General features: G+C 32.9%; 8 protein-coding genes and 1 long non-coding RNA gene across 19 annotated transcripts in view; 5 read left to right on the top strand and 4 right to left on the bottom strand.

Annotated features, from left to right (window-relative positions):
- LOC108568725 overlaps positions 1 to 1,624 on the top strand; it is a 2,307-nt gene extending 683 nt beyond the window's left edge. Inside the window, exons 2-6 of the mRNA XM_017929961.1 lie at positions 4 to 533; positions 588 to 716; positions 770 to 979; positions 1,038 to 1,351; positions 1,413 to 1,624. Coding sequence (XP_017785450.1) covers positions 4 to 533; positions 588 to 716; positions 770 to 979; positions 1,038 to 1,351; positions 1,413 to 1,416 — 1,187 coding nt within the window. The 3' untranslated portion in view covers positions 1,417 to 1,624. The remainder of the gene's footprint in view (positions 1 to 3; positions 534 to 587; positions 717 to 769; positions 980 to 1,037; positions 1,352 to 1,412) is intronic.
- A 3,420-nt stretch (positions 1,625 to 5,044) lies between these two features.
- LOC108568750 (mitogen-activated protein kinase 14B-like) lies at positions 5,045 to 8,788 on the top strand. Its single transcript, XM_017930022.1, has 8 exons — positions 5,045 to 5,204; positions 6,333 to 6,482; positions 6,553 to 6,730; positions 7,722 to 7,865; positions 7,918 to 8,152; positions 8,236 to 8,315; positions 8,372 to 8,624; positions 8,682 to 8,788. The coding sequence occupies exons 2-8, from the start codon at positions 6,367 to 6,369 to the stop codon at positions 8,738 to 8,740; spliced, it is 1,065 nt and encodes a 354-aa protein (XP_017785511.1). The 5' UTR covers positions 5,045 to 5,204; positions 6,333 to 6,366; the 3' UTR covers positions 8,741 to 8,788.
- Positions 8,789 to 9,306: 518 nt separating this feature from the next.
- LOC108568749 (beta-1,3-galactosyltransferase 5-like) lies at positions 9,307 to 19,313 on the bottom strand. Of its 6 annotated transcripts, XM_017930017.1 has the most exons (5): positions 18,978 to 19,313; positions 18,408 to 18,554; positions 18,248 to 18,312; positions 11,283 to 11,926; positions 9,307 to 10,722 (listed from the first exon to the last, which is right to left on the bottom strand). In XM_017930017.1, exons 4-5 carry the CDS (start codon positions 11,302 to 11,304, stop codon positions 9,635 to 9,637), a joined length of 1,110 nt encoding a protein of 369 aa, XP_017785506.1. In that variant the 5' UTR covers positions 11,305 to 11,926; positions 18,248 to 18,312; positions 18,408 to 18,554; positions 18,978 to 19,313; the 3' UTR covers positions 9,307 to 9,634. The 6 variants fall into 6 exon arrangements, with proteins under 6 accessions (XP_017785506.1, XP_017785505.1, XP_017785509.1 ...); XM_017930016.1 differs by lacking the exon at positions 18,408 to 18,554; XM_017930020.1 differs by lacking the exon at positions 11,283 to 11,926 and having other exon boundaries at positions 18,978 to 19,311.
- Positions 19,314 to 21,972: 2,659 nt separating this feature from the next.
- On the top strand, positions 21,973 to 24,637 carry LOC108568727. Of its 5 annotated transcripts, none has more exons than XM_017929965.1 (5): positions 21,973 to 22,058; positions 22,379 to 22,479; positions 22,549 to 22,997; positions 23,462 to 23,568; positions 24,342 to 24,637. In XM_017929965.1, the coding sequence occupies exons 2-5, from the start codon at positions 22,422 to 22,424 to the stop codon at positions 24,361 to 24,363; spliced, it is 636 nt and encodes a 211-aa protein (XP_017785454.1). In that variant the 5' UTR covers positions 21,973 to 22,058; positions 22,379 to 22,421; the 3' UTR covers positions 24,364 to 24,637. The 5 variants fall into 5 exon arrangements, with proteins under 5 accessions (XP_017785454.1, XP_017785455.1, XP_017785456.1 ...); XM_017929966.1 differs by having other exon boundaries at positions 22,035 to 22,058; positions 22,402 to 22,479; XM_017929967.1 differs by lacking the exon at positions 21,973 to 22,058 and adding an exon at positions 22,123 to 22,349 and having other exon boundaries at positions 22,402 to 22,479; positions 24,373 to 24,637.
- Positions 24,638 to 27,452: 2,815 nt separating this feature from the next.
- On the top strand, positions 27,453 to 27,733 carry LOC108568748. Its single transcript, XR_001891306.1, has 2 exons — positions 27,453 to 27,534; positions 27,596 to 27,733. It is a non-coding gene; the product is annotated as an uncharacterized LOC108568748 (long non-coding RNA).
- Positions 27,734 to 35,690: 7,957 nt separating this feature from the next.
- Positions 35,691 to 41,957, top strand: LOC108568746 (arginine kinase). 2 transcript variants are annotated; one of them, XM_017930013.1, is made up of 3 exons: positions 35,691 to 35,712; positions 40,564 to 40,745; positions 40,807 to 41,957. In XM_017930013.1, exons 2-3 carry the CDS (start codon positions 40,580 to 40,582, stop codon positions 41,706 to 41,708), a joined length of 1,068 nt encoding a protein of 355 aa, XP_017785502.1. In that variant the 5' UTR covers positions 35,691 to 35,712; positions 40,564 to 40,579; the 3' UTR covers positions 41,709 to 41,957. The 2 variants fall into 2 exon arrangements, with proteins under 2 accessions (XP_017785502.1, XP_017785501.1); XM_017930012.1 differs by lacking the exon at positions 35,691 to 35,712 and adding an exon at positions 38,829 to 38,935.
- A 140-nt stretch (positions 41,958 to 42,097) lies between these two features.
- Positions 42,098 to 48,153, bottom strand: LOC108568747 (protein tyrosine phosphatase domain-containing protein 1-like). The gene is given in 10 exon segments (XM_017930014.1): positions 42,098 to 42,361; positions 42,414 to 42,558; positions 42,612 to 43,153; positions 43,238 to 43,388; positions 43,444 to 43,558; positions 43,627 to 43,810; positions 43,867 to 43,989; positions 47,173 to 47,288; positions 47,344 to 47,424; positions 47,750 to 48,153. Coding segments are annotated over 10 exon segments (1,833 nt in total). The 5' UTR covers positions 47,962 to 48,153; the 3' UTR covers positions 42,098 to 42,197.
- A 5,568-nt stretch (positions 48,154 to 53,721) lies between these two features.
- On the bottom strand, positions 53,722 to 55,890 carry LOC108568752 (elongation factor 1-alpha). The gene is made up of 3 exons (XM_017930024.1): positions 55,765 to 55,890; positions 54,703 to 55,463; positions 53,722 to 54,513 (listed from the first exon to the last, which is right to left on the bottom strand). The coding sequence occupies exons 2-3, from the start codon at positions 55,453 to 55,455 to the stop codon at positions 53,878 to 53,880; spliced, it is 1,389 nt and encodes a 462-aa protein (XP_017785513.1). The 5' UTR covers positions 55,456 to 55,463; positions 55,765 to 55,890; the 3' UTR covers positions 53,722 to 53,877.
- A 2,148-nt stretch (positions 55,891 to 58,038) lies between these two features.
- Positions 58,039 to 62,044, bottom strand: LOC108568760. The gene is made up of 9 exons (XM_017930035.1): positions 61,879 to 62,044; positions 61,662 to 61,816; positions 61,375 to 61,599; positions 61,150 to 61,318; positions 60,406 to 61,096; positions 60,222 to 60,345; positions 59,830 to 60,008; positions 58,536 to 59,063; positions 58,039 to 58,476 (listed from the first exon to the last, which is right to left on the bottom strand). The coding sequence occupies exons 1-9, from the start codon at positions 61,880 to 61,882 to the stop codon at positions 58,317 to 58,319; spliced, it is 2,235 nt and encodes a 744-aa protein (XP_017785524.1). The 5' UTR covers positions 61,883 to 62,044; the 3' UTR covers positions 58,039 to 58,316.
- Between the last annotated feature and the right edge of the window lie 5,644 nt (positions 62,045 to 67,688).

Below are 67,688 nucleotides of genomic sequence, written 5' to 3'. Positions count from 1 at the left end.
GAGAAACCATCGATGATGAGGAAACCAACGATGATCAGGAAACCATCGATGATCTGGAAACTATTGATGATCAGGAAACTATCGATGATCAAGAAACTATCGATGGTCAGGAAACCATCGATGACGAGGAAACCATCGATGATGAAGAAACCATTGATGATGAGGAAACCATCAATGATACACAAGAAACCATCAATGATACGGAATATAACACCAATGATACAGAATATATTACCAATGACGCTGAATATAACATCAATGATGCAGAAACTATGCAGTTTAATAATATGATCTACGATAACGGTGAACTTGTCGGGTATACAGATGACTCCCAAGACGAATTTAAGATCAGCCCATATCAGCCGTTCGAAGATGTCGGCTATTTGAAATCAAGGATGGAGAGACAACCTGTGGCTTCTGATTTTAAGATGTGTGCCGCTTTCGCAGCTGTCAATACTAAGCACATTATTGCAGCATTGCAACCGTTCCCGGAATATTTTGATCCTCAAAACTCATATGCACAGTTCAATATGGTAAGTCAGGTTTTATGAAAATAATGTGTCCTACAATATTTTTTTTATTTTCAGCAACGCATACTAAATAGAATGCCAAGTTTTGATGAAATCGATTGGCATAGGTTGCCACGTGATCAGTACTATCTTTTAGATTGGATTGTCAATCAAGATTTAGAGAAAGAATTGCAGCACGTGACGATTGTTTGTATCATGAAAATCAGTTTATTATCTTTTCTAATTATTTTTCATTACAGGAAAGTGTCGGCAACCAGTATTTACACAGCCAGTTTGCTATATGCAAACCAGATCTGGTATTCCGCGTACACTATGCTAAGAAACGGGAATACGACTGGTTACACTCGATCATAGGAGAGAGTTTATATTTTGGTTACCATGGTACTTCTTTGAGTCACGTTCATTCTATCTTGTCCAAGGGACTGGGTGCATTTATGAACTTCAATGATGTAACGCTTGATATATTTATTTGCATTTTTCAACTATTAGTAACTTCTTCTTTTGCAGCCTAATGACATCTACTCTAATGGATTCTGGATTTGCAAGGACCTTCTGGGTGCTCGTAAGAACGCTCCGATGCAAGCGACTTGGCCACTGACCAAGACTTACAAGAGTCTCTGCATTGTTTTCGTCGTTGAAATCATTACCGAAGATGATGATAGGCCATTAGTCACTGAATATAAATGCATGCCGTTCTATAAGACCAACGATTTTAGTCACATGAGAATCAAATATCTGTTGGTCTTCTATGATAAACCAGGGGTTCAAGCGGAACTCGACGCCAAGGTGGAAATCGCTACAAGTATGCGTTACATAATCTTGTGAGTAAATAAATACTTTAGATATCAATTAAAATACTAAATATATTTCATATTTTTATAGGTAAGCACATACGACTTCAAGCAGATCTGCATATTTTCGTTTCAAATTATTATATTTAGTTAAGAAATAGCGGTCCTTTACTTAGCGAAGCCTAAATGTTGTGAGAATCGATGTTACTAATACTTAAAATAGTCGTAGTGAAAAATAGTATTAACTAAATGTCTGAAATAAACTTGATGTATTATTAAATTAAGTGAAGCTAAATACCAAATATAAACTTAATTATATAAGATAAATGTATAGAATATATATGTGTCTAAATAATTGATGTTTGTTCTTTAATCTATATAATATTAATAGTATTAAGATCAGTATTCTTAAGTCTATGTAACCTCGATTCCGCAATTTGATTACATCAACTCGAAGTATGAAAATTGAAGCTCGAATAAAGAAATTTAATATATTCAATAAGTTATAAGACCTGTAGATTCAATGTAAACAAAAGTAATTAGATAATTCCATGGAGAAAGGATTAAATCCTGTTAATTCCATGGAATTATTAGAGTTAATATATAATATTATTGGATGTTAATTAGGATATAAATTATAATGTATGTTGTGTACTAAATGTAATTTAATAATATCTGAGACAGCTTGGACCGACTATATTATGTTGTGCATTAGAATAGTAACTTTTTATGGATACTTTGCAATAAATAAACGCTTCTTAAAAATAATCATACCCTGTATAAATTCACTCACATCTATTCAACCTTTGACCTTGCTTAACGTTGTCCTCTTGATGTATTGAATTTTGCACCGAAAATAGTGCTATTTTTTTGCTGACGTCAGTGCAGGTTCATTTCGACGTTAAGCAAGGGTAACCTAGGGTTTTATTGGTTTTAAAGGTTTCTGTTATTTTCCGGAATAATATTATGACATACTTCATACAACTAGTGCATCATCGATTTTTAATTTGTACACACCCCATCTGCATACATTAGTGCAATTAGAGATCTAGATTAGAAGAGCGGGAACATTTTACAAGTATCCTAAAAAGGTTATTAGGTGTTTTTTTGTTTGCATGGTTGTTTCATAATTGTTAATATCCAATTCACCTTCAATTTTGTTTTACCGAAAATTTGTAATTGCTATTACGAGATGGATAAGGAAAGACATTAGTAAACCAAATGGAAGACGTGAATTGGGTAAAATCAATAATTTTACATGTTAATGTTTATATGTTATATCTAAACTAGTATTGCATAATTTGTGACTCCTAGATATCTATCCCAAAGGACGACCAATCCAGCTGTTCTTCATGTGGTCCGTAGAAGTCATCTGCCTCATACAATCCAGCATTTCGTTTGCTCTGTTGCTAGCCGCAACAATATATGATTTCATCAAAACCAGGTTCATCATTCTCAACCTTGTTTTCTTCTCCAATCTGGCTAATACATCCTTCGAAAACTTCTTCATTGCCGAGGTGTTTTACATTTTACTCATTTTCGATGTTTTGGAAGATCTCTTTCAGGATTAGGCTTAAGCTAAACATTATGTTATCCTTTTTAGCAATGTACTTTTAATTAATTTTAGGATCTGCGATTAGTTTTTTTCATTATCAGCTTTCGATGTTGTTGTTATCATATAATAATTTAATGTATTTCAGTGATAAGTTATCGGGTAAAATAATATAAAGTCACTAAAATACCACGAATTATGGGTAAAGAAGTTACAGTTTCTTTGGTTATTCTCTATTTTTTGTTCTTGGTAAAAAAAATTAAACGTACTTACAAGAAATCAATATATTGAAGACTCATAAACCGCAGAAGCTGTTCCTTCAGGAAATCCCAAGAACAACCACAAGCAAAATGGTAAATTGAAATTTGGTACCATACATTGTTAAATTGCCAACAAATGCATTTGGTACTAATGGAGAAAGTACGGATTGAGGAATATCAGTATTTCTAGTAGATAGCAAATTATAGCAAAAGGTAGGTAAATTTAAAGGTAGTTAAAGATACAATCTTGATAAAATTAATTAGGAAATTGAAAATGATGTGTGAGATTTACTTTTTTCGTGTTAAAATTTATGTGGAACGAAAAGGAAAACTCTTTAATAATTATTAAAACTTGAAACGTAAAAAACTTGAAGAGGACGTTATTAATAAAAAACAAATATAAAATACGTAAAATCGAATCAAATTCATTATGATTTGGATGTATGGTTTTAATAATTAAAAAAAAATAATTAGAATAATTATATAATAATTATAAGGAAATATAAATATTTACAAAAAACTAAATCGATTCAAGTGTCATGATTTAATAAATCAATACTGTGTGCTTTCCTTCACTGGAGAATACAAATATAACGTCATTCATTTCTTATACTTAAATTTCGCGTATCTTTTACAATGATTAATTAAAACGAGTTATATTTCAAATATATATAGATATAAATATAATATAAACAGTAATTATATCGTTCTAACATATTCAGAACTATTATTATTATTTTCCTTCATTTTTTCTATAAATTTTGTTGTTTTAAAGAGAATATGAATCAGTTGTTGTTTCAATAATTCATAGTTAAAAATAGATTTATTCATTTTGAAATCATTTAATGTTATTGAAAATGATGTCTTTTTTATCAGTTATTTTTGATAAATCAAAATAACATTAAATAATTACAATTTGAATAAATCTATTTTTAACTATGAAGTATTGAAACAACTACTGATTCATATTTTGTTTAAAACAACACAATTTATATTTACATATTTTCTTTAAAAACAACATAAATAATCTTAAATTAATAAAATACTTTATTTTAAGTAATACAAAAAAATGGATCATTAACTAAAAAATAATAATATTGATAATTTTCATAAATAATAGTATATTTTGTTATTGTTAAAATATGAATACATAACTTATCTTCAGTTTAGCATTTAACCTAAGGTTATCCATATAATTTTTCTTAACTATTTTTGGAATATATTACTTCAAGTACTACTATGTATACACAAATAGCATCAACAAAGTATATCTCTTATTAAACAAATCTAAAGATATTTAAGACAAATATTTTAGATAAGGCTTACAGGTCTAACGGATCACATTAAACCAGAGGTTTAGGACAAAAAAAAAAGAAACATGTTTTTTATCTCTATTGTCGCAGTAATCTAATCAGTAAGCTGGTAATGAAGTATTTTGCGAGTAAATAATAATAAAGGGAGATAAGCGATGAAACATTGGTTGTGGTTCCATGGGATATGGAGTTAGCTTGGGTCAAGCTTTAAAAAAAAAATGCGACTGTTTACACGTGCCTGTGAGTTATTGCCTGTAAAAGTACTAATTATATAACTAGGCCGAGTATAAATCCCACGGTCGATTAGGCATCAGGAGAAAGCAATGTGCTCAATTTGATTTTCTTGTTTCTTGCTCTTCTTTCCCTGCAAGAGACATTGGCCATGAACAATGGCGTAAGCGAATCGGTTTTGGCATCAGTATAAATTCTGTTGCGTGATAATTATACTTCGGTCTAGTCATATGGTCGCACATGCATGCACCCATGTATTACCTTGCATAAGTAATTCCAATGGGAAAGGAACGAAGCAGCAAAAATAAAATAAGACGAAATGAAATGAAGGAGCGAAAAAGCAAATAGAGAGTACTTTTTTTTATTCTGCTACGTGCAGCTAAACACACCCACTCGGAACAGGTTTACACTCACAAAACATTAAAATACCGAGCACCGAAACCCAGATCAGAGTTTAATCATCAACAGAGGCGACCCCGAAACTCATCCTTATCTCCGTATGCCTAATTGGACAAGCAAACAGAATTGTTAGTATTCACGAAGATCCTACTTTTCCATAACCAAGTGCATTTGTTCCAATCTAACATATTCGTACCACGATGCAATGAGCGTTTGTTGTTTAATTAACTAATTAGAATAGATCGCACATCCTTAATTTTCCATTGATTTCATGTCTGCTTCCACTCGTTTACGTGTTTATTTATTCGTGTATTTAAAAGTAGCGTGTCCTCTGCTCGCTGTGATAGTACTTTAATTTGCATCAGCTTATTTTGGTACTTGGGTCTTTGGCCTTTATGCAATGGAATAGTTTTTAGACGCAATTCGCACATTATATATAAATATATGTATACAGAATGCTACATGATTCACGCGAGACAAGATGTTTCACAAAAATAATAATAGTTGTGTCTTCTGCACCATCTGCCAAGATAACGCAATAACTTTGTTGTCAGTTCCGACACAGACGTGAAAAATAACACCTAGCATAGGAAAAAGGATTTCAAACTTTGTTTAATTGTAGCGCGCGCGACATTCCAAATATAAATGGATATGATTCACATGTTCTAGAAAAAAATCTACAATCCAATCTTCAACTGAAAACTTATATTGTAAAAGCGTTATTTTGACATAATGAAGAAATACTGTATAATCAAAATGTATTATTACTTCTTTAATCTTTTATAATTGCGTTTTGTAATAATACTATTTTTAACGTTCTAATTTAAAAATGTAATTAAATTTATTGTAAACGTTCTATGGAAAAACTCAAATTACTTAGGAATGCAAGCTTATTGTGAAGGGTCTGTATTTAGCCTGTTCTCCAAACTTTTTAAGCTTTATAATACATTACATCGATGCACTAGGTTTAAGGCCTATTTTAAGGGCAGGCTGATGATCAATGGTCACTGATATCTATGTTTTTCTATGTGAATTAATACGATTATTATTTTTTTGAACTGGTGCGCGCGGACTCGTCTCATGTGTTTCGAATCGATTCCCTTCCCGTTTCGTGACGCCAGTGTCGCTTATGTTAGTTCACTTGTGTGGTGTGTGAGTGTGCTGTCGGAATTGCGCGACGATTCTTCAACTTCAATTGCTCCTAGACACCTACGTTAAATGATTAACCTCAATAGTGTTTGTTTATTATCGCAAAGGAATTGATAACGAGTCACCTCTAGATCAGCCGAAATGAATCCCCACAAAATGGTGTTCCAGAAGGTTGAGGTGAACAGAACGGTCTGGGAGGTACCTGAAAGGTATCAGACCCTCTCAGCTGTCGGTTCTGGCGCTTATGGACAAGTCTGGTATGTGCTTTTGAAATTTTTGCACAGTCCACAGCTTCAACCCCTGATTGCGCTATATATATGCCCCTAGTTCAGCGATGGATACACATACCAACACCAAAGTAGCAATTAAAAAGTTAGCCCGTCCATTTCAATCTGCTGTCCATGCCAAACGTACATACAGGGAGCTGAAACTTTTGAAACACATGAAACATGAGAATGTTATTAGTCTACTTGATGTCTTCTACCCACACAACGACACCAATCAGGTAATCTTATCTCGGAATTGGGATTGAAACGTTTCGCGGACATGCCCGCGGCATACATTTGGAACTATTTGTTTACTGCAGGATTGCTCTGTATGAACATGAACAACCATTCTGCATGCTCAGCCAAAACAACAAACTTTACTCGGCCATTGGGGTCTTTCGCAATACACATGAATTATGCAAATTTCACCTACTTTCTCATTGCAATTGCAGAAAAATGTATGTTGCCAGCACATGACATCTATGGTAGACTGCCCATAATACATCTAGTGGGTTGCCTACCATTTTTAATTCTAAAGGATCATTAAATTGATACTAAGAACTATCATGAATCTAGATATTTACTGTTAGATTTTGATACGTTTCCTATATATTTAAGACCTATACTATAAACCAGGGGTTCCCAAACTGTGCGCCCTAAGATAGACCAATGTTTTGAATTAGGGCGCCGCGGAAAAATTCTGATATATTAAGGACGCCGCAAACCGAAAAAGTTTGGAAACCCTTGCTGTAAACGCATACTATAGTGTATATAAGGTTTATTATACTATACAATATATTGTTATTCACGATATTTCTTGTATAGATATGTAAATTTATGGTAGTAAACAAATAATACAATGGACTCACTCCACTATCAGAAGACACAACAATATCGTTGAAAATAATATACTATTTCAATATGTTTACACTATAATCCAAATAAGAAACTACAACATTTAATTGAACAATAGAAAATATTTACATCATGTACAATAATACTTTATAAACATACCATCAACAATATATTAATAAATCATGAATTATAAACAATAACATCATTTAAATGAAACACAATTCATATATATTGCTTAAGGATGTCAATTAAAATAATTTAACCACCATATTAAACTTTAAATATGAAATTTATATTAATTATGCTGGCTGTTACTGGCAGCATTATTGCTACAATACATGTAATAACAGTAATCAAATATTTGTGATATTTTAGATATATCTAGTAACTCACCTGATGGGCGCAGATTTGAACAACATCATAAGAACACAGCGACTTACTGATGATCATGTCCAGTTTTTAGTCTACCAAATTCTTAGAGGCCTTAAATACATACATTCGGCAGGCGTCATTCACCGGGTAATATCAGATGACCTAGGTCGCTGCCCAAACTAATCATATTTTTTTGCAGGACCTGAAACCGTCCAACATTGCAGTCAACGAAGATTGCGAATTGAAAATCCTGGATTTCGGTTTGGCTAGGCCTACAGAAACGGAGATGACCGGGTACGTTGCTACCAGGTGGTATAGGGCTCCAGAGATCATGTTAAACTGGATGCATTACAACCAGACCGTCGACATCTGGTCTGTCGGCTGCATCATGGCTGAACTACTTACATCCCACACTTTATTCCCCGGAACAGATCGTATCCTTCACGACAATGTGTATTTCTAATGATTTACTGTTTTTAGATGAGAATCATTCTTTTTTCCTTAATTATTTGTATAGATATACACCAACTGAATTTAATAATGGAGATTTTGGGTACTCCAGGGGAAGAATTCATGGCAAAGATAACATCGGAGAGTGTAAGCAGATAATAATTGCCACGTTAGTTCTTTTGATTAATACGTTTGGTTCTTAGGCTCGTAATTACATCAGAGCATTACCAGCAACACCTAAGAAGGATTTGAAACAGGTCTTCCAAGGAGCAAACTTGCAGGCCATCGATTTGTTGTCGAAGATGCTGGAATTGGATAGCGATAAGCGTATCACCGCCGAAAGAGCTTTAGCTCATCCTTATTTGGAACAGTATGCTGATCCAAACGATGAACCGATATCCGGGTCTTACGATCAGAGTATTGAGGACATGGAACACGCTGCTGATGAATGGAGAGGTAAGTGCTTGTACTATGCTATGACTATGTTAAATAGTAATTAAATCCTGTTTTTAGAGCTAGTTTTGGAAGAAGTCAGGTCGTTCGTACCCCAGGTTTTGGATGAAATCCAGTAGTAAATTCACACTAACACCTTAAAAATTTGTTAAAATTGTTCTTATATACGTATGTATTTATGTATACATATGAAATATATATATTTATATATATATGTATATATTTATGTTTACTATTTACAATATTTTATTAATTTTAAACTATATAGGTTATAAAAAATTATTTTCTACATAACTTATTTACACTGAATTCAAATGCTTTATTACTATGTTTTCTTTTCCATCAGTTTATTTTTCTTGATATGCATAAAAGTAATAAAGAAGAAGAAAAAAAACATATAAAATAAAAAGACTACTTTATTATTAATATTTTTTCTTGTTTTCCTTTTTGATTCTCTTTAGATACCTTTAGAAATTATAATAAGTACATAAATACATCCGCAGCGAAACATAAGATTAAAAGTAAACAATCCCATTAACTGAATAAAATGATAAAGAGGATACTTAACAAACAAAAATATAAAATAAATCATAAAACACCATAATAGTTACGGTAAAGGAACTGTGAAGCAAATTTAATTTGTTTATTCGTCTTTCAAAGGAGGTAATGTCATTGTTGAGAGGTATTGAGAAAAATCGAGAATATATTTATTAGCACAGCCTAATGCTGGATTCGAGAATTCACCTCAGGAAGGGATGTAAATCCAGCATGCAAATACAAAACAAAAATTATAATGATAGAGAGAACATGGGCTTGAAATAAATAAATTATTCGGCTGTATTTCATTTCGTTTCTTTTAGTCACATATAGTCTCTTGAGTATTTACATTAGGGATGGGTGCCGCCCGGGGCTGATACACATTTAATGGAAGATTATATTTGGAACATTCTCTACATGAATTCGTTAACATGAAGGAGATTAGTGATTAAATACTGGAATGACTAGTATCCAATTTATTTACATTTCGCCAAACCGTCTAGTAATTTCTTCCATAAATCGTACTGCTCAGCACCTTTGACCATGTGTATGCTGATCCCTCTCTGTACTGCGCAGGGTGTCAAGGATACGCGTTTGTTTAGGAATTCCGGGGCATGGACGCGCTTGATCTTCAAGCTGTTGGCGACGATGCCGGTCACGAAGACATCCTCCAACTTGAAATAAGTATGATTCAGAGCTGCGGTGTAGAGTTCCTTCGCTAAGCGAGCCGGCAGCAGATAAGCTGGACCGGTGGTGAAGTCCGGAAATACGGCGGGCTTATACTGCTGGGGCGATATATAATACTTGGATTTCTTATTCCTAATAGGCTTCCACTTTTTAGCCAGACGACCGTAGATGTTCCTCTGCTCCGGCTTGTGCTTCCCGATGAACGCCAGTAGTCGGGAGACGTTGATGAACATGTCGTCATCAGTCTTAAGTACGAACGACGCTTTTGGACAGTAGTTATCCACCCATTCCAGCATCGAAATCGTTTTCAACGTTAGGTTGTCGTAAGTGTCTATGAATTTGCCGGTGATGATGTCACCATACAAGAACTCTTCCTCCTTTATTTGGTCGATAAGCGTTTGGTTGGAAGTGGTGCCTAACATGAAGGTGATGGCCACGTCCCGTCGAGAGCCATAGTGACCCCAGGTCTGCCGGATGGCCATTCTCGAACTCTGGTGGCTGGGCGCGGAGGTGATGGCGATCAACAGCTGTAGGTTCTTTCCCAGATCTGGACAGATGTCTGAATTGAAGCCAACGTGGCCGGCCTCGTAGATGAACTCCGCCGGCACACCTCTTGTGAGGTCCTGGTGAGGTTGCTGAACCCCGGCTGGAGCCGCCTCCGACACCGTAGTTGCATTCTTCCCAGTTAGAAGGGAGGCATTATGTGTGGTTACAGCCATGGTATTTGATATATTGAGCATGACGTGAGCCTGGGGTGCCTGGGGTGCCACTATCAACTGTGGCGAAGCGTTGTACAGCACGTACACCAGCGACAGCAAGCCTATGATGAACAGTGCACATTGCAACTTGCAATTTGTAGCACATGGTATCCCCATACCTATAACATATAAGAAAACAAAATAGTCACCAAAGTACATCCACGTTCTCCACTCACCAAAAATTTTAAAATACATGACGGTTTCCAAAGATTCACTTTACTTCACTCACACAATGGAAGTGAACAATTGCTCGACGAGGTTGTCGAAACACTACTGCGCGAATTCAATAGAACACCAAGGATACCATCTACCGATAGTACAGATCTTTTTCTAATATCAACTATAACTGAATCATTGTTTTCAGGTGAGTAATTGTGATACATTGGAAACCGTCGATACAAGCAAAACACAAACAAACAAAAAAACATTCTTCAATATACAAGACCAAAAGCTTATATGACTAAGGTCACAGAGCGAAGAAGGAAAGATAACACAGAGAAAGAGTAGTAGGGGTGGAAACACCAAAGACAACAATACATATTGATAGAGAGGAATAGATCATAAACAAATAACTGATATTTCATTGCAACAACAATAAAATTTCCATGCGTAATAAAATAATAATGGAACGTACATAAATATAATTTGTTTTTTTTTTGTTTTAGGGAATATAATTTACCTCTGGGCGATATGCGGACCATCTTGTTGGGCAGATTTTTTTTGTTTATTTCTGTTTGTCTTAATTTGAGATGATTCGGAGCCGAATTGGAACTGTTCGCGTATGCAGATCACGGAATTTATGACCGGTAACCAAGCCAGCGATAGGGGGTGGCGGGGTTGTATGTTTTTTTTGTGCAGATTTCGCGTTTGGCGGCCGGCGAATCGGAGGGACCACAGATGCGCCGGCGGGGGTGGATCTGAAGGCCAATCGGGTTTCACCGCCACTCGTCCTCAACCAATCGCCACCCAACAGATAACCAATGTTGTTACGCAACAGTTGGGGGGAAATGAATAGTGGCGGCGGGCACGGTTATAAAAAGAGAGACAAAATAAATAACAAAAAACGGAACGAAAAAGGCGAGAGCGAATATTAACGGACCGATGGTACATTAAAAGAAAACAGCGAAGTGCGAGAGATGTGCGAATGGAATGTTTCGAAAACGCAAATTAAACCCATTGTTTACAGGCGTAGCAGGTTCGAATGTGTTTCCCGTACGTCGTTTGTAATTCCTGACGTCATTTGCATATGCACAATATTTTTTCATCCACAAAAACGCAGCAACAATTTCCCAGAACGCCGCCTCCATCGTTCCCATTTTCAATCTAGAGGGGAAATATGAACAGGATGAAAATAAGGATCTCAATTCGAATCCAGATGCATTCTCTATTTTTTTTTCGTACACGCCTCCCACGCAAACCAACCACAACAAACAACCCTCTCTAAAACAAAACAAACGCGTACACTACTGCACTTGATATCCACTGTTGCAAACACCCTCCAGCGCTTCCATGCAATTTTTCGATTTCCGTAAACCCCCAAATTTAATTAACATCAAACAACCGAATTATATAATTACTTCTCTAATTGGTACATCAACGCAGCAATGTTTTACGTTATATGCATTTAATATTACTATTGTATGAAAACCGCATTTGAGCCTGCAAAATAAACAGTAATATTACGTAATATAATGTACATAAATTGCGAGAAAAGAAACTAAAATTGTCAAGAAATTAAAACAAAAAAAGTTTGTTAAAATTTTGAATAGCTCATAATTATCTTGAATTCAAAGCGAGCTGCGCCACTCGGATATTTATTTAGTATTTCTTATAAAATATACTGACCTAGGTAACAAGAATTTCGGTTATCTTCTTGTATTCAAATTGCGGCATTGATAACAACGGAAATAGTAAACCGAATAAGAAACGCGCTGGACTAACGATCCGAACAAGTGGTTCTTAACCTTGCTGGAGCCACGACCCTGATTCAACTAATGGATTTTCAGTCTCGCAATCGACGCCGAAGCGTATTTTCCTTCGCTTATATCACACGTACATCTTTTCCTGCATTCATTTGCAAATAAATGCAGACGCATCCCAGACCTATGACCAAAACTGCACACACACACGTGTTTTTATTTTATTGATTGATTCGTCGGTGGCGCTCGGCCCATTTACGCAAAAAATATTTGTTGCACAATCGAAATTGTCTCCGCACCATTGGAACGGTAACGTAATGCAATCCCTATCTCCGGTTGCGTAAGACCGCGAGTCCATCGACTGCTTGTATATTGGTTTTCATTGGATTTCATTTAGCACACGGCTATTATTAAACAATTGTTAAATGCAAGTACGTTTAATGGAGTTGTTTTTTTATTATTTCCGTAAAGAATAGGCATTGCTGATGTCATGTTGCACCGAAGTATCATTGATGGTCTTGATATCGCCTTCAACGATTGCAGCGATGATTTTACATCGAAAGAAACAAAAAAAAACATGTATTTTTTCAAGGCACTACGTTAGGAGAATAGAATATTTTCGTAGGATTTTCTCAGCTATGACGAATCATTTTAATACCAGCTTAGGTGCACGCAGGCAATATTTGTTTTAATGACATCATGGAAGGTTTTGCACTAATTATTAATTTGGTTAATGCACTTCGGGAGCAATTTCTAATTTTTAATTGAAGCAATTTCTTATTCAGTCTGCCGAACTGTAAAATATAATTATTAACATCTTAATATCAATTTGATTCAACGTAGGATTATTTAGTCATCGATTTATTTTAAGTCAAATGATGAATAATTACATTTTGCATTACAGACAATGCAAATAGAAAATACAATAGATTTTGTTACAAGGTTTATAATTGCTAGGAGTATTTGTTCACACTATTACTGAAAGATCATTATATTATGATGAAGTACTTCTAAACTCACCTAAATAAATGTAATTTAAACTGAACACATTAGAAATACACGAGGTATCAAAGTAATTATTAAAATCTTTCACCATGTGAAATGTTCACTTCTAAATTTATTTAAACTGCACATTATGAAAGAACATGATGGACCGGACTAATGATTATAAAATCCCATCATCGTGTTAATGGAGTCTATTGGTACCTGTTTCTTGGAGGACAGCAAAACAGCAATGAACTAGCCATCAAACAAAGCAGAAGAAAAACAATGGCATCGATAAAATTATAAATTTATCATCCTCCAACCAACTCGGTATGGTAATTTTATTATTATCGACAAAAACAAAATAGATAAAAAGCGAAATTAATTGATTTGTTTACGAGGGAGATACCAAGCACGTTATATATACATACATATATATTTATATAGAGGACAGTCGGATGCATCCAGTTTGTGGTTGCATTCTGCAAAACAGGAAAAGCGATGCAGTTCATCTGAAAATAGCATCTGTTTTCAGCGAATTTGTAGCGTTGTAATTTAAATCGAAAGTAATCAGACACCTCGAGTCAATCAATATTTACCCAGTCCCCCAATAATGATTACGAATGTCTGATCTTCCTGCTAATATTTATCCCGGGATGTCTGGAGCGTCAGTTATCGTTGGATACAAAAGTTCTCTTAAAATTATTTACTTCGTAACTGCTATTTGATAATCGATACTTAGTTCGCGTTGAAACCACACTCGGTATTATTAGACTGAAACTTTAGATATTTGCTAACAGTATATCGGAAACGTTGAAACTAATTATTCACCCACTTCCAATTCGTGCAATATACGCATAAAGATAAGACAATCAATAAGTAATAAATAAGTATAATCATTTTTTTTATCACTTATCATTTTAATTAATTAAAAAAATAGTCTTATTTGAATCGGAAATAACATATTTTAATCATATTAATATCATGTATTACGCAATTTTGGGACCTTGATGTATTGAAGGTTAGGAAACAATTACAATTCTATATAGATTGGTGCAATTAAAAAAAAAACTTTGTGCTACAATAAAAGTTACAAAATTATACCTGATTCTAATTTTGCACAGTTGATATTTTTTTTAATACTTTCTTATTTCTACTTTTTTAAACGAATATGTTTTGTTGCTTACATTTTTAAATACAGTAAAACCTCACTTAACGAGCAAAATGAAATGTAAGAAAAATGACGCATAACGAGTGATGATGAGAAGAGAAGTCCCGGATCGCACGTCTATTACATCACTTTTAAAACTTGTTTACACATGTTATGTGTATTTTTGAATATGTTTCACTCTACGAGTAAAAATCCGGCAATTTTGGAACGGATTAAATTCGTTAAGCGAGGTTCCACTGTATTGTTTATTTCTATAAAATATAAATAAATAAAAACGAAATTATGTCTTTTTTTACACGGCGGTCCTTGGAACATATCCACCGTGCAAAAAAAGAATCAGGTATAAAGCGTTAAAATTGATGGTTATCAATCATTATATATGCACCAACCAACCCAATATTAGTCGTTTCGAGGAAAACGATTATATAACAAATTCAACCCAAAATTGGTACAGTCATTCAAAAATAATTATAGATTCCTTTTCAACACAACAACATTTGATCCATTATCATTCATAAACATTTCAATTTGTTTATTTACATTTTCGTGTGTGGAAAACCACTCTACTTCAAAGAATTTATCACAGCTTGGATAATACGCAATTGAAATGTTTCGTAGAATAAAATGAAGGTAAAGCATTCACTGTTGTGGCAACAAATCGCATTTAATTAAACAAAATGTACTCATTTTCATACAATTTCAAGAAATTTTGTAACCTGTATTATTTAACAATCCTGACACACATTTCAATGTTTATGGATCCAATTATAACTTGCCAAAGTAAACATCTAATCCGTAGCAATGAATATTGAATAAGCTTAGGTAATTTGAAATAATATAAATGTTGAAGTTTTCATTTTATAATTGGGATTTTTAAGCTAAAACCACAATTGTGTATGATTAAAAGTTGTATAAAACATAAGCAACTAAAAAAATACCAAATTTCGATTTGTTTATCGGTATATTTAGTATTGGATTCGATAAGCGACTGTTAAATAAATAAATAGCCTTACAGACATGATTCACTGATGAGCTAATTGGTTTGGAAAAAACGTGGTGGCAGACAACATAAGCGCAACGAATATAAAAAACAAAACTAAATATATTTATATAAAACACTTGCCTTTGGCGGATCCCATACTACTCTAAAGCATGGGTTTCAACGGTAGTTAGATACAAAGCCAAAATCATAAATTCCGGGCCGCTCATTGGGCGATACTTGCGCTTGCTTCGAGATAGCTGATTCGTATCAACGGAACAGAACTAGTTATAACATTCATTCTCGATGTAAAATCATCAAAACTGTTATAAACAACATATATGACAATGACACATTAGTCTCGAAAATTACATTTAAAAGGAGCAAATAATATATTGTAATTGCATGGAAGAGAATTGCATGTAATTGCTGCGCTTAATAAACTGTTGACATTGAATTTTCTATAAAGTATAAAAAATACGCCAAATGCGATGGAAAACGTATATAATGAGTAATAAAAAAAAATAAGCACCAACATGTGTATTGATATTTCCACGTCAAATCTATTCAATTGATTGTGCGTTATCACCAGTAGCGAAACCTACAATCGTAAAAATATTATTTATATCCATTGATTAGCTAAGATGGTTAAAGGCCCCATGAATATCTAGCTAGTAAATGAAATTGTCCACAACCGTAACCTTGTAGTAGCTGTATTTTTGTTTAATTGTATGCAAAAACATTCCCATATCTAGAACGTACACGACATTTCTCGTCTAACGAACTTTCATTATCAATAATTTTACAAGTAATGCAAATACACAATTTGTAGTATTTGTATATTTTTTTTTGCAATTGCTTAACTCAATTAAAAAGAAATAATTCATTTGAATCATGGTATGATCTTATCTAAGAAACTTAACCAGATAAATAAGCCTTTAATTCGAGTTAATTAGATTACACTCTTTGTTTTTTTCCTAAAATTACGGCCTTTAATCCAACAATTGGACGTTACGAAAACTATACTTAAATATCAATAAAAGTATATTATCAGCGGATTATAAACAATACCATGTTTTTGCTATTTTGTTATTTTGTAACGTGCTGTTCTAGTTCAACCGTGAATGTAAAAAGACAATGGAAAAGGTTATTATTTACATCCAAATATTAACGTGACATTCTTGTAATAGAAAAAAAAAGTTACGCTTCTTGTATATTTTGAAATCTCTCAACATTAGATAATCAATAAATTTGAAAGGTTATTTAGTTTTTTGAAACCGAATTCGAATTAATCATAACAAATTTTTTGATTAAAAAATCGCATATTTACTTAAAATCAATAGTCTAAATAAAATACAATTAGTATTATTATATAATTTTCTATCGATTAAACAATGTTGACTCATTTTTTTTTTCTTCTCTCAAATATTACAATAAACATGTTTATCGTTTAAACTAATTTATATCTTGTTTAAGAACAAACAAAAATGTTTTATCTTTAAATTATAACCAGCTTTATAAAAGAGTAAGTGAATTAAACGGTAGTAAAAACGAACGTAAATTTTTCCTATGCAAAAAAAGCACTAAATAATTGAATCACTCGTGCTGATATTTATTGGACACGAATTATGACAATTAAAAAAAACTAAAGCTAATTAGGCGCTGACGGCTCAATACGTACATTTGAAACAACATATCAATAAATATCAAACAAAAGACTCGAATGTAAAATCGAATTATCAATTGTTTCAAAACGCGAAAAAGCAAATTGGATTACGTATTTGTTTTTTTTATTTATTGAATAATACAGTTTTTTTTTTACAATTTTTTTCTCCTTTATTTATTCGGGTATAAAACTGTACTAACTGTAAATGAATTTTAATATTTTCCTCTTCTTGGATTGTTATTTTAACAATTTCGAATACAAACGTTGTTTTACTTTCCTAAGTTCTTATAATAACAATCAAATCATTTTGTTATTATATTTTAATGAATATTTTCGCAATTTTTAGTAATTAGCAGTAATTTTGGTAATTGTATTTACTAGAAACTTTCTCTCTTATAAACGTGTATATTATGTGAATCCATAAACACTTGTTAAGTTCTATAAGAGTGTGATTCTAACTTTGCAAATTATTAATTTGTTTCAAAGTTCTTTGCAATATTGTAAATTATTTATTATTGGAGCTTAGATTAAGATATTTAAATAGCTACTTATATAATTATGACTTGTTTGCATCATTACTTCATATTTTGCAAATATAAATGTAAATCAATATGAAATAACTATTGTTTTAAATTAATATTATTTCCTATTTGATAAATGAAATTTTGTCTATATGAATTGAGTTTTAATGAACATCAGAGTAATGATTCCACTAAAAATGTGTATTGAACAAATGGAGTTTACAATCAACATTTGCACAGCAAAATAAATAAATTGCAAATGGTAATTGCAAGTGCAGTATTTCAATTATGATTTAGTTCAGTGTTTATTTGTTCATATATTCAGACACACACACACTCTGTTTGATCTCAAAAAGGACTCCGTAAGTAGATATAATGAATTTTTATTTAAAAAAAAAACTCACCAAATTTATGTAGTAAAATAATAAAACAATTTCTCTTCGATGGGCCCTTGGGACATCTCGTATGCCTAAAACAAGTGGTGATCAGTAAATAACAATTCACTAGCATCAGTCGAGGTAACATGGTGGTGTGCTCCCAGTTTCAGCATAATGCTTCACTGACCAGTGTTATAGGTGAAGATGCTTTCCAGTGGTGTGAGTTAGTAGATAGTGAACTGGGAATGATGGGTGAACTGTATACAGAGCTTCGATGTAGCTGGCTTCATGGGTGAAACCGCCCCCTCAAATGCTGAGGCTTCTATTATTGTGTCTGTGATAATAAGAAAGATCAACTAAGAAGGTAACATGTGTCCATTTACAATAAATAAAGATTAACCTTGAGCTAGAATTATGTAGCAAGTTAATGGCAAGAGGAAAAAGTAAAAAAAAATAGAATAGAAATAAAAGTGAAGCAAATGAGATGAAGTGTATGTGTGTAGTTATGTATGTGCATGCATAGAGAATGAAGGGAAAATAACTGGGTGGAATATAGAAAAAAAAAGGGGGAAAACTAGAACTGGATGGATTGTAAGTGGATGGTAATTACAAGAAAATGCACTTTCTATGTGGGAACTGGGATGTGAGTACGTTGTATATCAATTGTGAGAGGGAAAGAGAGAAAAACGTAATGAAATAGAGAGGCAGGAAGAGATGATTTTTGGTTAATTGCAAGTACCTCTCAGCTGTGTCTTACCTTTTGGCAGTTTTAATGAATTATTTATGTCTCATTGAATATCTTCTCGTGCGCCAGCATTTTAGACCATGCCATAACCCGGGGTTTTATGAAAATAAACCAGTTATGCGACCACACAACAGAACCCAAGACCATACACTCAAATAATGTGAAACCAACAACCAGACAACCAACGAAGCCCCCACTTGCGGCCGAGTTTACACAACAGTATAAAAGCTACACGCTCTTTCAACATTCCAATCAATGCGCAAATCTACAATTCTTCAAAAAGAAAAGAACAGAGAAAGACGCACACACACACATCTCACACACACCCATCATTGCCACCAAACGGAAGGACACGCAGCCAGAAACACACTGATCCTTTTTTTCGTTATATCCTTCTTTCTACTATACTATATATACTCCTTTTTATACCACTTTCAGGATCAATTAATTGCAGTGAGAATTAAAATCGATTAAAAAAAAATAAATTGCACATTAAAAACGAATTTCTTAAGTCATTGATCCTTATACTTCATGTAGTAATACGGTATATAAATTTATTTTAATATAAAAATTACATTTTGTATACTGCATACCTTAGTCAAGTTTATATAGCAATCATTTTAAATAATAATAATAAATTTAATATAAAAGCCATTAAGGATAAGTCAACACTCTTAAATAATTGAGATTTTTAACTATACTTTTGCTAATAAAATATTGATTAAAAAATTACATATCTTATATTTATCGATCAAAAACAAACTTCATAAAATTAACAAAAATCTATAATTTATCAATTAACTCTTAATTTGTCTGTGTAGTTTATAAAACTATTTGTTTGCACTACGATTTCATTTTCTAAATATGAAGGTAATGCTGTTCAATTCCATATATTGCGAATTGTGTAATTGCCACTTCAAGACCAAACTGCGATTGCCTCACCAAAGTGCCTTGACTTTGTTGCGACAAAAGTGCATCCTTCGGAGAACGCTATTATCAAATGTTTATCATAAATATTTACATTGCGCAGCGCCTTTTCTTATACAATTGCATCCAATTGTTCGCAATCAATGCATCGAATTGGCGATAATTGATCATTTGCAACTGGTTATTGACGTTCACAGCAACAATTGCTTCGAAACAGATTAATCGAAACGAATTGGGTAAGTTCATCATCTCGCTAAATACACGATACTAATAAAAATGAGTAAACTAAAAATAATTGCCTTTAATATCGCATAACAAATTATGAATCACATGAATGTTATAATTTGTTGTAAATTACATTCTATGTTTTTATCTTTATTTTATTATTGCTGTAAACTAAAACTAATATTGTTTCCATTTAAATACGTAAATTAGAAATAACAATGGTAAATGATTTATTCATGGCCATTTAGTTTTAATTTCCATATGCAAATGAACGTTTAGAAAGTAATTTACAAAAAAAATTTCAACTAACGATTAATTCAAAATAATATTAGTATTGATTTGTTCAAATTAGTTCATGGTTTTGAAACAGTACACTATAAACTTTGAAACTGGAATGAATCATTCATAAGGACATAATAGCTCAATGAATGCATCTACTAATTGTATAATGAGACTTATTACTTAATTATTACGTAATTTAAATGCTAAACGAGCAAAAAGTATCGCTGAAAAAAAGCGAAATCTATTCCTTCAGAGTAACCGAATGGTTCCAAATGACCCAGGAATTTTATCCGGAAACCGAAAGATTACTAGGCTTCATATTGTGATACTGTTTATCAATCGGAGCGTTCCAGGAAGAGGAACTTCATGTATGCCGTTAACAAGCAACGAATTCTCGATCTTTCTCTCTTATGTTTTTTCTCGATCTCTATTTTTTTTATTCTTTCTCTACTTTTTGTATTAAATTTGTACGTAACCAACGGACACACTTTCGTTGATTGCATAATGTAAGCGAACGTATTATGCCGTCGCTTTACCAAAAATAGTGATTCCACGAGGGGGACTCTTCGTGACTGCAATAAACAAAAGACCAATAATCCTCGGTTACGTGACACATTTGAATTTCTAGCGAATGCCGTCAACGGTTTTTCCTTTGTAATATTGCTATTTCTCTCGTTTTCTTACCGGCATTCAGAGATAAATAAAAAAAAATATTTATAGGAAATAATGGCTCGCCGATATCATTGTTTATTTCCGATATAAGGTAACGCGATTATATCATATCAGCTGCCTTTATGTAATTGCAAATTGGAACTTACTCTGAACTTCTATAGTGCCATTGTATTTAAATTCCGTCAATCAGCTCTAGATGTCTCAATCAAGGACACTTTTACAACATATAAAAATAACACTAATGCTTATCAAAATTTGTTAAAACTTCTAAAAATGGTTTTCATTATTTAAAGAAAAAAAAGTAGGTCTTTTGCATAAGAGTTTCCTGTTTTTATTTAATTTATGCCCGTTACTGGTATAATGGATACACGCCTTGTCGCATACAAATTAGGTAATCTATAAATTGATTCGTAATATTCAATTATTAAATCTACGTTCGTATACGGTTCCTGGGCATCCTGTATAAGTAACGAAGAAATGAGTGGTAGCTTGATTACAAGGCGATTTGTTTTTAGTTTAAGGTAAACTAAGATGTTGGCATAGTAATTGCAATGAAAACATGATATATTGTAGTCGAATCCTTATTAAAATTCAATGAAATCAATAATGCTTTCATTATTATCTCTACAATAGCTCTGTCCTATTATTCTCTTTAATAGTTTATAGGTAGGCTCTTATTACATAAGAAATTGCTGGAAAAGAAAGTATTGCAAAATTAATAATTTAGCAATGTAAGAAAGTTCCCTTTATGTCTTCTGATTAAAGAGCATTATTGCATATAGGTTTATTTCTTGGAAACAATTTTAGCATTGGCTCAATTCGACCCTGAGCTCGTTATAATTAGACCTAATCTCATCTAAACCAAGTTCACATAGCTGCAAGCATAATTGAATTAAGATGATCCAATTAAGCTGCAGTTATTTCCAGATAGGTGGAAGTTTGCACGCGTAACGGCATTAAATACCGATCTCGAAGCTACGGGAAGAGGTAAGAATTTAACAATTCGCTTACAAGAACATCGGTGGCTCCATCTTCCGAAGCTATGTACGAACTTGCTGACATTTGGTGTCAACAAATTAGTCTTTTATTAAGTCTATTTAATAATCAGCTTGACAAAGTGAAATAAACTAATTTGCATTCCGCTTTCTAATTCGCGTTTCGAGTGCAAAACCAAAAATTATACAATACCAAATCAGAGAGAGTGTAAAGAGCACAGGAAGACTGCAGTGCTCCAACCTCCTTCGGCTGTGTCAAGCTGATATTGAAAACATTGTTTATGTAAATAATCTGTTGTGTTTTTGTTCCAGTAAACATTTGTATTGTTGTGCAGGCTGATTCTCGGATGGCGTCATGATACTATACTGGTATATGCATTGGTTTTGGATAACAATCACAGTGAACATTATATGTGAGTAATGTTGTCCCCTCTTGTCCATAGATAATTGCTTATTGCTTTTTTTTTCGGTTTTTGTTCTAGACTGTGCTTGTGATGATGTAGTGGCCACCACTGCAGCACTGCAGACATCAGGCAGTGAAAATGGCAAAGCAGTGACAGAGAATCCGGCCACACAACCTGCCAGAAATTACACTCAACAAGATTTATCTGTGATACAACCAAATAATAGTCTGCAACAGAACTTCACATATCTGAATGTGACAGATGTGGGCTTCGAAGTGGGCAATAGTAGTAATGAAACAGTGATAGTAACTTCAGAGAGAATTGGCATTGAGCTGACTGAGACAACTGGAACTCTGACTGGAGCTGGAATCACAGGCATCACTTTGGGCTGTGTAACTCTTGTTGGGCTGATCCTATTGATTTCGTTTCTTCTGTACAGAAACAGAGGCCTAAACAGGCCCCAGGTACTTAGTGACCGCAGCAGTAATCTTGATTCCAGTGGATATATTGATGACAATTCAGTTCGAGTAAGAATTATAATCAAATTTATTCTCTACCATAGGTTTCTACATTATAAGCTCTTTTTTTATATTACAAAATTTGATTCTTTTGATAAAACAAATTTAAAAAGTCATTAATAAGTGAATTTGTAATTTCTTAAAAAAAAAACATTTTTAACACATAAAAGTTGCAATAAAATGGAATATCACAGCATATAGAATTTCTTCTGCTTTCTGAGGCAGATAAAGTTGGGGTTTTTTATCTTAGGATATTTTAATTCACAATTTTATTTTTCATTATTCAAAGATAATAAATATTTGGAAATGTAACATATAAAAAACTAAAGAGTAATTGCATTTCCACCTGTAATTTAAAATTTTTACTATGAAACTAATCAAGATTATCGAGATTTTTGAATGTGTTATTATATTTAATTGTAGTTATATTGATTGAAAATCGAAGATGTTAATTTAATAATTTTTTGTTGTAGGATAATTCGGAGGAGATGTATAGCTTAGATAACGATTCATTTTTGAACAGTTTGGAAGCAATGACCATTCAAAACTACTGGACGGACACGGTGAAACACACCAAGTTGTAAATATCCAAAGGCTAATTTCTATACATTCTTCAGTATATAAAGCTTTAACATTTTAAGTATTTCCTTCCACCTTCACCCTTAGAAAATACTTTCATTAGTATTAGTACATGGACTTAATTTTTAATTTAGCAACTGTGATGCATATCATAATTAACTACATTATATATAATACATAAATATTTTTTTTATGATTTCGAATCTATTTTTAAATGAGTATATTAATATAAATTATTAGTACTTAGTTCGTATCATCGGCGATTGCAGGTCGTGCAACTTCGGGACATCTCTACAATAGCAATAATTCACAAGACGGGAGATGCTTTGGATTATCGACCTGCAATCGCTACAACTTATGATTGAAATCCATTTCACTTACAAACATAATAGTACAAATCACTTTTGTGTAGAAAACATTTGTGACCCAATAGCGATTTTGCTATTGTTTCATGAAAACTCTGAGGTTGTAAATGACACACATCAGCAATATACACGTTAACAACAATTTGCCTAACATATATATATGCATATGATGAAAGTTTAATTTTGCTTCGTCCCATAATTACTTCCAAACGCAGGTTCTGTTTATATTTCTGATCTGATCCTTGTTTTTTTTTCCTATATTGCTCATCGTTCAAGCGCCTAAGAAGCAACATTAAATTTGCGTTATGTAATTATTTTTGTTTTCTGATTAATCATTATAATTGTTCGTTTCTCTATAATTTCTTTTTTTGTTTATTTTCTTTTCTTTCTTTTTTTTTTCTGATTAAAGTCGAGCAAATTCTGTTCATTGATTTCCGTAGTGAAACGAGAAGCGATTAATCATAGAATATTCATTCCATGGGGCCAAAAATACAAACTCAACACATTCCAAAATGGATTCCAATACAATCCGGAGGGAGGTTGTAGGAGCAATGAACCCAATTAGTAAAATACTGAATAATAATAATAATAATTGTCTGTTGTGAATTCTATTCTCCCATATCTGTTAACGTGCAATAACATTGAGATTGTATATAAATGTAGTAACTGTAAAAATAGGAAGCAAATAAAAATAGTTTTGTATGAGATCAAATGTTTATTTTTCCTATAACGATTTTCATTGTTATCAATGTTTTACATAAGATAATAACTAGAATACAGTTGAACCTCGCTTAACGAGTTTAATCCGTTCCAAAATTTCCGAATATTTACTCATATAGTGAAACATATTAAAAAATGCACATAATATGTGTACACAAGTTTTAAAAATTTTGTAGCAGACTTCCCTTCTCATCGTCACTCTTTATACAAAAAGTCGCTCGTTAAACGAGTAATTTTTCTTACAATTAATTTTGCTCGTTAAGCGAGGTTCCACTGTATATCTATTTTTTTAATACTCTGTAAATATTCTGTTAGTAGTAATCATATTATATTTATTCAATAAATTATTTTTTATGATTTCCATCCAGAAGGACTATTTTCTAATTAAACCAGAAATTATATAATAAGTCAAATCATTTTCCACTTGTTATGTAAAACTGAAAATGTAATTAGAATAGTATTTTCCAAAAGAAAATATTTGAAAAAAATATACCACAAAATTAATCATTTTAATTAATGTATTTGGTTTACATATAATTACCATGCGTAATTAGATAACACCATTAGCGTTTTACATAAAAAGAATTTCGTGAAAAAATCATCATATCTCAGTCAATAATTAACAACCGTGGATTCAAATGTTGAACAATTGAAAAATATACCACAAAATTAGTAATTTTAATTAATGTATTTGGTTTACATATAATTACCATGCGTAATTAGCACCATTAGCGTTTTAGATAAAAAAAAATCGTAAAAAAATATTAAAAAAACATCATATCTCAGTCAATAATTAACAACTGTGGATTCAAAAGTTGAGCAATAGAAAATTTCTTGTTACGTATTCATAAATTTAAAAATTAGAATAATGTTTTCAAATAATCTTGTTTTTTAAGAAAATCTCGGTTATTAATTAGTTCAAACTTTTTTATCTAATTTATTTATTATATGATTTAAAGCTTTTGAAGCAATGAAAATATTCATTCCATGGGGTCAAAAATACAAACTCAACACATTCCAAAATGGATTACAATCAGGAGGGAAGTTGTCGGAGCAATTAACCCAATTAGAAAAATACTGAATAATAATTGTCTGTTAATTTTAATGAATGTATTTCATTTCCATATACGTACCATGTATGCAATATAGAGCAATTAGATAAAACTATTCGCGTTTTACCTAAAATTGTTTCATGTAAGTATTTATAAGTCATATAAAAAGTTTGACAGTCTTCAAGCTAATTTATAAATTTCAATAATCTTTTCAATGTCAATAATGTTTTTGAAAAATATCGATTTTTTTACACATGAACACATAAAAAACTTCATTTATTAATTAGTTTAACCTTATTAATCATTTAAATAATTTTTAACAATATATATATAACTTATATATTATACTATTAAAAGCTTTAATTGTTTTTCCTTTAACGATATATTTTTCTTTGTTATTACTATTAAATTTGCTAAGATTATAATTCATATTTTAAAGACGAAATTTTTGTTAATACTTTAATTATAGTTGTTTGTTGATGTTAATTCTGATATTGCTTTTTAAAAATTGTTACCATATCAAATTGGCTGAAACTATATAAGTCATTGTTGGTTTATATTATTGTTAAAACTTGTTGAATCTTCTTTGTAGAAGAAAGTAGGTAGGAGGTAATCCTTGTTATGTAGTGAGTGTTAGTGTGGTTGCAGAAGTTGTCGGCAAAACGTGGTGGATGCGTGCGTTTGTTGCGCGGTTTGAATAAGGATCGCCCTTGCGCGCTCTGCTATATTAAGGGTTGCGAAGGGGAAAATCTGTATCAATTTTCCCTACTGACACAAATACCAGAATTTAGGTCGAGCTGGAAGTGTTAGCACTAGCAGTGTCTTGAGGAAGAAGTAAGTAAGGCTGCACCAGGGTTTTGCATTCTCCCTCAACCAGGTCTCCTCTCCCGATGGAGTATTTTTGTTTTTCGACGTTATATAAGATCCTGAAATATTTATTTTCCGTGTGCGTAGGGTGGAATTTCAGAGGTGCCGGCAGCGAGGAGTCAGTCTGAATCATTCGCCGACGAAATCATTCATACTTATTCATAAAGTTGATCGACTTGTGCGTTCACCGTCCACGACCGACCGAAACCAGAATGTTCGCCCTTTGGTACTCTACCCTCTCCTGGAGAGAATACAGGTGAGTGAGAGCTTAGTGAAAGACACCCTTAGCAGAACGATATAGCAGAACTATTCGTTATTTCCAAGTAGAATTGGCCAGAACGGCACAGGCAGCGTCCTGGCTGGATGCCCGTCCCGACGCCCAGTTTTATTTTCGTCCTCCGTGATTATATTATCCAATTTAAAATTTCGATGGCCTGTGTGTTCCTGCTTGTGTTTCCCCCCTGTGCATCTGCCAAGCAGAAGTCGGCAGAAGATCGCATTCTATAATTAAAACGCACTCCCGTCTGCTTACAGACAGTAATTTTCGCGTTTTCGTTTCGCGCAAAAATGAAAACTTACGCAATCGCGAGAAATATAATCAATTCTGCCAACCTAGTTGCGCGACCGCCATCTGTGATCAGCTCGCACTCTAAAAAACCAACAATAAATAATTTCGATGCCAATAGTTCGCCTTGCCAAAATGATATAACACTTACCTAGGACCGCATCTGTTTGCCGGCGTTATAAATACATTCGGAAAATTTTCACCGCGGAAACGACACACGTTTTTTGGCTTTCCATCAGATTCCGCAAACTCTACAAAATGTACATTTGGGAATCCTCCATTTCCTTACATACGATTTATCTCTTTCCTCAGGAGACTTTCTAGAACGATATCCTATTTGATTTTTTTTATCGGAACTGCATTTTCGCCCAAGGACGAAACACTCCATTCGATAACATGTGTCACCATACTGTTTTAGTTATCAAATATTGATGTATCAATAAAATTGACTTTTTTTAGATTTCCTGATTGCATAGCAGAAATCGTTTATTGAAGGATGTTTATTCATTGGAATACGAATCGCCAGTAGCTTTACACACGAACAATATAAGCAATCTATTTTAAAATCCAATAAAAATTGCACTATTAAGATGGAAATCCAATTAGTTTTCTTTTGATGACTATTTAATAGTTAAACCAAAGTTAACTACTAACTACAACAATTACATTTATTTACTTTTGAGCCACAAATCTATATAGTTGTCCCTATCTTAAAATAAGCTTTAGTAATCTTTAGGCGTCAAGCGGCAAATTGGCTAATGAAACTTAGCTTGTAAAATTTAAAATAATGATTTATTTATACAAATTACATAATTTTCAAATTATTGTAAAAAATGCAAAATCAATGATTATGATAATAAAATAATGCATTTATTTGCCCATGTAAAAAAATTGTCAGTTTCAAATTTATAAATGTAAATAATCTAATTAGAATAATGTTTTTGAAAAAAACACTTGAAATAACCTCAGTTATTACAATTGATTATATATAAGAAATTTTCAAATTATTGTAAAAATTGCAAAATCGATGATTATGGTAATACATTTAAAATAATGCATTTATTTGTTGAATCAAATTTATTATAATGAATCAAAGTTTTATTGTTGTGTAATAAGGACTACGGATAATTTTATATGTGCAAATTTAGAATAATGTCTTTACTTTTTATTTACGTAATTCGCGAGAATCAACAATGACACAACGAAATGTAAATATGCTAATTGTAGCTGATCCCTTGAGGCATAAGCTGTGATAAATGTATAAATGTAATTGTGCAAATAGTTAATTTAATAGTTAATGCAAGCAAACAAACGTTGAAGATTTTTTTAGTAACTTCATTTAAATTATTATAAAATTAATTTCAAGAATAATATTATTAAATACATTTGTTATCTGTAAATACACACTTCAAATGACTAATTTTGAGATACTCAGTACTATATTTGTATTTATTACATTTTATACTCAATTTAGATATTGATTATTAATATACATACAATTACGCTTAATCGGGACACATCGGGACTAGTACATTTGTCCCGATTAAGGGGTTGGTCCAATTATATGAATTTCCATTTAATCGGTTTTGTTTCCGTTCTTTAGGATTTGTCCCTAATATACGGCTGTCTCGATTAAGCGGAATCGACTGTATTTATAGATAATTTGAATACAAATTATTAATTTATTTATTAAATTGAACATTCTAGGATTTAAAGGTTTTGCAGAAATTCTTTACTTGAAATTGTAAAAGTATTTTGTAAGAAAATAATCAATTAATATTTTGTTATGAAATGTATTTTTCGATAATTTTATATTCAAAATTGTTGTGTCAAAACTAAGTTTTAACAAAGTTCGAAAAGGAAAACGTGTAAGATTCTTTCAATTTGATAACAGGCCCACATAATTTCGTGCGAAGCAACAATGCAACAAACGGAAACGGCGTCCTTTTATTAACGTTTTTTTTGTCTCTTTTTAAAAGTGTGCATTTAGCGTCTAATCGTAAATTGACATTGGCCCGACCTTGCTCATCATTTTCGTCAATTTCCACCGTTTCCGCCCGAATTTAACGAACGCTCGCTCAGTTCTTGCGCAACAACACACCGATTTCATTCATACGAAGAATCGAATACGACGAATCGCACCGTAAACGATCGTGCGAATATTGTCTACGTGATTACACCTGCAATTGCATAATACCGGCGTAGGTGGTATACGTGACAAGTTGCACTGGTGTAGTCGAAAATTCCGCAGATAAGCGGAAATTTTCTAGACACATCGGCTGATCCCACATGATTACACACCTTATCAATTCAATAAGACTGCTGACTAATTTTCGACACCTCTGAGCCTTTGAATCGAAAAAAAAATCACCGGATCCCATAACGGACGTGCAGGAACTGAGCAGCAGGATTTTTTTTTTATATATATATATAATATTTTTTTGTATTTGCGCTTCCTGACACCTGAGAGCCTCAGGGAGCGCCCAAAATACTTGAATTTCCCAGGGCCACGGCCGCCGCCTCTGCCTTATTTATATATTCATGTGGAAAACTCCGCCAATTACGCAATTCTATCGGAGAGAGAGAACAACAACAAAAATAAATCGCAAATCGTATCGCTTTCGTTCAATGTCTTCTGATCAAATAGAAGAACATGTACTGAAACCATTTGAGATTTCAAGCGTTTTATCTTAATATAGTAAAAAACAAATAAACTATGAGAGATTTCCAACTGAAATTTAAACTTCTCAGAGGAAGTGAGGCGTGCATAATTTGCGGTCATAAAGTGCTGGTGCATCGTGGGTGTTCGGTGGAACTTATTCTTGAATAAATGCACGGATGTAGTTGTCGTAAGGCAAATCATAAAATTGTTCAATTCCGCGCTCACAATTTTATGCCTCTACGATACTCGTAAATCACTTACGCCATAATAATACCATTCAATTATGGTGTATTCCTATTAGAGCTCGATTTAACTACTAATGTGTCATTAAATATTCTTTCGCAAAAATAGTATTTATGTAACCAGGCGAGAAATAAATTTATGTATCGTAAACGTCTGTATAAACTACTCATAAACAGTTTAATAACATAATTCATTAATTGATCTAAACATGGTTACAAATGTATTTTGAGAACTCGGTTAATTTGTAAATTTAGTGAGACGATGTTCTAATCAAAATAAATGAACCCTCAAGCTGAGAGGCTCTTGTAGGAAGAATTGAAGGCACTTAATCATCTGTACTGGGATGTTTTAATGGATACAGCAGTCGTGCATCGAGGCCTATTAAAGTGGTTCGGATGACGAATTAAGTTGACCACATAATTGGATATGTCTGATGGCTACTCAACTACTTCCCCTGTGACTACTATGTATTCCCCACATGCAAATGAAGCGAGTTCTGACACTTTGGGACTCGACGCTATTGGATTTTGTTCGGGATCTCAGGAATCTAGAAGCACGGCTGGACTGGCAGTTTTTTTAAACTCGTCGACTAAAATAGTTCGGATCGAAATGTTGGAGCGTCCGTCTCTCTATAGAACACATGTGATTCTTCCCATATGCAACAATTATGTCATTGTAAATGGCATTTCCTTCGGCTCTTTCCACATTTCGTGGAAAACCACCATTAATTTATAAATATTTTAGCGTTTCAAATATTAATATTTCATTGCACGCAAATACAAAAATCAAATTGTTTTCTTTTATTCAATTATTTTTTTTTATAGAACAGAAGTTTGAACATAAACTATTAAAGATCACGATTGTATTACAGCTTTATCCAAAAATATTTACATTTTTTAAAGGATTAAAATTTGTAGTAAAAATAATGTATTACATTTGTATATTGAAAGAACTATGTGAAACTTTAAGATCTAATATAATTAATTATTGAAAATCAATACTAGTGTAGTATTTATTATTCATAAAATAATTATAGATACAATACTATATAGCAGTGATTCTCAAACTTTTTGGTCCACGATCTCCCTTTGGACATAAAAAGTTTCTACGAAGAATGGGTATATGTAGAAAAACAAACAGGATTGATCTGACATTAATTTTTTGCGATTTTAAATGTGCTATTTTCTAGAATTTATTTTTGTTTAATTAAAATGTAGTTTGTTATGAAATTTTTGCATCGTGAATCGTAACTGATCGAAACCGGACTATGCGGGTATTTCTGTATTTAATAAACAAAAATTTGTCAACCATCCAAGTATTAACAGTAACAAAATTGCTTAACTTTAGTTTTCTGCCAAACTATATCCACCTGGTAGTTGAGACATAGCAGTAATGTTATTATAGTAATTTGAAGAAAGAACTAAAACAAAATTTTGAGTATTATTTCTTATAGGATTTAGATGAATTAAATATGTCAAATAAATTTGTTAAACTTACATTTAATTTAAAATTTATATCAGGTTTCAGATATTTTTCAGTAGAGAATTGTATATATTTTGTAAATTTATTAAACTTACATTCAATTTAAAATTTGTAAGAGATTTCAGATATTTTTTCACTAGAGCAGTGAGTATATTTTTCGCGATCGGACCTCGCGAAAAAAAAATTCGCTCTCTATTTTTACGTTCGCTATATCTATGATTTTATTTTCTAAATGGACCAAGGCAATCAAAATAAATATTTGGGTTGATCAATTGTAAATATAAACCGGTCACTTGAACGCTTCAAAAACAAATCTCATGTACAGTTTCGGTGCTTCAGGCACGCGCCTAGTGACCACTTGACAAGTACATTCCAATTTTTTGGCAACTATATTGTTGTGTATACTAACTATGCGTACAACTCAAAATAATGCCTTTAAAAAATGAAAATTAGCAAGTTACAAGTAGTTAACTTGAAATATGATTTTAAGTAAAAATATAAAATATTTTATAAGGTTAATAAACTTAAAAAAATAATGCAATATAGACAGATATCATTCTAGAAATTTCTTATTGTATTATGGCGATGATTCATGGTCGTTCTAGAGAAAACATTTTGCTGAGCGTTTAATTTCCTTTGGATATTCGAAATGCAAATCAACTATTCTAAGTGTTTCTCTTTAAATACACAGACTCACATAATAAACAACTAATGTGAAAAGCTAATATTGAAAAGATTTAACCGCTGTGAATAATATACTACTAATTATTTTCTTTACAAGAAATAGACAATAATCACTGACTATTGAAAAAAAATGGATAAAATTTAAGCAAGAGCTAAATTAACTTATATTTTAATTGAAGATTATTTTTTAATGCTAATTATTTAATTGGATTATCTCAGTTAAGGATTATTTAATTATTAAAAAAATACATTTCAATAGAAATAAATAAGTAAAGGTATAATTATTACTTTCACTATGTATGAAAAAATAAACAAATGATAAATAGACAAATTATACATGAAAATAAAGTAAAGAAATAATTGAAATTATGCATATGAAGAAACAAGCATAAGCACAGGAGAAATTTAATGATAGTTTATTTCATAGTTTTTGTTTTCAATTTTGAATGCAAAAATTTTATAATTTAATTGATAAAGCTATTTATAATTTAAAGGATTAACGAGTTTTGCTATAAGTGGGTTTTATAATTTTCGATTGATTGTGGTGCTGATAAGTTACATAAATGGATCTGATCTGAGATTTTCGTTATTTCGTAAGCGGTTTTAAACACTCATTGAATGATTGTTTGTATAAGGATAAAGTAGAGGAAGAGATGTTTACTCGTCGAACATCCCAATGATAATGTCAACCAAAATATGTACATATTGAAGACGGAGTGCGTTGACACGTAAGAGGACAAAAAAAATGTTAACAAATACGTGGCTACATTGGTAAATTTTGTATATCGATAAGTATCGATTGAAAGTTTGGATAATTAAAGTGTTCGACTCGGACCACTTGTCAATATTTGTCAAGTGTGTATTATCTAATGTTGACTGTAATTGTTGTGAGTTCGAGGCGATCGGAAAATCACCTAGAAAAGTGATGGAGAAGCGTGGAGGAGAGAAGCGAACGTGAAAGTTATCTGATACTATTTTCGTGATTCCCGGGTCGCCCGTTGTTTTACAAAAGCACCACTAAATTATGGTCTCCGGACAGCTGTTCCACCATGTCTAAAATTACCGCTCTGCATGGTAAAACAAATTGAAATGAAAAACATCAGAAGTGTTAATTATTCATATTCGTACTACTATACTTAGAGTCCCAGTTATACAAACACCGCGAATAGACGAGCAAACATTGCTTGGGCACTGCATACCGGCCAAAATGTGTCCATGCGAAAACGATTTTCCTGTTTCTCTAACAGCAATCCTTCAGGGGGGGAAAGCTGAATTGGCAACGACCGTTCTACCAACCTTGATTTTGTTACAATTATTTTCGTTTATTTTTAGTTACTTGTTTTTATTTGATTTCCTTTTCTCTTTTTTTTTGGTTCTCTTTCTTTTATTGTTTGGTTCTTCCTTGACATCGACAAAGGGATGCCTTATGCAAATACCTGAACGCGAAGGGCGGGGCACCGGCCTCTAAGAAGGAGCAGCCATCGAAGATCCCGGTCATCGAACCATCCAAGGTTCCCAACGAGCCTATCGCCATTCCCAAGGGCCCGAAACCGCAGATCGTTAAGCCAGTCCAACCGGTTCTACCCTCGAAATTGCCGAGCCCCCAACCCCGGCAAACACCGAGTCCCATCCCGAAGACACCACCCCCGAAGCCACCCAGGGCGCACTCGCCTCACCCAATGGGCGCACCTGAAATTTTCGACGACTATGAATTCGAAGACGAAGACGAGAGCGACGAAGAGGATTCCGTTGTGGACAACTCACCCTGGGCACCTGCGAACATCAACAAGAAGCCCAATGTACAGGACTTCTTAGCACAAGAAATCAATCAACAAAGAAAGCAGTTTCAATCCGCAAGGTACTTTGATCGCCAAAGACTGACAACAATGCAGAACTTAACCATTAATAAAATCAAGTTTTCTTTTAATTTTGTTTTAAGTTTTTAAAGTAATTCCTAAACAAACCTTTAATCTATTCACTTTATGTTGGATTTTTTTTTACAAATATTAACAATTTTCTACACAAGTTCCAGAAGCCGAAAAAATATTTATTGGTAACATAAAAATCGTGCATATTAATAATATTTGTATGTAATTTTACTTCATTACCTTAAAAGACTACAATACTTAGTTAGTATATATTTAGATCAGATAGTCGAACCGGAACACGAAATTAACCGAAATTTTTAACAGAACCGTAACTCTAACCGGAACGTAAAATAGCTCAATTGAAAAACCGAAACCGGAACAAAATTATAATAACTTTCTTTTATGTATGGTCCATGTAGAAATATCATACTTCTAGATATTTCATTTTAATCACAAAACAGTTGGTATAAAAAATATACCGGTGGATAGAGAGAAGAAGAATTTTTGTCTGAATTCGGTATGAATGTTGGCGATAATATAAGGGTAATATGCTAGACTATAAGATCGTGGGAGGGCTGCATGTAAATGTAATTAAAAATAGTTAGGATAGGGGAACAATCCTGAAATAGAAATAACAACAGTCCACGTTCCTATAAAAGAAACAGATTGAATTTCTAAATAAAGAGCACTTTGCTGTACACGAAATATTTGATTTATATTTCAACAAATAAACCAAGTGCGTCTAAACTGGAATTCAATAAATATGGGCAGTAATAGATCATAAAGACTATAATAAAGTTTTGATTTAAATAAGGCAAATAAAATCCTACCGGCTCTATGTGAATCATACAATGGGATAAGTAGTGTTTGTTAGCACATTAAAGCTAGACGAAGAGACGTAATCAAATGATTCCCATTTGAAACTTCCCTGGAGGGTGGATCTCCAACGAGGCTAAAATCAATACTCTGTAACATAGTTAGCTCTACTAGAATGCGATGGCATTGAAAATCCTGCAGATTGCGCAAGAAGTCTCATCAGAAACCGTCATTTCTCGTTAAAACCGAAACGATTGCGTAATAAGTTTTTCACCGAATCAATAATATTCTATAAAAATGTATAAATATTTTAATGAGCTATCGTAAAAATTTGATGGTTGCAAGCTTTGAGGAAACAAATGGTAAGGGTAGGGAATTAAAGAAAATCCATAATGTAGCTTTGAAACATGCAATCGAACGGAGGGTAAGTGAATTATCCTTGGGAACAGGACCAGTGGCGTAGTCAAATTGGATACAGTTGAAATACAAAACCACCACCGACTTACAGCGCCACAGTTCCCTCCCAGAATAAACAAATTATAAGTAAAGTGATTCCAGCGGTTGTTATTGTGTAACCTAATAGAAATAAATACACGCATTGAACGTATTGTCTTTCCAATATTACTCATTTAATCCCAACTCGCAAGACGACTAACACCTCGTACCTCTTCGATTAAGCTCACTTTGATTTTGAATTTGCCGCCCCTACGTAGCTCCGCTTTACTTGCGTAGTGCACATCCTGCCACAGGACGAATCCTGACCATTCTTGTTCCGGTGCTCATGCCATATAAATCTGTGAAAGTTCTACTAGATCACTCCGGTGAGTAAATTTTCACATATCATCTATAATTTGAGACAGTGTATTTCTATCAAATAGAATCACTCGGCGGCTCAAGTTATGATCGAATAAGCTATGGTAGCTGGTCATAAATTCTTAATCGCACTATCATCCATTATTTACCCGGACAATGAAAATGAGCAAGCCATATTTTTTTTTACTGAAACAAAACACGTTCATAACGAACACATAAAAATAAAAAAAATATGACAACAATAAAATGCAGATTTTTGGAGATACATTTCCAAGCGAGAATTTGTTTCATACGTGCAAAATCGTATTTGCTAATAGCTTTCCTGGAGATTATGCAACGAGCAGTAATAATAAAGACGCTTGCATTTTGTCGTTGAGCTGAGCAAACAAACGGACCGATCCAAATTTTATGTGCTGTTTCTGTCTCTCTTGCAATCCTCCTCACCCACGTTATTTATTTAAAGTATTATGTAACCGTTTGACGCGTTCGCTACGCGTTTCTTTGTTTTTGCAATTAACAGCTGTAGTCCACGAGCCAAAGCTCATTTATTATATAAAATATTAATATTTGTCGTGAGATGTGCGAAAAAGCAGTTTCGGTTAGGGCGTTCAAATGCTCAGCCTATCAATATTCGAAATCTGCTGTAATTAACAGACTTCAGTTATTTATCCATATGTTTCGTTTTTAATTAAAAAAAAAAGCCTTTATCCTATCATAATATTCAAAATGAATTAATTAAATTATTTGATCGAAAATTTATCGCAAAATATGTACACATTACTTTCAAATAAAATATAAATGTTGCTGCAGCTCTTAATAATTTTTCAATTGAAAATCAATTCTACACAATGAGTGAGGCCAATAGACAATCGACCTTAGGTCTTTCAACTGACCAGTATTAGTTTTATACATTTGTAATGCAATATATATATATATATAATATAGTAAAATAATTCCAAATAAAAATTATATACCAAAAAAAAATGTCGATCAATATATTTATGAGAATTTCAATTACGAATGTGCACAACGTTTGTTATCGTGCAAATAAATTGTGTACTAAATCTTAGGTAAACATAGAAAATTAGTTATTTTTCGCGAACTCTCGTTTTTTTTTATGTAAGCGTAGGTGGGCGGGCGGCGGCCTTAATTAAAGGCGAGTTTAATCGAAAATAACTTTGGCAAACTTTCGCGCAATGCCAATAATTAACTCGCTTCATTCGTTTCAAATAAAGAAAATATATATGCAGTAGTTCTTATGACCGACAAAACGCTAATAATGACAAAAAATGACATCTCGATTTGTGTGAAACATCACATAACTTGCAAATTACGAAACGCGCGATGAATTGTTCTATAATATTATGGATTCACTTTACTGTTTTATGACGCTTTGTTATTTTAATGACAGAACAGTCATTAAATCATATTAATGCTTGTCAGAACCTTGGATTTGCATACAATTATACGTGAAAGAATAATTCTGGTATATTTCATTATTTGTTCATCATTATTGAAACTCGGCAATATTGTTTTAGTAATATAATGACTACTCGATTTTATTTATTAGCGATTCGATAAAACCCTTCACATTCTGGTTACGTAAATCATTGATAAAACTATTTACGATTTTGATATTAATGCAGATAAGCTATTAATTTTTAATCTTCCAAATGGAGTTGACTATAATCATCAGTATTATGAAAAAAAAAATTATATAATCTCATAAGATTTAACAATCTCATTATTGAAAATGCAATAAAATCAATACTTGTAATTCTATATTATTCTATTTTCGTTTATTACTTGCAAATTTGAATCTTTTTGATAAAATATACATTTAACTACTTTTACTTAACTTTTATTATTAGTAACATTAGTTTATTTATCTCAGTTATAGTAATCAATACAACCGCATGAAATAAACCAAGTATTTGATCATGGGTATTTCCAATTTATGAATATTATTTTAGAATAATATTTTTTTTAAAACTTATTTTTACTCTTGGAACAAATTTATTATTGTAATTTTTATAATTGTAACAATAGTTTTGTCTATTCATTGATTGCACAATTGCAACAACAAATATTGCAGTGTGTAGGCTTTCTGAATCTGTACGTTTCCCTTTGACTGTGAGTGCGTTTGTCTGGCTTTGTGTGGATGCAAATTGAATTGCTGGAATTGATAATGGTTGTTAAAGTGAAGACGGGTATAGAGGGGAGAAGAGGCGAGCGTTGGAGATAGAGAGGATATGCGTGTGTGTGAACGAATTAATATTTATTGTCTGGAGGAATTTGATTGAAGCGGGAAGAGTCAATTTATCTTCATCATGGTTCTGATCTACTGTGTGGATGTTTGGTTATATGGATGGATGGATGATGCATGTAGATGCAGGAGGGCGCGGCCGCATCCGACTGTCAAATCTAATCGCGTATTTGTTGCTAGGTAGTCCATAATTCATTCGCTGTTTGTAAATTCGATTGAACCGTCTACGCCAAATCGAATTTCAAACAATAAAGGAACGCGCGCGGTATTGCGAATGGATGCTTATGATGAACGCAAACAAAACCGACGGCTAAAAATACATGACCAGCTGATTGACTGGGAAAAGTAATAGGAAAAGAATTATGCACGAAGGTGGTTAAGATAGATCAATACTGCAGTCAGCTGATTCCCAACGAAATAATGCAGCCTTTTCATAATTGTCATCGAAACCTTTTGAATCATTTACATACATTACCGATAGATCGATGGTCCACGGAGCGGATCAGGTGTGTCCCGTCGGCGCGCGTTACGCAACCGCAGGATAGTCCGCATCGGAAATATCGGGAATACCGAAAAAAAAATGAGAATCAAAGAGAACGGGAGAGGCAGGGCTTAGAACAAAAAAAAATAACTTCAGCTCTCTTGTGTATAGATTTTTTGTGGCTGTCCTCTCATTTTTAGTATATTTTTGCGAAAATCCGGTACAATTGTGGGTGGGGGGCTATGGCCGGGGTCAAAAGTTCTAAATAAAAAAAAGAAGAGAGAAGAAACGTTGGCGGAGGAGTAGGTAGGGTAGGTCGGGCCGGCCAACTATTGGTTCGTTCTAATTCTGGGCTAAACTGACGTCACCAAAAGTGGGGTAGTGGGATCACTACAAGCAGCTCTTCTCAGCAGGCTTCTAGCTCATAATCAGTTCGCTCCTCGCAGAGTGTGTTTCTAATCTGATAAGAATAGAACAATCTAAGGTGAGGTTCATTGAGAATTTTCGAATTATTTTTCGCTTTTTTTCTCCATTACTCTCTCTCTCGCAATTTGTTAACTTTAAGTTGTTGTGTGCGCTCATCGTAGCAAACCGTAAGTACCTAGGTCTTTAAACAAAATTAGATCGGTATTATTGTTACTTTATTTATTTTTTTCCTCTCTTGAACTTTGAAGGAGGCGCGCGCGCTTCTTCCAATCCATCCATACAAACATCGACGTAACTAAATCGTTCGTTTGCGTATGTGTGTGTGAATTGAATATGTGCGGCGCGTGTTACGTAATTGCGAATATAAAGGCTTATTATTATTATAGTTTCCTTTTTATCTCTTTTGTGTTTAATTGATGTTGCCTCGGTATTTCGCCGGCTACGTACTTCGCTCATTAATGTCCATTAAGCAAAATTTGCGCGCCAGTTGAAATGGAACTGTACACTCCAGACATGGCAAATTGCTCCAATTGACCATAGCTTTCATTCTTGAATTTCATACAATTTATTATGCATATTTTTTTTTTGTTCATGTTTTTTTTTAAACTTGGATCTTTTGATCATATGCAACCAAGATGACGCGCTTAGATTGAAAAAAAAATTGATTTGTCGTGAACTGGAAGAGTATGTACATTTCAATTGGCACATAACTCGTCGCCGGTGAGAAATCCGATATTCCCGGGAATTTGCAGTGAAACAGAACACGCGCCGTTTCACCTTTTTCCGCTGAATATGGCATTTATGGTGGATGCGCCTGGGGGCGGATGGTGACGCGCGCCGTTTATAGCTGTATCGATCCGCTGGGCTTGCACACCAAGGGGTGGTTGCGACGCCGACGCGGCATTGACAGTGAGCGCTTCAGTTGAGGGTGAATAGACGGGTAGGGTTGTACACGGCCAGAGACTAACGCCTTTTAGAAGGGCGGCGTCCTCGAAACCCCATGTCTAGTTCTAGTACTAACTCCAGCAATTAGTTAGTAGTTGTAGTGTACCGATTTTTCCAGTGTACTAGCCTTGTTTTAGAATAGAATAGAGCCGCACTAAACAAATTTCTATCCAATTAAACCGAAATTATCGTAAATTCACGAATACACGAAAAAAAGATGGGTGGTTGCGCGTCTAAGGAGAACGGGAAAAGCAAAATCAAAGAGGATGATGCGGGGTTTGTACAATACGTGTCGTTTTGATGTTGGTGTCTCTCTATCTCTCTCTCTATCTATCTGCATGGGTCAATATCAACGTACCAAGGGCCTAACCATGGCCTCAACTTTTAAAATAATGCCACGGCCGACCAAAAATTAATTATATTTTTGTTCGTTTATATGTGTACATATCTATTTATTTTTGTGTATTTATAGAGATATTTGTATTTTTGAATCGCTCCGTGCGCGTTGGTAAAATCCTTTATCCCACCTCCTCCATTGTCTTATCTATGGTCTTTCCCCCCTCCAATTAGTGAATTAGTGTATTAAACTCTGAACTAAAAATAAGCTTGTGCATTAGTTTTTGCATCAGGAACTGTCTATATATAAATAAATCGCGGGTAGCTATCAAAGAAACTAAAAATAGCCGTGCCCCAAAGTATAAAAGACTAGGTAAAAGCTAATCCCGCATCATTCGTTTTCAGAAACTCATCCAGCACAATGGTTGACCAAGCTGTTCTCGACAAATTGGAAGCTGGCTTCAAGAAATTGGAAGCCTCCGACTCCAAGTCGCTCTTGAAGAAGTTCCTCACCAGGGAAATCTTCGATAACCTCAAGACCAAGAAGACCTCTTTCGGTTCCACCCTTCTTGATGTTATTCAGTCTGGTAAGTTTGTTGATTTGTACTTTGTGAGCGAGAACATTTGAATCGAATTGGTAATTTACAGGTTTGGAGAACCACGACTCCGGCGTTGGCATCTACGCCCCAGACGCAGAAGCCTACACCGTTTTCGCTGATTTGTTCGACCCAATCATCGAAGACTACCATGGTGGATTCAAGAAGACCGACTCTCACCCAGCCAAGAACTGGGGTGATGTAGCCACCTTCGGCAACTTGGACCCTGCTGGTGAATACGTTGTCTCCACCCGCGTCCGTTGCGGTCGCTCCATGGAGGGATACCCATTCAACCCATGCTTGACCGAGGAGCAATACAAGGAGATGGAACAGAAGGTCTCCACCACCCTCTCTGGACTCGAGGGTGAATTGAAGGGAACTTTCTTCCCATTGACTGGCATGTCCAAGGATGTCCAGCAAAAGTTAATCGATGACCACTTCCTCTTCAAGGAAGGTGATCGTTTCCTTCAAACCGCCAACGCTTGCCGCTTCTGGCCATCCGGACGTGGCATCTTCCACAACGATAACAAGACCTTCTTGGTCTGGTGCAACGAGGAAGATCATCTCCGTCTCATCTCCATGCAAATGGGTGGCGATCTTGGTGAAGTTTACCGTCGTCTCGTCACTGCCGTCAACGACATTGAGAAGCGTGTTCCTTTCTCCCACAACGACAGATTGGGTTTCCTCACTTTCTGCCCAACCAACTTGGGAACCACCGTTCGCGCCTCCGTGCACATCAAGGTCCCCAAGCTTGCCGCCAACAAGGCTAAGCTCGACGAAATCGCCGCCAAATACAACTTGCAAGTCCGTGGAACCCGTGGTGAGCACACCGAAGCCGAAGGTGGTATCTACGATATCTCCAACAAGAGACGTATGGGACTTACTGAATTCGACGCCGTCAAAGAGATGTACGATGGCATTGCTGAACTCATCAAGATGGAGAAGGAAGCCTAAGTATTCAACAACCAATCCAACATTCAACATCTTCAAACAACAACGCAATACCGCACTGTATTCTTTGTAATAGCAAAGACTCAACTGTACCAAAACAAAAAACATGTAATTCATTATCCAAAATTTCAAACATCGTGATCAGATCCGAATTATTAACGATTCGGAATCAGTGATTACTTAGCCAAAGATTGGTGTTTTTGGACTTATTTTTAGTGTATACTCAGCTTATAGTCAGCGTTGTTTTTAAAACTGACACATTACTATAATATAATATTAATTTTAATCTGACAACATACATTGGGTCATCATTTACCATGAGGCGATTCACGAAGTAGATTCGTCTGCAGAATGTTACCATTTCTGGTTGATCGTTTAGTAAATAATAAAGATCCGATGTAAAATATGACTTTTATTCAATACACATACACCAAAAGTCCTTTCCCAGAAAAGAATAACTGCCAAATGCAGTACAATATTTATATCTCCAATCTATTCTTGGAAGCCAGTTTCGACATCAGAATCCTCACTCTCGCCAAAATCAATGTGACTAGAAATCTTTTGCCTGTGATGGATGTCTACAATGCTCAAAAGTTGCGACAGAAATTCCATGCAGCAGGCAGATGTGCCATCTCTCAATTTCCGAAAACCATGACCTTAAACAAGATTCAGCTGAAATTACGTTCATTGAACTTTACTGCAACGAACCTATAGGTACAACAACATCTCTCAAAATAACGTGTTGGTGAGTCATAGCAGCCAACATTCGCTTAAGAAGTTCTTGTTGTAAGTCAGCAGTGATTTGAAGCTTCGAGATAAAAATCAATAGGTATTCGATTAAGTAAGCAGTGCCCTATTAACAAACTAATTAATTGACTTTGTATTCAGTTATGACACCGGACTAACCGCATCGAGTTTAGAGAAGCAAGCTTCAGTATGCGAATAATGGATAACTAGAATCTCTAAATTGTCGATGTCCAGGAGAGGTTTCTTCAGATTCTCCAGCCAATCGTAGAGTAATGCTGCCAACAAAACGATATCATCGGAAAGATCAAGCTTGACCCAACCCAACTGCGACGAATTAATCTCATGTTGAAGTCCTCTGATAACATGGCGAGCCTCGGTACTCAGAACATTAAAATCCATCATAATCAAGGTATCTACAACTTGTCTCACATCTTGAATTTCAATTGGACCATCATGAGCCTTCTCATGCTCAAAATTTTTGTGATTCTCCAACTCTTGAAAACACTTGTTTTCGTACAATATATCTTCATGATGCTCATCATCAATATCTAGAAAAACAATGTTGTTAAATATTTATTAAATTATAATTACTTTTTAGATGCCTGAGAATGTTTCCAACAAGTCGCTTCCATCTGAAGGATTCGGACTGGGAGGTGATGAAACGACACTCATGATGTCTGATCCACTCGAGGATGGAGAAGCTGGGCTTAGCAAGCTCACTGTAATACAACTTATTTGCTAACTGTTAATCCCAAATGATGTTTACTCACGCTCATCCAAGTGACTGCAGATGCTATAAAGACTTTCATGTCTTTGCACATTAACTACCATTTTATCGTATAAGAAGTCTGTCGTATAAGGGACGTTGGATGTGGAGAAATCATCGATCCAGCAACCGCACAATTTAAGTATCCTTTCGCAGATTTTATGTATGATCTATAAAAAAAAGGTATTTACTTATTAATTTAAACGAAAGAAAAACTTTGATCACTTTGGGAATATGCTTGTAGTTCCTTTCCTCGTAACCGTGAAGAGCTACCTTCTGTCTCTTAAGAAACCTCGCCAGGGTGAAGGGTGTCATGGTTTTCTCTTTACCACTATGTTCCCTGCAACAGAAAAAAACGAACGAAGATATCATTTAGTGCACCACCACCATAATCAATGGATGTAATACTTGATGTAGAAGGTCTGCAAATTGGGGAGGATGTAATGTGCGAAGTGCCGGACGCAGGATATCTGACCTCTTGTTTGTACGGACCCAGGCCTTCGTAATCTTACAAATTGTATAGCTGCATTGGCTTGAACCCTCAAGGAGTACACAAGATAACAGGCGATCAACACGCCGGTCCTTCCAAGTCCTTGAAAAGTGAAGACATTTACACGTGAGGAAAAAAAATCGAATCGCATGTCCTACCTGCATGACAATGGATGGCAATTCTACCCTCGGTCACGGCGAAGGCCACGACTTTGACCATGTTTAACAACCCTATCAATGTTGCATCGCCATAGTCTTTCCACGCGAAGTTGTAGTAATAAACTGCAAATTAATTAAACTTTAAAGGTGAAGGTTCGGATCTAATTTAAAGGCACGAGCGTTCAATAGTAAACGCTAACCGATATGAAATCAAGTATCAAATATTCAGAGCGTTTCAAATTTTCGATGAAACGTCATATCAATTATTAGAAGTTCGAAGCAAAACAAAAAAAGTCTAAACTTACACTTTTTGCTGTACATGAATAATTTATTGTGTAAAGGTGATTAAATTAGGGTAATTAAATACATTATTTTGGTACAAATTAATCAGTAGCTATAGTTTGAACATTTATAATTTTGAATTCTACTTGTATAAATTATAAACTCATTGAATGAAAACTGATTTCATTTAGAGGTAAGCAGGTAATAACGTTTGAATATTCAATGATTCTGTTTCTATTCTTATACAAATGACTTAATATCAGGGAATTATAACTGGATATGTTATTATATGTAAACTATCCATTTGTAAACTCAAACCAAAGTGGTGCTTTTGAATAAGTTTCCAATCGATGTAATTGCTTTATCTGTATAAAATGTTTACAAATTATTATTTTTTTATTTCTTAGAAAAAGAAAACGAAATACATTTACTATTGTTTGTTGTTAATTGGATGGGCATTTTTAATTTGCAAATTGAATTAATTACAATTTAATTCGTTAATTCATATGGAACGACTGCACGTGAAAATTGGGATCGATATTATACAGAATTACAAAGCAATCGTTGCTTCCTCCGTGCCATTACTTCTAATTATCTTTACCCAATAAATAACTAAACTAGCACAAACTTTATTCAAAGCCACATACCACCTGTAATTATGTAACCTATTTCAGTATATAGAATATGCTTTTTGGTTATTTATTTTCAATTTACGTTCTTACTTTCATTATTTAAGTATGAATTTATGTGGAAACTAAATGTATGGATTTTCACATTCTTTCATATTATTTGCAATTCATTTGAATATTTTGTACATAAGTTATAAACCAAAAAAAAATCATTAGTTCTACGTAACAAAAAAAAAGTGCAAATCGTCCAAATTAATATATTTCGGTATGCCCTTAGATAGGATATTAATAGAACTATTAATATTAATAGAATATTAATAGTTATAGAACTAAAATTGATTTCATCTTTAATATGAAATTATTTTCTTCAGATCATATACAAGTTTGTTGATATCTAATCTATTGAAAAATAAAGATTAAAATTTACAATTTTGTTGGAAAATGATATTATAAAACGTAGTTTAGTTTAAATCCTTAGGGGAAATCTACCATCGACGAATAAATTCCATTTATATCAATCGATAATTTACTAAATGTCCCAATCGAATAAATTAGAAATAAATATTGGACGAATGAAATATATGACTATTTTCAGCTAATCTATAAATACTATATCGAACACATTTGATTAAAATAATTTTATTGATATTTTTTTCACGAAATATTTTCTATTACAACGAATACAACAATTTTAGAAGGAAATACCTAATTCTAAGAGTATACATTTCAAGGGAAATGTGCACGCTCTTTTCCATCAGTTTTATTATTTAGTTTTTGGCAGTTTTTTCAGCATTTATAAATCTAAATATAGTTATTCCGCTTAATTGGTACAAAACCTAAAGAACGGAAATAAAACTAAGGAAATAAGGTCCGCTTTTTCGGGACAATATTTCATTTAATCGGGACAATAATCCTCGTGACACTGGTCCATGGATGCTGTGCTTGCATATTAATTGTTCCAGAATTTATATAATTTTCTATTATGTAGAACGTGTACAATTTTTTAATACGTATAGTTTTGTGACTTGTTTTATTTTGATCAATTTATAAAATAAAATATTAAAAAACACTAATCCTGTAATTTTTTGTGGAACTTCAGGTAATTGGTCCAGCCGCTTAATAGGGACAAAAAGTACTAAAGTAAATTTTCATTTATTATATTAAATTCTGGGTTTCCTTCAAAATAAATAGCTATAAGATATTTGAGAAATGTTTATAGTTTAAAGCCTAGTATACATTTTCACCGAGAATCATGAATTTCAAGAAATAATTTTAGAAAAAAAATTGCTATGAAAATTATTAATGTAGATTTAACACCTATTACATACAGTGAATTACGTTATGTGTTATTGATCTAATAGTGACAAAAGTTCTTACAGAATTAAATATAAAAATATAATGAGCTATGTCCATCGTTGGAAGTAAAATATTCATGTCTTAAAATAAGGCACGATAATGAAGAAAAAGAGTGGAAAAAACAACAAACACCGGCGAAATATCTATTCTACAAATGACCATCAGCAGTGTTACCAATTTATTATTAAAGTAATGCCCGTTTCCAATGTAAACAACATTATTTCTAAAAATAAGCAGTGTCCAGTCACACGCCTGGATCAATTTATTATACGTCTGCCTCAAAACCACAAAAATCTACACTAGATAATTAATATCAACTTTTATTATTTTGACTTTCTCAATTACCAAATGAATATTTTCATTTTTAATAAAATAAAAATTAATTCTTCTTTTTAACAATTTATTTTGTGACTGATATGTTTATTGCATTTGGTGCATGCGCCAGGCTATTAATTAACAGAAATTTTAATTAATTATATGATTTATTTGTGTGTATTATTTATATTTTTACTTAATCATTTGTGTTTTATGAGATTAGCATGTTCAAAGTGATCACCCGTTAGTGATGCTTAACTTTCGTTATCTATCAAAGGTTTAGAAACTTTCAACGCGTATTTAAAATAATATCCAACAAGATTGATTGTCTCATCAATATATCCATAAATTATGTACAATTTGAATCAATGCCCTTTTACCAAATTAGTGTTATTTATCTAACCAATAATCTATAGAACACGCTATTCCTACATAGATTACATAAAATATAGTAATTTTCTTCGAATTTCTGTTCGTTTCTATAATTTACACTTCGGTGCATATTGGTTTGCATAACATACGTTACACATGTAACCCGCCATCTTCATGTAATTTATAACTAAAAACGCTATTAATAAAAATGAAGCTTTTTTATTAGAAATAGTATTTTCTTAAAACAAAATAAGTAATTTTTAATTTTTACAAATGTAAATAACTTAAATATTGATCAAATTAAATGTGCTCTGTTACTACGAATTGGTGCAGTTGACTTTACAAAACTTACTATTGTTTTCCATGAATATGTTAGGATCGTAGGAGAAACCGGAACTCTCCAAAGGATGACCGCAGCTCGAGTGCTCTTTGGGACATTGCAGATTTATAACAGACTTTATGCCCAAACTGAAAATTATGAAGACATTAAGAAGGTTTATGAATCACCGGTGATCGGTGCTACCTTTGGAACTGCTCAATGATATTCTTCTGAATGATCGTGACTGTGCTTGGTCGTGCCATCGCGAGCACGTGGTCCGTTATCCTTCAAATAAAAGGACGTATAAATTAATCGTTAATGCAGGTGTATTTTTTCTGTATACAAAAAAAAATCTAGGTAAACGAAAGTAAAACGATCACGATCTTGACCGTTTCATTTGCATATATCACATAAACAGGGTTAAAAGAAATAGGGGAAAATACCGCGTCGCACTAAATCAACAATGGTCTATTTATTCCTTCACCTTTGTTATTTTCATAAACCGATACCTATGAATTTCAATTATTTGAATGAAAATTTATTAATTAGTTTCTTATTCAATTTCTTTGAATATTTTATATTATTTATCTATGTTATATCAAAATCTCACCAGTGAGAGTACAAGCCTTGGATGGCCAAGCTGTCCGCGGTCCAGTTATTGGGATTCTCATATTTGCAATGGGATCCACCGCAGAAGACGCTGCATTGGATGCCCTGCGGTGTCAATCTTCGGATGTGATCCGAAAGCTTGTTGTAGTTTGCGGTGACTATCGGACTGTGGTCACCTGTTGGTGTCTTCAGGATTGCCTGTGGTGGTTCCATGGCTGTGGTGAGCACGATACTGCTGCGACGGAACTACCACCTTGCGTGCCATATTCCATGGCTATGGTACAAGCGCATGCCCCAATTATTTATAAACTTCTGCAATCAACGGGAAAAATATACCCTTCGTCTGCAATTTCTTTGACAATGGCACGCCAAAAACATCCGCTAGACGACTTCAAGATCAATCATTCAATACATATTTGTAATTTATTAATGATTACTATTTACAATTCTAATTATAAGCATTACTATTAGTTTTCAAGATTGAATAAAGATTCATATCGTTTAGATTTAATTAAATCAATGTGATTACATAAACGTACATATTATAAGATATTATATACATGTAGTCGATATTATTAGATGTAATAACAATCTTGAACAAAAAATGCAATGTTTTCATATTTTAATGATTTTCTCGGAAACTATAAGAGATAGAATGTATACAAAAGTTGCATATGAACGATGACTATTTAGGAAATATAGCAAGTATTGCTGGCATTGCAAGCATTACTGAAAATTTAAAAAAATGACGCTCAAAAAAGCACATTTTATAGGCTTTCCTATGAAATTTGTATATTTGGGAAATGTAGCGAGTATTCACACATTACTGTAGTTTCATTCTTTTGGCAGTAATTCACGTTCAAAATTGAAATACCGAAATATTAACGATCGAAATAGCAGTGTTTTCACATTTTAGTGATTTTCTCGGAAACTATAATAAATGGAATAGATCCAAAATATGCATATGGAAGCTGAATGTTTGTGGAATGTAGCAAATATTCATTCATTACTGTGGATTTATCAATTCGGTTGTAATTCGCGTTCAAAAAGCAGTATTTTTACATTTTGAAACTATAACAGAATCAAAATAGATACAAAAGATAGTTGAATATTTATGGAATCCAATAGTTTAATTTGGTATATAATTTTTACAAATTGTATAATTTTATAGACTTTTTGAAAAGAAATATTAAAAAAAAACTATATTTGCTCAAGCCTTGTTCTTCGATGGAAAAAATGACATTCTTTTCGAAGGTAAACAAACGCAATGCGACAATTGTATAACCATGTTAACATTTAGCTGCAAGATCATACAAACGATAAAATTCAAAAAAGTATCATATCAATCATAAATTATTTAATCTATTTTGAATACTTTTAAATGCCTTGAAATTTCAGAAAAATAATTTGAATTAGAATTTTTTAAATTTTATAAATATGCTTTTTTTTCTAATAATTTATTATTATTATTATTATTAAAAAGCAAATTTATTTTTATTTACTATTTTTTATTTGCCTAAAGATAAAAGAGCAATTAATTTAATTTTATAAATAATTGAGATAGTTTGTTGATCATACAAATAAGTTATCAATTCTGATACTTTTTTCTGATATGAAATGGACTGGTACATTAAATTTAATGAAAACAATAACAACAACAAAGCGATGTCATGGAAGCTCAATGTTGTTTGCTCGATAAGTGCGGGATAATGTAAATTCACTTATAATGGGAACCGAACTGCGATTGGATGTCGCGATAGCATTGATCGGGAATTGTTCCTTGTTGTTGAAAGGAAGGTTTGATGACACCCTCAAAAGGGTGGAAGGCAGCTGAGCGCGTGCACAATTTATTAGTTAGAAAACAGGACGGACGTTGTTTGCTGATCATGTATGTCGATTAACATATTTGTTTCGCGAACGCCATTCCCCAATTAATACGTGCTTCTCGTTACTTTCGTTAATAACGACTAATTACAGTAATTGCATCATGCAAACTAATTCCGCGAAACCGAGGCCATCGATGGGATTGGTTCGACCATTGCGGTCCCTCCCTTCCATAACTGGTTAGATCATTATCTCGTAATATCTCTAAATGTGCATTCAGAAACTGGTTTCACTGGTGGTTCAAAAATGAAGAAAGTCTACTGCATCATCTATTGGTTGGAAACTTCTTTATTCATTCATGCTCCTCCCATAATCTTCATACTTATTCTCAATGAGCTTTTATTTCTCGGAAATAATAATTACAAATATAAATTATTACAGTTCAAATATAATCTACCAATTATTAATAATTAAAAATCAGAAATAGAAGCTATTAATTTTGTATATACCAGAGATAAAGCCGAAGAGAGCCGTAAACCGTTTTTTTTTATAATTTATTAAGTATTTATTGTATATTTTCGCAAATAAGAACACATAAAAATATAATTATGAAATAATAATAAAAATAAAATATGTCTTTGGTAAAATGTTTACAATAAAATTAGGAAAAAAAAATAAACTAAAATTTTAATAGACACCGCACTTGAGTGGAATCGTGCTTAACGAGCATAATCCGTTACAAAATTTCCAGGTTTTTACTCGTATAATGAAATACTTGTATAGTGAAACAATTTTCCGTTGGTCTCGCTTTTTAATCATTTTGCTTTTCACATCTATGGTTATTTTTATTCTTTCGCTTTTTATTCAGAGTGTTATTAAATTTTTCACAGAAAAATCACAAATACCATATACAAATAATATGTGAACACAAGTTTGGAAAATGATGCAGCAGGCGCAAATTCTGAGACTTCTCCTTTCGTCGTCACTCGTTATACGAAACATCGCTCGTTAAGCGAGTTATTTTTCTAATATATTTTGGAAAATACTCATTAAGTGAGGAGCTCGAAAGGCAAGGTACCACTGTATATTAATAGCTTTTATTTCCGCAGTATAAATTATATTTTTTATGTACATAAATTTGACTAACGAATTACGGAATAAAATTGTCATAAGTCGTTAAGTGAGTCATTTTTCTAATATATTTTGGAAAATGTTCGTTAAGTGAGGTGCACGTAAGGCGAGGTTCCACTGTATATTAATAGCTTGTATTTCTGCAGTATAAAATATATTTTTTATGTACACAAATGTGACTAACGAATTACGGAATAAAATTGTTGTAAGTCGAGAAGTGAGTGTATTTATATTTTAATCTTCATTATTTCTATGAAATATACTAATATAAAGTTTATTTTATCTTTAGCCACTCAAATATTCTTCCTTAAATTAATATACAAGAAAAAATAATTTGCTGACTAATATGAATTAATCAAGTATTGATTTTTTTATTTATTCTAAGTATGAATAAAGTATTTCATTTTGTTTGTATGTTTATTTTATAATAATTATTTTTTTATCTTTCAGGTGTGTAAAGGAAATCTTAACTTATGCTTCTATTATAATATATGAGCAAAACAACTATTTATGTGCTTCCTGACTATACGAATTTCAATCCTATATATTATGGAGTTTGTTTCCTACATAATTTGATCCTATGAACAGGTAAGACCATCATACTTTATAGCTCATGAGATATGTTACAACGTGATGTAGGCAACCAAATTAACACCAATTTAATGTTTTCACTATATTCTATAACATTTAGAATATATAGAAGAAATCTAAAAATAAATTATGGTTATCTTTGGTTAAATTCACGTTATTTATCATTATAATAAATATATTAAAACTTTAACACAATGCATATTTAAAAATCGAATTTACAGGAATATGCAGTGAAACCTCGATTAACGAGCATTTCGCTTAACGAGCAAAATAAATTGTAATAAAAATGACTCGCTTAACGAACGAAATTTTGGGTAACGAGTGACGAGAAGAAGAAAAGTCTACATAATTTTCAAATCTTGTGTACACATATTATGTCTGCATATGAATAAGTACGAATGGTTTGATTCTCTCAGAACAATTTTTATGAGAAAATTCAATTACATTTGAGGAAAACATAAAAGGAATAAATGTGAACATTTGAAACATCTTCAATTAACTTTCGATAACTATTTTCCCAATAGATGCAATATATCCCTTTCAAACAACTGGATTGGTAGTTTTTAAAGAAATGTAAGTTTAAAAGCCTCTCTAACTTTATTAGAAAACGAAAAACTCAAAAAGTTATCTTGTGACAATTCATTGCTATTTTTAAAGACCACTCTTTAATTGACTTCTCTATATCTGTCATATTATAAATGAATATTCAGTTCTGTCCATAAAGCTATTGAAGTTCTATTATAATTTTTAACAACATATCTATGTGAGAAAGGATTTTTAACATACACTTATTTGAAAAATAAATATAGAAACAGCTTAAATGAACCACAACCTGATCTAAAACTGAAATTGTCAGATATTAAGCTAAACTATTAAGATTTGTATCACTAAGAACCAGTTGGTTTCTTGAATTGATTTTGTATTCATTTTTTTTTATAGCTATCATCATAGTCTTATTAATGTTTGTACTTATTTTTACGTTCTTTGTGCAATATGGAATATTCTACCATATTGTATTCTTTTTTATCTATCATTAACGACTACATATGCGGTTCGCCAAATTCTTCTAGGAACCACTGATCTAGTACAGGCGTTATTCTCAGTAAAAGCAATAACATATAGGCAACTCATTATACTACTTTAAATTGCTGTAAATGTGTAAAAAGCGTTATATTTATATCAATAAAAATAAACTCGTCTCAAATTGTTGTCATTAAGTAAACCAATGATTCTCTAAGTGATGGTTGCGAAATATAAATTTTTGGAGGTCGAATGTTTTTCTACGGTAACCGGATAAACCAGAACAGCACAAAATAAATAAACAGATCAATCCAAGATATTTTCTACGGTGACCGGATAAACCAGAACAGTACTAAAAAGAACACGCCAAAGAATAACAAATTGCAAAACAGAACATTGAAAAAATATTAAAGTCACAGAACATTGAAAAAATATAAAGATCAATAAGATTGAGAAATACTGGAGTAAACAACATATTTCAATGGAGATACAAAAAATTCGATGAAAACAACTATAGGCAACCAACATATGTTTTATGTATATTCTTTTAAAAACACTAATAATTAGTCTTGAAGTCGTTACAAACATTTAAAATTTTAAGTTTACATAAATAATATGTGTACAAGGATCGATAATAACATTTTCTAGACATTTTCAGAAATAAGGCCGGAATCGTAATATACAAAATGGCGTATAGGCAATTCTTTAAACTAATATAAATTATTTATTGTTAAACAACATTATTTAACAAAGAAATAAAGCTATTATTATCAGTGCATATTAAACAATATTTCAGAAGAAAAGGCAGATTTAGGTATTAATAATTAAAAAAATATTGAAAGGTCATTGGTCACGAGGCACGATTAATGGATATCAAAATTGTTCATCTTTATCTATGCTGAACTAATCCGGTTGCAATTCAGCCGTTTTACAATGGTTACATAATAATCATTGATAAGAAAGAGGAAAATAGATTATTTATAAAAGCATGGTTTCTATATAAATGTTGAGGTTAATTGTTTAGGAATGTGATTCGTCATTGATGCTTAAGAACGAAATGCAAAAACTATGTTCATATAGTTTACAAATGCAAATGAAATGCATTTTATAAAATGGTTTATTTATTTTGATGCATAAACGTTGAATGCATTTTTTAAGCTGCATTAAATATTTCTAGAAATACAGAATGAAATTGCATTGTTGATAGTAAAACGTGCGTATAGTTCTATCGCGTGTTACGCAATAAAGTATTTAATTATGGTGGCTTTTATTTCTGGATGCAGCATAAGTAATTTATACATTCATAGCAAGATCAAGGTTGCAATGCAGTGACATTGACTGCAATAATATAGTTCAAGTTATATATGGAATTAATTGAAGGAGTAGTAAGTATAAAAAGTTGATATATTATTGTTTACAAATCTGTTTTATTGGCAAAAGTCAAAAATAAGTATTGTATCCTTATGTCATTAAATAAAATATTTAAATCCTGGAATAGACTGTGGAAAAAAGAATGGTGAATTATAAAATTTGTAGAGTTTTATGTGAAATAATGGAATCCCACTACTTCTTCTTTTGGGCCTTCTCAGCAGCTTTTGTGACTTTGCCAGAGCTGGGGTCTTTGAAGTTGACAGCCTTGATGACGCCGACGGCGACGGTTTGCCTCATGTCACGGACAGCGAAACGTCCAAGTGGAGGGAATTCTTGGAAGGACTCAACGCACATGGGCTTGGATGGTACCAAGTTGACGATGGCGGCATCACCAGATTTGATAGACTTGGGGTTGTCCTCGGTGGACTTGCCAGTACGACGGTCGACCTTCTCTTTGATTTCGGCGAACTTGCAGGCGATGTGGGCAGTGTGGCAATCGAGCACCGGGGTGTAACCGTTGGAGATTTGTCCAGGGTGGTTCAAGACAATAACTTGAGCGGTGAAGTCAGCAGCACCCTTGGGTGGGCTGGCCTTGGAGTCACCGGCGACGTAACCACGACGCAATTCCTTGACGGAAACGTTCTTAACGTTGAAACCAACGTTGTCTCCGGGAACGGCCTCTTGGAGGGCTTCGTGATGCATCTCCACGGACTTAACTTCAGTGGTGATGTTGGCTGGAGCGAAAACAACAACCATACCTGGTTTCAAAACACCAGTTTCGACACGACCGACTGGTACTGTTCCAATACCGCCAATTTTGTAGACATCCTATGAAAAAGAAAATAAAGATAATTAGTTATTGTTTTGAATTTAAAAAAATGATAATACTAGAGTATTATTATTTTCAGAAAAGATTAAGCCTATTAAATTGTAATCAATTATATTCATATGATTAATAAATCATCATTTACGAATTGAATTAAAAATGTTGCTAATTTTTATAATTGCTGTAATTACCTGAAGTGGAAGACGAAGAGGTTTCTCAGTTGGGCGAGATGGTGGGAGGATGGCATCCAAAGCGTCAAGAAGGGTCTTGCCGTCAGCCTTGCCTTCCTTGCGTTCAACAGCCCATCCCTTGAACCATGGCATGTTGGAGGAAGCTTCCAACATGTTGTCGCCGTGCCATCCGGAGATTGGGACGAAAGCGACAGCAGCTGGGTTGTAACCGATCTTCTTGATGTAAGAGGAGACTTCCTTCTTGATTTCTTCGAAACGAGCCTCGCTGTAAGAGGGCTCAGTGGAGTCCATCTTGTTGACACCAACAACGAGTTGCTTGACACCAAGGGTGAAGGCGAGAAGAGCATGTTCACGGGTTTGTCCGTTCTTGGAAATACCAGCTTCGAATTCACCAGTACCAGCAGCAACGATCAAGACGGCGCAATCAGCTTGGGATGTTCCAGTGATCATGTTCTTGATGAAATCCCTGTGACCGGGGGCATCGATGATGGTGACATAGTATTTGTTGGACTCGAACTTCCACAAAGCAATATCGATGGTGATACCACGTTCACGTTCGGCCTTCAGTTTGTCCAAAACCCAGGCGTATTTGAAGGAGCCCTTGCCCATTTCTTGGGCCTCCTTTTCGAACTTCTCGATGGTACGCTTGTCGATACCGCCGCATTTGTAGATCAAATGTCCGGTGGTGGTGGACTTGCCAGAATCGACGTGACCAATCACGACGATGTTAATATGAATCTTTTCCTTACCCATTGTTCTAGCTGCACGACAGAAGAAAAAAAAAATTATAAAAAAATATCGTAAAATTTTTGCCGGTCCAATAAGATTTATGAAAATGCTATAAGAGCGTCTAATATGAATGGAAATTGGATTGAAACTGGACCGAGATTGATCAAATTATTAACGTTCAACATATGGCAAAGATGGCGGATTAGTGCGGCTTGTACACGTGGTGGATGTCCATGTTTTATTGAAAATTTAAAGAACGCGATTAATAATCGAATATAAACAACCACGCCGGTAAGCGAGCACCCGAAAAAAAATAACAACATGCCTACTTACAGTTTAAGTTCTAATAAATGCAATAGGACCGGTAAACCGAATCGAAAATCCAAAACTAGTGGATAAACTAAACCAAGACAACCGCACCGGGCGAAGAGCTCGACAGAAAGGAAGAGTCACGAACTACTCGCTAACATATCCACTCCGGGCCGCAACGTCACATCCGGGCAGGCGCAACAAGTGTCTACTCGCCGGATATTCGAGTGGGGGTAAATTCAAAATAGCCCGCGAAACACGAAACTCCAAACTGAGCTCGATTTACACCCCGAAAAAACAAAATATATATGAAACAATCAATTAAAAAACAACTCCTTGCTAAATTTTCACGTTACGCCGTGCAATCTGCTAAAACAAGGGACTTTTTTATTGGTTATTCAGCGTAGTTTGAACTCGTCGGAATTCATTACATTCAGAGAATACAGTTACAGATTCCGTAACGATGTTTATAATTTCCTTCTGCCAGCTAAACAATATATTCGTATAATAAGTTTTATTCATAAATTGCTTCCAATACAAGAAAATTACTTTTTTTCTCTAACTTCAAAAAAGTATATCCAAATCTACATTAGATCATTGTTTAGATCATAGCTAACGTTTTAAAATCCGATTTCGTAACATTACACATTATTAATGTGATTGAATCTGTAAATGAATCATATATTTTTTTCCCTTCAATATATGTCAAAAGTAAATATAAATTTGCTATTTTTGTGAGTTCTTTTCGCCAGAGCACGTTTTCTACAAGCTAAAATAATGGGGACTTTCCATTAAATATATTTAGTGTACATGTATTTTTAGATTGCCGGCATTAAAATCAAAATGTTATTGTTTTATATTAAAATATCATAATGAGACAAGAAATTCCATTTCAATTCTGCTAAGAAATACAAATCGATTATAAATAGGCCACAACGTGGTTTCTCCGAAACGCATACGTTTTGCTACAGTTTTTGATACATTCGCGATTCCCAATTGCAAAACACTGCTCATCGTAATTAACTAATGTTTGTCCTTGGTCTGATGAATTGATTACATTATGCTATTTTTGTAAAATTACTGCAACATTGTAATACACCTCTATCCATAGATCATTGTTGAATCATGCCAATGGTAGGTGTTCAATTTTAGGAATCCATTGAAAATTATCGTTTATGTTCGACCACGTTTTGAGCATCCATCAAATCTTATGTATTAATCTATATGCGATATCATCACTAAACATTATATTGACCACGTTTTCTGATGTAACGGTTTTTATTTAGATAAATATACTTGTTATATAAATAATTAAAATTATGTTCTTATTTCAATAATTTAGAATCGATGTATTTAATCCAGTTACTTCAATGAAACAATATTAAATTAACAATTGATTTTTAACGCTATTTTACAATAAGTATTTATTATTTAACATGTCACTAAAATGTTAACTAAATATAGGAAGGAATAATATTTTGATTTATATATTTTTTTATTATATTTCATGAATAAATCAAAAAACGATCCATTTATTATATTGTTAATTCGAGCAAATTTTTATAATTAGATCATTTGGGCCACGTGTTTCGTGAACGGTTTAACCATAGCTAACATAAAATAAAAGTATTATGTTAATTGAGTTTTAGATTATTGACCTCCGAATATTTTTGCCCGAAATGTATTTATTATTCGGCCATATAACCTTGATTCTATGACATATTTCATGCAGTCTCGACGAAGATGAATTATTGATTATTTTATAGTTAGTATAAGCTACATAAGGGTTTTATGAGAAGTCCAACCGCGTGGTTGCATGATCATTTCACAGATAGGTACCAAAAATAAAACCTGTTTTCCTTTCTGTAATAATATCATAAATATTTAATTAACCTTTAAATATTATTTGTTACAATATTAAAACTTAACAGGAAAAGATGTAAATTAATAAATACTAAAAATTGATATTAAAAGAAATTGTAGGAACGAAACTTTAAAATTAACCATTTTATTATATTAAATAGATAAATTAAATTAACGAAATCATTTTTTTTTTTTTTCAAATGAAAGTTGTAATATTGCTATTAATCACAAAATAACTTCAGAAAACTTATTAACACTAACAAGACATAGAGAAAACTTATTGATTTTTTTTGGAGATAATAAAAATTAAATTAACGAATTCAAACTTTTATTATTCAAATGAAAGCTATAATATTGCTATTGATCACAAAATAATTTCAGAATACTTATTAAAACTAACAAGAAATATAGACAAACAAAATGATGAAAGAGGGGTGAAAACTTAAAAAAAATAACATCTTATTGGTAGATTTTTTGTCATCTTATATAAATATTACTAAACTTCTCGTAAATATAAATAGGTTATAAAATATACAGCTACTGTTTGTAACAAGGAAGGCACTTTAACCTTTACAAGGTTCATTAATTACTTTATAGTTTAGTAATATATGTAAATATGTATATAACAATAATCGATTCTAGGCGGGTTTAAGGCTTCATCGTAAGGCATTCACATTGTCATGTATTCCAAAATACTGTTTTCTGTTCCTTTATTATACTAAAGTGGCATTGTTATTATCAACTTGGTGCTCGTGATTTTGGTACCAAGCATTCATTTCGGCTGAGAAATTTTCAGCTACATTTGGTGTTAACTGACTGAGATCAAGGCTTGTGTTCATCGCCATCGGACTACCGATGGATATGTTGCTATTGCTAAAAGGAGATAGGTTAATACTGTGGTTTCTTTGATATCCTATTGTAAGTATACGTACTTGACAGGACTGAACGGTTGGCACTTCATCGGCTGCAAAGGTTGATAGATACCTTTCTGGATGGAATTATCATCATCAAAGGTCTCGTTGGATTGTGTACTTTGGGGTGAAGGCAAGTTCCTGAAACCGATGCTATGAGATCTAGTACGGTGGCTCTCCTCCTGCGGTGCTTTCTGTGGGGATTTGTTGTATTTCGTTGAGTACTTGTAGAAATCGGCCATCTCGAATGGTTTTGTTTCTTCGTGATATGGCTTCCATTGCGCGTGTTGGACGACAGTCCCGTTTTTCGGTATATTGTTGTTGAAGATCTCCAAATTGGTCTCCAATGGACGGGGGGACGGGTTAGTCTCTGCGGGTATTTCCAGCAGCGGTTTCGGCGTCTGTGGGCTTTGAGCAAGGATGTGCGGTGATGGAGATGGTATCGACGAAGAAAACTCCATATATTTATCTTCTGGAGCAATCGACGGTACAGTTGAATGAGATCTTGTTGGTGTTACATTTACTGGTCCATCCAGGGACGTTTCATACCTACAAATAGTATGTGTATAGTAAATCTGAATAAAAGCTTCTTGCAAATAACAAACTTGAAAAATTGAAGTCATGCAATTGAATATATGAAATATTTGGCACACATAGTTTCGTTAGAATAAATTAACTTTTGAGACCATTAAATTACATCAATTCAAAATTTATAGATCTTGATATAAACCATATTCGACGTTTATAACCTTTCCAATAAGATAATTATAAAACATCCATCTACAATAATCATTTCATTATACTTATACAAGACTGTCATTTAAATTCACAATTATTTCTATGCAATAATAATTGAGTATATTTGAGAAAACATAAAAATATTGAATCTTCTTAAAACCAAGAATACGAAAATGTATAAGCATTGAATATATGTGATATACATATGTGTAACTGTACTTTTTTCCACATATACTACATTTAGAAATCACATCAATAAATCTTGATATTAAATAGAAAACAAAACTGTTTTAAGTGAAGGAAATATCGATTTGAATCAGATTTTAAATATTTTGCGTTTGAATTCACAAATTCGTTATTGGTGATAAATACTAATATATTAGTTCCAAGAAATATTAAAGTAATATTAATAAATAATTAATTATCTTTCAATTCCAAGTAATTTAGAGACTATAGTCCAACACTATACTCGTTTTAATGCATTCATGTTATTTTTCATATGTAAGTTTTGTCCAAGAATTGAAAACTTCAATTAATCCAATTTCATTTGCTAGATGATTACGCATTGAAATATTACCATTCCTTTTGTTTTTGCTTTCGTATATTGTTACTGTGTTCGCTGTAGCTCAGGGATTCGCTCCCACAGGAAGAGTTATCATCGCTAGGACATACAGAATCAATAGTTTGTCCTCCAACGCTACCAAGCGATTGCGTGCGCACCAACTGCCTGTTATTTTGCCTGTGTCGTCCAACGATCTAAAAGTATATACAATTCAATAAAAATATCCATCATTACAATTTGAACTACTTTCGAGTCATTTAAAATAATCGTATCACCAGTCCCATAATAATTATCTGGATACACGATGCAAGGAATATCTTCTTTGCTCAGAATATATTATAAAGAATCATTCCCATTTAAATGTGATTGTATAAGATCAAGCTATTGCATTGTACTATTAAGATCACCTGTTGAGGTTTCCTATGTTCGTGGCTGGGTGGAGCCGAAGCCAAAGTTGCGGATTTCGTTTCAACATTAGGCGAGTTGCGCCGCTGAATATGCTTATTTTTTCTTCTGTCTAAACTTCCAAATCTAAAAATACAGTAATTGAGCATTTCAATTATCTTTGTTTTTTTTTGTCATTTATGTAACCTTTTGTCTTTGGGGCCAACCTCGCTCGTTGATGAATTACACCAGAACATCTCACCGTTCTCGGTCCTTTTCCAATAACCACCTAAACCTGACGACATGCAATCATGCTCGTATTGCTGATGAGGTTGGAGCTGGTGTGGATTTATAGTTCTAGGATCGTATTGCCGGTAATTGGGTTGTTGTACTTGGATGGGATAGAACTTAACACTGGAACTACTGCTGGTGCTAGGACTTGTCTGTCTATGCATATGATTATTGTTATACTTTAATAAGTCTTGCTGATACTGATTTGTAAAGGATTGGGATTGTGGAGATCTTCTGGCTGCATGTGGCAAGGTATGAGACGGATTTATGTATTGGGGAGTGTGTTGTTTATATAAATTATTGCTGGATTGTGTATGGATATTGTACTGATGGTCATTTGGACTCTCGTCCACATAATTCTTGAAACCATTTAAACTCAATCTATGTAAACCACCAGAAAGAGCATCATCGTGCCTGATGTAATGTGCCATGTTTTCGTTCAAAGAAGAACTATCCGAGCCCTTATATATCAATTTCGGATGACTTTGTACGGAGTATCGCAGGTCATTGGTTTCCATGACGACAGGATGCTGCAATGAGCGCAAACTGTGTCTCAGCACAGTCTTCCCAAACGGATTTTCAATACTCATAGAAACAGTATCAGTATCTGAAAAAATCACATAAATCAATATATTTAAATAAAAATAGTTAAAAATTCACCTTGATCTAAGGGCCTAGGCTTTTTCTTTTGCTTGGGTTGATTATTTGGCGAGGGCAATTTGAATTGTGGCTTCTGTATGTGGGTCTTAAGAAATTGCATTTTTTCCTCTAATTCACTATACTTCAGTTTGTGTTGCTGATATTCAGCCATGTGCTTGCGTCTGACAGTCTAAAATAAATAATATTTCAATTTATGCACTTACATACATTATTCAACTAATTTACTTTATTTCCATTATTTTCGTTTGCCAAGCCAAGTGCAGCTTCAGCCATTTTAGCAAAGATCTGCATCTCCAGCTCAATATCATTGATTTCCTGCTCTTTACTGTTGTTATTAATCAGGTTTTGGGGCAGTTGGAAAGCTGTACCTATACGCCTTCGAAATGATGGTGTAGTTTCTCCCGGCTCTAAAGGATACTCTATAGGCATTGAGCCTGTTAGCTCTGCTTCCTAAAATAGACATTACGTTGTTGAGATTGGGCACATATTGCCTTCGCAATACTACAACTTACTTTGATGCATAGTTCTCGGAGCTCCTGGTTATGCTTTGCCAGCTTCTCCTCAATCTGTTTCTTGCGCTCCTGAAGGGTTGCTATTTTAGCACTGTTAGGGTTACTGCTTGCACCCATTTTCAAGCTTTTAGTTTCTTCAGTATTTACACCATCATCTTGCAAAATATAAACAATTAAAGCAAATGTCAGTTTTGTTTGGTTATGCTAGTTGAATTACCCATTTTAATTGCAACAACAGTATTGGGAACAAACGTTTGGCCATTACATAACTGGCGAACGAATCCTCTTTGTACTCGCTACATATCATCTAGATTACTAATTACATTTATCAAATGAAAACAATATGATATTACTGATAAAGTCACCAAAAGTCACAACTGCAATATAACTCTTACGAATGAAGTTGGTTACATAACATTGACAGTGAGGACGCAACAAGTTATTCGCAAATGAAGAATTTAGTATATACGAATTTATAAAATGGACTCATCGCTTATAACTTACTAAAATATTTACAAATTCGTTATTGTTCATTTTATTTATTACATTCAATTAAATATTAAAATAATTTAGAAGCTGCAACTTCAACTTGCTTTAAGTGTTTGTATTTACTCTTATTACTAATGTACCAACCAAAATAATTGATTTTATAATAAAATCAATATTAACAAATATTAAAAAAAAAATAGCGAAGCCATATAATGAAGTTTATAATGAACATAACTGAATGAGAAAAAAACAAGATAAATATATTAAAGAAATGATTAAAATAAAATCTCGTTTATCCTTTGAACTTAGGCTTTACGAAATAAAACAGATTTGTCGATAGGGTGATAACAAGGATATTTCCACATGTAATAAGATTACAATTTCACTTCTTATCATATTAGTCGATAGCCACGCATGCTAATTACAATTATGATTAAATTAATTAATTAAAACCAAGGTTACGGAATTAAGTAGATATCATGAGAGATTTATACATATTCTAATATGCATGAATTAAGCTAATAAAGTTGAAAAATCATGCTGCTTAAAAACAGGGAATACTAAATACAAGTTTGAATACTCTAATAAGACACCGGCTAATTAAGGACAAATCTTAAAGAACGAAGACAAAACCGAGCAAATAACAAATTGAACTTCAGATAAATATACTAGTCCCCTGTCCCGATTAAGCGGAATCGAATGTGTATAGTCTTTAGTTTACATATACACATGCTAATAAAAATTATAATATTTATGAATTAAGATGATGAAGTTGAAAAATCATGCTGCTTAAAAACAGGGAATACTAATTACAAGTTTGAATACTCTAATAAGACAAATACAGTCGATTCCACTTAATCAGGACACCGGCTAATTAAGGACAAATCTTAAAGAACGAAGACAAAACCGAGCAAATAACAAATTGAACTTCAGACAAATATACTAGTCCCCTGTCCCGGTTAAGCGGAATCGACTGTATATAGTCTTTAGTTTGCATATACACATGCTAATAAAAAGTATGATTACTCTATTTAAAGATGTTTTTATATCAATTTGCGTTAATAGGTAATAGATGTGTTATAATATAAATTTATAATTAATTTTATATTCAAACTTTATTTTTTGTTTATTTTTATTTTTACTGGAATTTTAATAAATATATTTTTCCCATGTTCTGATTTGGCGCTAATCTGTTTTGACTCTGTTCTAATAAATCACATTTAAAAATGTTCACGCAATAGCAAATTACTATAACAAATGTTAAGTATAGCCGCTTATTAGGGACAAATCCAAAAGAACGGAAATAAAACCGAGCAAATAACAAATGGAACTTCGGATAATTGTACAAATATATTAGTCCCGATGTGTATATAAGATTTATGCTAATCTATGCATATTTATTGCGTATGCTTTTACAGTTCACATTATATGACTCTGTCATTAAATCAGACAATGGACCTATTCTGTATGTAATGGACCGGTTCTTTGAAGCTTTTAATAATTATCTTTACCTGATTTGAAGTGCAGCTGACTGTATTTTATTGACTTATTGTCATGCATGTCAATTGGTGGCATAAGTTTAAGAATGGTTTAAAATAGTAGTAATTGGTTTTTAACAATACTATGAGTTGTATAGTCTGCGGTTCCGGAGTGTAGCGGCTCTAAATCAATAATTGCCGGCCGACCGGTCCACATGTTTTTCAACACTGCGTGCGGCTCCTTTAAACAGTTATATAAATTTTGGCTCTTCACACCAAATAGCTTACCTACCTAATAGGCCAGCACAATTTTGATGTATTCCATCAAGTTATTTATTAAATAAGTATGATTTAGCTGATTGACCAGCAAAATGTTATGAATCTTTGTTATTAATTGCTTGATTTGTTGTGTCCCAGAGATGGAATTCTGGACACAGTGGAATATTGTCTGGTGTTGTCGTTGTGGAGTCTCAATTGTAGGAATTAAATAATTCAATTTACATAACTTTATTCGTTACGGCCTTGGTGCTTTTTTTTTATTATAAGACCAGGACAAAATCTTATGCATTTGTTTATATGAAAAATATGATTGATTACGATTGTACGTGTAATGATTATTATGTGCTTATAATAAGGACTTGAATATTTATGATTGAATTAATAATAATTGTCTTTATTTATTATAGCCTGAAGGAACAGCCTAAATTATTAAAATTACCATTTCGTTGTTCTTATTTGAATATTCATTTTTAATGTTATTAATTGTAAAATATTTCTACGTAAGTACTGAAAAGTATACATTTTGTTACACACATAATTAGTTACCTATAATGATTTGTGTGTTAGGTTTATAAAAGTGGACAACATGATACTGGACAAATTATCTGAAATAATGTGCAGTAGAAGAAAAATGTCTGTCTTTCAAATGCAAGAAATTTGCATGTTTGCTTTATTTTAGTTATATAATCGATATTATTTTCATGGTAAACATGGTTTATTTGATAAATATAGTATTGTTTTTAGCATCTAGCTGTATATTGTTACATACTTCCACCAGAATTTGCGTGCAGCATTATTGGTTTATAGCTGAGCATTGTCACGCTTTTCTATTGGCTACGGTAATAATTACACTCCCCATCAGTTCAGTATTTGCGCAATTTTGTTGAGTTGCTACAGCCTACTGAATCGATTGCATAAATTTAGATAAAGGAATGTGATCCTTATAGACTTGTACGTTATATGACCATTGTCATTATACCTGGCAATGGTACTATTCTAAATCCGGTTTTTTGCAACCATTTGTAAATTGTTTTTACCTGGTTTGAAGCACAACTACCTGTCTTTTTATTAGCATATTATTAAGTGTTTCCATTGATATTAGTGGCTACATTGACCATTTTTGTTACCGTTACTTAGCGCATAATAAAACATGTCTTGAATAGTACTTTATTAATATTATTTGTTCTCTATTCAGTGTAAATGGATTCTATATGGTAGTAATCTGTTTCCAACAAAGCTATACTTTATATAAAACCCGTAAAATTTGTTTACTCTATCAGTTTCATCATGATTCACAAATCATTCAGGTTTTCAGGGCCGGCACAAGGGGAGTTCAGCGGATTCCCCGGCTCCCCATTAGTCACAATTGTAACTGAAGGGCTTATTATTTTTAATTAAAGAATACAATTTTGAAAATTATAATATTTTATTTTACATAGTACAAACAGTTAATGTAATTCGTGTTCGAACCTAAGCAATTTTTTTCTAAAGTTATAAAAACTACGAACAGATCTTCGTGCCTTTTGGTGAATTTTTTCAAGGACTCCATAAGATTCACGCATGAGCTGCAATGGGTATTCTGGGTGACCTTCAGTCCATTCAGCTTTGAGGTACAAAAATGTCTTCTTAAAACTAGCAATGTTCATCATCTATAATACAAATATGTCAATTAAATTACTTTATTTTAATCATAATGTGAGACATTTACCAGTCTAAAGTAGTATTCATCCCCTTCACACATCAGAGATGTAAAATTAGTGATTATTTGTAAATTTTCAGGGTGCCAGAAATGCAGCAGCTTCTGTATTCTGTGACGTTTATATTTTAACCAATAGTTTGCTTCCTTTGCTATGACCTGGAGCTCCACCGAATATGTTATATTAACACTCTTCAACTTTCTCATCTTGGTAACATCTACAAATAAAAACACAATTCAAGAACTCACTGTATTTTTTTAATTAAATAAATATATTTCTAAAATATTTGGCGCCTATGGGTTGCTGAGAATAATGCGCCACTCTTCATAAGAAAATGCATTGATGCAAAAGCAATTACATTATTTAAGTGCAAAATAGCAGACCATTGATTATATGGCCGACAAATGGATATTCTGTCCAACTACGTTTTTTTTTTTAACATATAATAAGTAATTGTGAATATTTACTTACACTGCTTGTGCAGCCTCATTTCAAATTCGTCCATAACAAATGTTAATTATCTATAAAACTATTCCTATTTATCAAACAATAGTTTAAGTAAAGTACTTTCCAGGCACCGGTATATTTTAATGACGGCGGCGATGAGAACCACTTTACATCGTTGAACGTATTTTCAACCAATAAGATTCATGTCCGTTGAAATACCAACTTTATATTTGAATTTTCTACTGCAACGGATTTGTTGCAAGTTTTTATGACAATCAATATACAAGAAAACACTTACATATTTCTCCAAACTAAAAGCAAACAAATATTGTGGAAAGTACAAATATTTATCATTATTTATTTTTTTACGATCTGCCTTAATTTTCTTCAGTTGGTATTATTGTGAAATTCCCTCGTTGGTCAAAAAACTTCTATACATTTGATTTCTTCATAAATAAATTTCAATTAGATTCTGCATACAAATTTATGGAATATGTTTTTAACATTAATTAAACATGTATCATTAATATCCTGCTATATTTTCTTCCGATTTTCTTCAAGCAAGAATTTTGAGCTATGAAGTTTGGAGTAATAAAAAAGTTTTAATTAGATGTTATATTTTTCTAATTTATATATTTTAATTAATATTGATATATTAGAGTTTACAGTTAATGTTATTACAATATTGAGGAATTGGATGAATTTAGTTGTAGTATTCTGAACAATGTTTTAAATTTTTAATTAACTTTATTTATTATAGCTCAAATGAACATGATGCTCTTACTTTGTGGAGTGTAGTTTTTTTTAAATGTTATAGTACAGTGGAATCTCGCTTAACGAGTTTAATCCGTTCCAAAATTTTCGGATTTTTACTCGTCTAGTGAAACACGTTTACCCATATAAACCACAGTGGAAACTCGCTTAACTAGCACCTCGTATAACGAGCATTTCGCGTAGCGAGCAAAATGAATTATAAGAAAAATGACTCCCTTAACGAGCGACGTTTTGCATAACGAGTGACGATGAGAAGTCCCGGATTTCGTGCCTTCTAAATCATTTTTAAAACTTCTACACATATTATGTGTATTTTTTAATATATTAACAATCTTCGATTTTCTTTGTTATCTTTGTTTAATATTTTGCAAATATAATTTGTTTTTGCTGTAGATGCACACAAATGTATTGTGTCTAACCATTAATTGGAAAATATTTCTACAGAAGTCATGAAAAGTATACATTTTGATACACACAGAAAATACAATAGGTAACTAATGATTTTTATTTAGGTTTATAAAAGAGGACAAGATGACACTGGATAAGTTATCTGAAATAATTTGAAGGAATAGAAGAATTTCTGGTTTACAGATGCAAGAAATTTGTAATATGCATTTTTTATTAAATGATCAAGAACTAAATGACGCCCAGAAAGAAATCGATATTGAGGATTTGCAATCAATGGAAGACAGCATAGTTCAGTAACTTAATAGTTTGAAGATACTGGAAAAAGATGAACTAAAATACTTTAATTTATTTATGTATATTGTTTTTAATAATGTAAAATTAGTTAGATTTGTTCAATGCATTACTGTATATTTTAATATACTTCTTACCTGCATTCGAGTGCATCATTAATGGTT

The sequence above is a fragment of the Nicrophorus vespilloides genome, unplaced genomic scaffold (genome assembly GCF_001412225.1).
Source record: "Nicrophorus vespilloides isolate i.1.1-1 unplaced genomic scaffold, Nicve_v1.0, whole genome shotgun sequence".
Taxonomy (NCBI): domain Eukaryota; kingdom Metazoa; phylum Arthropoda; class Insecta; order Coleoptera; family Silphidae; genus Nicrophorus; species Nicrophorus vespilloides.
The sequence above is the reverse complement of the archived record's forward strand: the minus strand, read 5'-3'. Positions and strand labels throughout refer to the sequence as shown.

Bases quoted from the DNA above. Each gene is read 5' to 3' on its own strand.
- LOC108568760 (XM_017930035.1), bottom strand. The intron at 59,064-59,829 runs GTAATATTTCAA...TACTATTTGTAG, and splicing joins AAGCAAAAACAAAAGGAATG to GTATGAAACGTCCCTGGATG. The intron at 58,477-58,535 runs GTACGTATACTT...ATCTCCTTTTAG, and splicing joins CAACCGTTCAGTCCTGTCAA to CAATAGCAACATATCCATCG.
- LOC108568749 (XM_017930017.1), bottom strand. From the start codon at position 11,304: ATGGTCCGCATATCGCCCAGAG. The intron at 10,723-11,282 runs GTAAATTATATT...TATATGTTATAG, and splicing joins GGTCCGCATATCGCCCAGAG to GTATGGGGATACCATGTGCT.
- LOC108568752 (XM_017930024.1), bottom strand. From the start codon at position 55,455: ATGGGTAAGGAAAAGATTCATATTAACATCGTCGTGATTGGTCACGTC. The intron at 54,514-54,702 runs GTAATTACAGCA...TCTTTTTCATAG, and splicing joins CTCTTCGTCTTCCACTTCAG to GATGTCTACAAAATTGGCGG.
- LOC108568746 (XM_017930013.1), top strand. From the start codon at position 40,580: ATGGTTGACCAAGCTGTTCTCGACAAATTGGAAGCTGGCTTCAAGAAA. The intron at 40,746-40,806 runs GTAAGTTTGTTG...GGTAATTTACAG, and splicing joins TCTTGATGTTATTCAGTCTG to GTTTGGAGAACCACGACTCC.
- LOC108568727 (XM_017929965.1), top strand. From the start codon at position 22,422: ATGATACTATACTGGTATATGCATTGGTTTTGGATAACAATCACAGTG. The intron at 22,480-22,548 runs GTGAGTAATGTT...TTTTTGTTCTAG, and splicing joins AATCACAGTGAACATTATAT to ACTGTGCTTGTGATGATGTA. The intron at 22,998-23,461 runs GTAAGAATTATA...TTTTTGTTGTAG, and splicing joins TTGATGACAATTCAGTTCGA to GATAATTCGGAGGAGATGTA.
- LOC108568750 (XM_017930022.1), top strand. From the start codon at position 6,367: ATGAATCCCCACAAAATGGTGTTCCAGAAGGTTGAGGTGAACAGAACG. The intron at 6,731-7,721 runs GTAATCTTATCT...GTGATATTTTAG, and splicing joins CACACAACGACACCAATCAG to ATATATCTAGTAACTCACCT. The intron at 8,316-8,371 runs GTAAGCAGATAA...TTTGGTTCTTAG, and splicing joins CAAAGATAACATCGGAGAGT to GCTCGTAATTACATCAGAGC.